General features: G+C 50.2%; 2 protein-coding genes across 2 annotated transcripts; both read left to right on the top strand.

The window, feature by feature from the left end:
* Window positions 1-30617: 30617 nt before the first annotated feature.
* On the top strand, window positions 30618-36957 carry LOC124670942 (auxin response factor 11-like). The gene is made up of 14 exons (XM_047207398.1): window positions 30618-31265; window positions 32207-32309; window positions 32382-32473; window positions 32577-32633; window positions 32791-32946; window positions 33036-33120; window positions 33217-33307; window positions 33913-34077; window positions 34169-34288; window positions 34631-34706; window positions 34788-34923; window positions 35005-36356; window positions 36468-36658; window positions 36769-36957. Exons 1-14 carry the CDS (start codon window positions 30618-30620, stop codon window positions 36878-36880), a joined length of 3384 nt encoding a protein of 1127 aa, XP_047063354.1. The 3' UTR covers window positions 36881-36957.
* Window positions 36958-37483: 526 nt separating this feature from the next.
* LOC124670941 (putative peptidyl-prolyl cis-trans isomerase dodo) lies at window positions 37484-40325 on the top strand. Its single transcript, XM_047207397.1, has 2 exons — window positions 37484-38078; window positions 39954-40325. The coding sequence occupies exons 1-2, from the start codon at window positions 37484-37486 to the stop codon at window positions 40076-40078; spliced, it is 720 nt and encodes a 239-aa protein (XP_047063353.1). The 3' UTR covers window positions 40079-40325.
* The last annotated feature ends 31418 nt before the right edge of the window (window positions 40326-71743 follow it).

The following is a 71743-nucleotide window of genomic DNA, read 5'->3' as shown; positions in this document are numbered from 1 at the left end:
CGATCTCGGCTGCGAAGGTTCAGCCGAACCCCGGATGAAGAGGGTCGTCCACGAAAAATGGAGTGGCGCCCCAAGCAAAGGAAAGCCGATGATGAAACATCGGCTGGCACAAACATGGTGCTAGTTCTTCCGACGAAGCTCAGTGCTCCACGGTTACACGATACATCCAAGGTGGACGATAACAAGCGCACCAACATGATAAAGTCAGAGATTGGGCTGGTTCTGTCTACCGGCCTGAACGAGTAGCAAGAGCACGTCAAGGAGCAAACATGGCGAGGCTGATCCTTGTGATCGGCCCCAAAAATTTATGAAGGGAACTTACAAAACCTTCACCGAGCAAGCGACGTGGAGGCCGATTCCAGCAATCGGCCAAAATTATCCTCACCCACCATTCTGCTTGGGTTCAACATGTTATCCAACAGAGCCGATGCCATCAATTCTCTTGACAGAATCGGCTCGGGGGGGCACCCAGGTAGATAGAACACGAGGATATGTAATGGAAGCATCTCATCTTTTGGTGATGGGTATTGGAGTATGGGGGCCGATGCACAAGTCGGCCGTAAAATTCTGAAAATTCGAAAATTTTCGAGCACAGCCGATGCAGCAGACATCGACTTAAGGATATAAAAGCCGATGCATGGCCATCAACTCGAGAGGAATAACTGTCACGATCAGAGGGTCAATGGAGTAGCTTAAGAGCTCGGATTCTCTCTTCAAGAACAATGCCAAGAGCAGCCTGTACGTGCAGATCAGGTCAAGGATGGATTACAGGAAAGGAGCCGATCTGGCCGGCAAGAACTGAAGAAGCTCGGGGGGCAGCTCACTGTAAAGGTTCTCTGCTTGGGGCTACATTATGAGTTAAGACTAATGTCGGCACATATGGCTCGGGGGGGGCAGCTCGCCCTAAAGGTCGTTGCTCTGGGGAGCCGATTTGGTTGGAATCGGCTAGCCCTGCGACACAACTGGTTTGGAGAGCGGTGTTCTCGTTACGTGAGTCATCGGCTTGAGCATCCAAAGCGGTTCCAGTGGCTCTTTTAAAGTCGCCTCGCTCCAAGATCAAGTCGCCAGCTTACTAAGATCGGCTGTGTCATCGTCATCGGCAGAAGCCAGCTAGCTTGGAGGGATGGCCAAATTGGCCTGTCTCGCAGATTATCAGGGAGCTGATGCGTTACCATCAGTCGCTAAGCATCGATTAGGCCAACAGTCGACAAACTCAGCATGAAAGAAATCGGTGAAATCAAGCTAAGGAAATTCTTCATTAGCATTGGGATTTCTTACAATGGGGAGCCGATTGCTCAAGGAGGGAAGAACAAAAGAAGGGTCTATTGACCAATCTACTACTGCTAGGCCTATACTATTAGATCCTAATCTACGGGCCATCACCGCCCGCATCGTCATCCTCGTAACTCTCATCGGCACCGCCGCCGATGGGCTCCTCGTCGCTACTCCCGTAGCCCTCCACGGGGGCTTCATCCCCGTCTTCGTCGTCGCCGCTATCGTCGTCCCACCACATGCGGAGGCGCTTCGCCGGCGGGTAGCCTTCGAGGGAGTCGTCGTCGTCGTCGTCTTCTTCTCCCTCTTCTTCGCAGGTGGGGCAGCCGTCCCAGGAGAACCGGTCGTCCTCGCTTTTTGGCTCCAGCTTCCCCATCGGCGAGGAACCGAAGATCTTCATCCCCGCCGGTCAAGGACTTGTCGTCCTCGTACCAAATGGAGGAGGCATGGCTCTCCTCGTCCCAGCTCTTCCGGGGCACGACTTCCGGCGGCGTCTCGCGGGAGGAGTTGGACCCGTAGGAAAACTCTGAGGAAGAGGAAGAAGACATGGCGGCACGGAGGGTTTTTGGTGCTAATGCGAGGAGGACGAAGGAGACGCAAGCTGTTTAGAACGGTTAAATAAAGGGGATATGAGAGAGATTCAATGCCACAAGCAGCTTCCGAGGAGATGTTGCCCAACAGGAAAATTCTACGGCCACGTGGAGAAGTGGAAGGGGCAAGGCATCATGATGGGGATTCTCGCGGCAGCTCTGCTATGCCACGACATGACCCGACGGAGGAAAGCGTAATGATTTTGGAAATGTCATTTCCAAAACCAGGGGGGCATGTGTTATCACCAGGATTTGACCGAGTCAGAGGTGGGCCGCGATCAAGATGGACGTAAAGAATATATATATATAGAAGTAATACGTGAATCGGCCTTTTACCAAGTTGGGCTTAATTGCCCATGTATCTGTAACATATTAGATCACATCTTAGTTTAGAAGTTGGAATCTTACTCGTGCACGGTTTGGTGCACGCCCACATTAGAAAGTCCGCTGGACTATAAATATGTACCTAGGGTTTATGGAATAAACAACAACCAACGTTCAACCACAAACAAATCTCGGCGCATCGCCAACTCCTTCGTCTCGAGGGTTTCTACCGGTAAGCATCATGCTGCCTAGATCGCATCTTGCGATCTAGGCAGCACAAGCCTGCCTACGTTGTTCATGCGTTGCTCGTACCGAAGCCTTTTTGATGGCGAGCAACGTAGTTATCTTAGACATGTTAGGGTTAGCATTGTTCTTCATATTACATGCTTTCGTAGTGCAACCCTTGCATGTCTAGCCGCCCTTACACCTATCTTAGGTGTAGGGGCGGCACCCCGCTTGATCATAGTTTAGTAGATCTGATCCGTTACGATTGCTCCTTGTTCTACAAGGATTAGTTTAATATCTGCAATAGTTAGGCCTTACAAAGGGGGAGGATCCAGCGGCACGTAGGGTGTCGTTCGTTGGCCCTAAGCAGGATGTTCCGAGGATCAACCTCGTGTTGGTTTTTAGGCCTTGTTTAGGATCGGCTTACGATCACCGTGCGTGGCCGCGAGGCCCAACTCCGGAGTAGGACGATCCGATTATGCGGTGAAAACCCCACATCGTCGTAGATCTCATTAGCTTTACCTTGATCAAGCAGGACCACCATATATTCGGACACCTCGTCTCGAATCATGGGTGGATCGGCTCTTTGAGCCGATTCACAGGATAACCTCGAGAGCCGATCGAGGCTCGTATTTAACGTTTATGTGTGTGCCCCGCAGAAACTAAGCGAGGCATCATCCACACCTTCCCGACCGTGTATAGGTCGGTGGCACGCCCTTGTGATAAACATCGGTGCGTGCGACCAGGAGGCTTTGCGGGCTGTCGCTCAGAGGGACTGGGGCCAGCCGCAGCCCCAGTTGTTCCCGGCTCTACGGTGTTGCCCGTCTCTGCCCGCCAGTGGGTTTCTGACGTCAACAGATACACAAGAGATTGATACTTGTCGGCAGCTGGAGGCGTCTCCTGAGAACAGAATAGGCACCGCTTGTTGCAATAGGTTTTCCCCTCGGCGGCAGCTTGAGAGGGTTGGCTACTGAGATCGTAGTCCATCACCCCAAAATCGAAGTTGCAGTCCAGTGTTGGCGAACGTACTCGTCCTCGTCCGGACCATCGTTCGGATCCCGTGCCATATGCATGTCCTCGTCGGCCGATGGCGGCACCGTTGGGGTGGTCTTGCCATGGCTTGGCGCCGGCACGGCTTGGGGTGCTGTCCGTGGGGTGGTGTCGCTCGCCCCGAACGAATCCGGCTCTTTGGCCAAACCATGGACCAATTGAAGCATTGGTGGAGGGTAAGGACCTCATCCGCGTCGGCGCCTTGGGGTTGAAAGGGAGGTACCACGTCGTCGTAGCCACTAAGCACCCGAACCGCTTGAATCCTATACACGTCGGGTGCCATGGGTACACCGTGTAATCGGCGGTTGCTCGGTTGAACGATTTTGGCCTTGGCAACATCAATCAACTCGCCGTTCACAAAATGCAGGAGAGTGCATGGGACGTCGGCGGCGGCACCCTGCGGAAAACATGTAGGGCGTTAGGGATGGCTAGCGTAGTCAAAGGCAAGGATATGGAAGTCATCGGAGACGAGGGTTGGTTACCGTGATGGCGTCCCGGCTCGGCTAAGGTCGAGGCACCGCCGGCGGCGGGCGTGCCACCGATGGAGTGGCCGCTTGTTGGCGCGGTGCCGGGCGGCGATTATCCGCAGCGACGGGTGCATTGAGCTGAAGTAATGGCGCCGCGGGAGACACCAAGGTTGGCGCCGCGGGAGCCACCGTGGTTGGCGCCGCGGGAGCCACCAATGTTGGCGCCGCCGGAGACACCATTGTTGCCGCCCGCGGACTCACCGATGGCTCCACGTTGTGGGAGTTGCTGCCCGTGAAACCGAGAACCGGGAGGCCCCTTTTTTCCTCCCCATACCACGCGTCCGCACCGGCAACCAAGGTAGGGATGATGGAGCTAAGCGTCGTGCCCACTTGGTCCTCCACTTGTCTGTCGTTGCGTCCTCTCGTTGGGTCTCCACGATATGTTGCACTTGTTGCCGCACTTGCTCCTGGACCAATGTCGGGATCTCGCGCAACTTGTGCCTTGAGCCGTGCGACCTCCTTCTCATCGATGGTGGCCTTTTTCTCCCTTTTTCCCGACTTATAGTATTCCGACCATTTCATAGAGCATCCTTCGCCGACCACACGACCAGCTCGACGTCGGCTTACTCAATGGATCCCTCTTCTTGTGGGCATTCAACGCCCTATTTAAAGGGTTGTCCCAAGGGGCACACTCTGCGAGGAGCTCGTGGACCCCGCGCCGCTACTAGCTTCCTTTTCACTTTCCGCAGCAACCTCCTTAGCCTACGGGAGGAACATGCATGAACCATTTAGAAATTTGGATTCATCAATAAGAATGCAACCATAAAGGAGCTAATTAAGCGGGTGCATTCCTTACCATAAGAGCCTCAAACTCCTTCACATCCGGAGTGGTGGTGAGCTCCTTTGTTTCCGGGTCAAGACGGTACCGGGCCGGAGAAAGTTCCTGGTTTGCTTGTTTTTGTATTGCGGAAAGAGGGGCTCGAGGCCGTTCTTCACACGCTCCTCATCCGCGGCGTCCCATTTCGGTTGCGCCACCCTAAAACCGCCAGACCAAGTTTGTGGGTGCCTAAGTTCAGTTTTCGCATGTCCTTCCCCCACTGACTAGAATCCGACGTTGACTCGCTCTCGCACTTGATCTTGAAATCAGCGTAGTCTTGCTCGGTGATCGAGGGATTTGACTCCTTGATCTTCTCGTAACTCTCACCATTATTAATCATTTTCTTCACTCGGTTCCTCCAACTAGCGAGGGCGGTGCTCATCTTCGTGAGGGCGGCATTGTGCACTTTGTTCCGCATGAGACGCTTTTCTGAGCAGTCCACCGGGAACTCGTATCGTTCGTGCAGCTTCTGGAAAGAGGAGGGTGCGCAAATTCGCTCGGTCAGGATGCCCGAGGTTCTCGGTGTTGATCGAGACCGTGCTCCGGAGGATGCACCCGAGTTGGGCAGCGTAACCTTTGACTAAATCGGGGGCGCCGTTGGAAGCCCAAGTGGCGTTCACTTCGGTGAATGCCTGCTTCACGATGCTGAGCACATTCGGCGACGCTCCCTCCGTAGCTTCTTCGGTGCGCCGGTGTCATCCTCGCCGGCACCATCCGTGGTGTCATCCTCGGCGGCACCATCAGTGGTGTCATCCTCGGCGGCATCGTCCGCTCGGTACTCTGGATCGGTGCCATCATCCTCGCCGTCGTCGCGGCGAGGTTGTGACTCCATCACCTCCATTTCATCGGTTAGCATCCAGAATGGCTTGCTACCGCTGCCGCCGGCCTCTTCGTTGTTGGCCATGTTCGAACTAAGTAGGAAAAAATGCATAAAGTTAGCGCAAGATTTCACGGAAAAATTGGGCATGACCTATGCTAATTTATGGACATATGAGTGCCCCATTTTCGCCGAAACGGAAATGAATCAACATTTCGGCGATAATGGGCAACTCGTCGATCCCCGCACAAGAAAATGACACCATATACACATGCAAAACAATCCACCAGCTGAGCACCATGGCACATATACACCAAAAAATCCAGCTGAGCACCATAGCACATGTACACTAATTGAGCACCATAGCACATATCGACCAGCTGAGCAGCCAGTACCACCATCCAACAACACCTAGTAGCAGCAGCAAGCTAGCAAGAGCACCAAGCTAGCAAGCAGCACCAAGCTAGCTAGCAGCAAGCTAGCAAGCAGCAGCAAGCTAGCAAGCAGTAGCACCAAGTTAGCAAGAAGCTAGCAGCAAGCTAGCAAGCAGCAAGCTATAGCAAGCGCAAGTAGAAGGCCTGAAGCAATTACCAAGAAGCAGCAATAACAATTGAGCAGGTCCGGCACCGGGAAGAAGATGACGACGCTCCGGGAAGAAGACGACGACGCTTGAGCAGGTCCGGCTCCAAGTCGATGAAGGGTGCCGACGAGGTTGCAGCCACCGGAGCACCTAAACAAAGAAGCTATGAAGGTTACTGGAAGTCGTAAATAAATAAAAGAAATTTCTCTCAAGTACCAACTAAATATCTTGCACCTAAACACTACTGCTCCTAAGCACTACTGCTCCTAAGCACTACTGCTCCTAAGCACTACTGCTCCTAAGCACTACTGCTCCTAAGCACCTAAACACTACTGCTCCTAAGCAGCAGCAGCAATTGTGAACCTAACAGCAGCAGCAGCACCTAAGCAACATCTAACAGCAGCAGCAAGTAAGAAACAACCTAACAGCAGCAAGACCTAAGCAACATCTAACAAGCAGCAAGACCTAAGCAACAACCTAACAGACAGACAGCACCTAAGCAACATCTAGGAACCGTAACAACAACCTAACGAAGACAGAAGACTTCAAACAAAGATCATCATGCAAGCAAGAAAAAAACTACCGCAAGGGCAAGCATCTAAAACCTAGCAACTAACAAGCAACCTAACAGCCTAGCAAGCAGCACCAATCAACCTAGCAACAAGCACCAATCAACCTAGCAACTAACATCAACCTAACAGCCTAGCAGCAAGAAGCAAGCAAGCTAACAACCTAGCAGCAGCAAGCAAGCAAAAAATACCCAATTTTACAACCCTAGCAAGCAGAAGCAGCAAGCAAGCAAGCAACCTAGCAAGAAGCAGCAAGCAGCAAGCAACCTAGCAGCAAGAAGAACTAAGCAACCTAGCTCGCTCTCTCACTCTCTACATACTAGCTTAACAGACAGTAGGGAGTGCTGATGCTCATACGTAACCACGTAACTAGATATGAACATGCCCACATTCAGGATTTTCCTAATGTACTGTTATTTATTACACAACATAGTCATATATTCACTCAATACTGCTTGATATATCAATGTAAAATACCTTAAACAGAGAAATATCTTAAATTTGCATAGACATCTGTAGGAGTAAACATGATACACACATTTCTACAGCATCATCATGAAGCAAATTACTAGCATTTCTACAGAATCATCATGCAGCAAGCATAGGGAGGAGGAGCATAGGGAGCTCACCCTGAGCAGTAGGTTGGGGAGGTGAATCGAGGGGGGAGGCGACCGCCGGTGGGGAGGTGGCGTCGAAGAGGGGGAGAGACCGTGCTGCTCCTGCTCCTGCTCCGCGGACGTGCGCGACGTGATGCAACTCGAAGAAGGTCGCCGACGTGCTTCTCCTGCTCCGCGGCGAGCTTGAGAGGATCTGCTTGGGGGAGAGACCGTGAGGCGGGTGGGGATCGAGGGGGGAGGGCCGCCGGCGGGGAAGTGAATCGAGGGGTACCCGCGCGACGCCGCCGGGGTCCGTGGTCGCCGGGTCCGCGCGCGTCGTCGGGGTCCGAGGTGAATCGAGGTAGGGGTGTCGCCGGTGGGAGGTGGCGTCGGAGAGGGCGTCGCCGGTGGGAGGTGGCGTCGAAGAGGGGGAGCCGGTGAGATCGAGATCGATGCGCCGGTGGGGAATGGGGAATGGGGATGGGGAGAAGAAGATGGTCGGGATTTGGCTAAGTCCCCGACCCCCCTAAGCAATGGCGCACTGCTAGGGGTGCGCCACAGTGATGCTTAGCAATGGCGCACCACTAGGGGTGCGCCACTACGACTTTAGGATAGGGTCAAAAACAATTTGGCTCGTATTGTTGACAAGATCCGCACCGTACCGCAATGGCTAGCTATCTGTCCCCCGTTTGGTTTACCCCTGGCCGGCCAGGTTCGAACCCTGGCGGCTCCAATTTTTTTAACTTTTTTTAAAATGATTTAACCTAGTAATAAATAGCATAATACACCAAAATAAAAGGCATAAATAATTATAATTATGTAGAATATTTAAAATACTATAGAATCTAGAAAATATCCAAAAATATAAATTATATGTCTATTTTGATCGGTACAATGTGTAGATTAACAATATGACATCCATTATTCATACAAGAAAATGATACATAATTATCTTTTCACAATCTTCTTGCCCTTCTTTCTCGCGGTTGAATAATTTAGCCCCGGAACTCCTAGACTTCTTCTCTTGAATGGACGGCCTTTAGGTAGGGTGGTCCTCGCTTCTTCTTGTTGTGTATGGTTCTTCATCATCGTCGTCGTCATCTTCCATCTTCTGGATCGCCGTACCGGTCAAAGTCTAGCTCGTTGGCGGCTCCATCCATTCCGACGATGCTCCTTTTGCCTCTCCTCACGACAACACGGCCGGGCTTTTGCGGGTCGGTAATGAAGAAGCATTGGTCCACTTGGGAAGCTAGTACCCATGGCTCATATTTCGCGGTGACCTTGCGCCCGCTCGTCTTGGATTTGGCTTCGGGTATAACCATGGTGGTGAAATGCCGGTCTTCTTTTATGACGTTCTTGGCCCACCCGACACGGAACATCGGCACATTCTCTCCGGCGTAGCTCAGCTCCCGTATCTCCTCGATCTTTCCGTAGTATCTCCGCTTGACGTCACCGGTGTAGGACTCCATCGTTACCCCGGAGTTCTGATAATCGCTCTTCATGTCCTTTTCCTCGGTGTAGAATGTGTAGCCGTTGATATCGTACGCCCGAAATGTCATCAGTTGTGTTCGGCGCCCGTGACAAGGCGAATATGAGTTTTTCTTCCGCGAAGAATCCTCGTCTATAGGGTACGTCAGCATCTTGTCCTTGAACCACCGCGTGAAGGTTGAGTTGTGCTCTTTGATTATATCTCCGTCCGTCCTCTCGTTGGCCCCGATCACCGTACGTCTTTGCGATGAAGGTTTTGTGCTCTACCACCCAAGGATCGACCACGTCTATGTGTTGTAGCGCGACTAGGTTTGCTCTTTCAAAGTCGGCGATTCGACCCTTGAAGTCGACATGCATTTCGCGGCTACCGTCGCGGTGACCCCATCCAGCCGAGCTTCCCGAGATGCCCGTTTACTGGGCAGGCCAACGGGGTTCTCGATTTCTAGATAACTCGTGCGTAAGGAGATGCACTCTTCGGTCGAAAGCCCTTCGCTATGCTTCCGTCCGGACGTGCCCCGTTGCGAACGTACCCTTTGATGACACCATTCATCCTTTCGAACGGCATCATGCCGTGCAGGAACGTTGGCCCTAGCTTGGATGATATCCTCCACGATATGTACCAGCAAGATGCACCATAACGTCGAAGAAAGCGGGCGGGAAGTACATCTCAAGCTCGCACGCATCACCACGATCTCTTCCTCGTAGCCTTCTAAGTTGCCTCACGCCAACAGACTTCCGAGAGATGACGTCGAAAAAGTTGCATAGGCCAAAAGCGTTTCACGGACGTGCGCGTCCATGATCCCACCGGATTGCAACCGGAAGTATCCGCGCCATCAGCACGTGACAGTCGTGAGACTTCATCCCGCCGAACCTCTCGCTTCGCTTTGTCTAGGTACCTGCTTATCTTCCCCGCGTAACCGTAGGGAAGTTTTACTCCTAGGAGACAACTAAAAACCGCTCGATCTCCTTCTCGACTTAGAGTGAAGCACGCGGGGGGCAGTAATATTCAATCTTTTTGGCATTTTTGCCCTTGCGACGACTTTGCGTGTCCTCCGCCTCATCATCGTCATCGTCATCATCATCATTAGGGCGTCCCGCGTGAAGCTCCTCCCTGATCCCAATTGATTGCAAGTCGTACCTTGCTTTCGGCCCATCTTTGGTCTTCTCTGGCATGTTGAGGAGGGTACCAAGCAGTACTCTCGCACACGTTCTTCGTGATGTGCATGACATCAAGGCTGTGAGGCACACGGAGGATCTTCCAAGCACGCGCAAGTCCCGTAAAACAGCACCTCGTCTTCCATACCTTAAGCAGCGGCTCCGGCGCCTTTCGCTTCTTTCCCGGCGGTGGGCACTCTTTCCAATTTTTCAATAGCTCGTCTATTTGCTCGCCGCTTCCGTACGTGGCCGTCTTCGGGGTTCGTCTTCACCATCGAACCGTATCCTTGCGTTTCCTCCATGCGTCGTCCTCGCGAAGCCACCTTCGATGTCCCATGAACACCGTTTTCGAGGACCCGGGATCTCTATCTAGCCGGCGGTACGTTGTGTCGTCCATGCACCTTACGCATGCATTGAATCCGTGGACCACCTGCCCCGCGACATATCCGTAACCGAGAAAGTCGTGCACCGTCGTGAGCAAGGCGGCTCTCATAGGGAAATATTCTTCCGCGGCGGCGTCCCACGTATTGGCAGTGCGTGTCCCATAGCGTGGCTAGCTCCTCTTCGAAGCCCCATATACGGATTGATGTCGTTCCCTCGGTTGTTTCGGCCCTTCAATTAGCATACTCATTTGAATGTACTTTCCTCTTCATGCACAACCATGGGGGAGGTTGTACATCCACACAAACACGGGCCATGTGCTATGCGTGCCGCTCCGGCTGCCAAACGGATTGACTCCATCGGTGCTCGCGCCCAGCCTTATGTTCCTAGGATCGTCCCCAAATTCTCGGGTACTCGAGGTTCAACGCATTCCACCGGCTAGCATCCGAAGGGTGTCTCAACATCCCGTCCTTTTTCTTTTCTTCGGATCATCCGCGTCATCTTCTCCCTTCCTCATCTCCGCGTGCCGCCGCATTAGCTTTGCTTGCTTAGGATCCGCGAAATACCGCCGTGCACGAGGAGTGATTGGAAAGTACCACACCACCTTCCGAGGAGCTTTCTTCCCCTTCTTGTACCGACCGACGCCGCACTCCGGACATATGGTACACTCTCGCGTGCTCGTTCCGATAAATGATGCAATCGTTCAAGCACACATGGTATTTCACATGCGGTAAATCCAGCAGGACACACGATTTTCTTGGCCTCCTCGATACTAGCTCTGACACGTGTTACCTTTGGGAAGACGTTCCCGCGAATGACATGTTGTCGTTGAAGGATGTGTCGGTCATTTTGTGCTTTACCTTCATCTCCGCAGCCATGAGCGTTACTTTCAAGCGGGTATCCTCCGGCTCGCATCCTTCATACAATGGAGTAACAACGTCTACCTCCGGCTTGATCCATCTTGGCTTTCTCTCGCGGCAGCTCTTGCGTTACTCGTCCGCTTGAGAAGCAGCTCTTGAAGATAAGGGTCCTGCACCCACGTCCATCGACGATGGTCCATCGTATTCATCTTCATGATCGTCATGATGACCTCCATCTTGATCTTCCTCATCATCAGGTCCAGGATCTCCTACATTGTGGTCATCATCATCTCCCGGATCTTCTACATCCCGATCATGCCCGAGATCTTCTACATCCCGATCACCTCCTTCCTTACTTCTTGTTGAATTCCCATGGACAAATTCATAATCATCTTCGTCGCCTTCCCACCGATAGCCATCCATGAAACCACGCATGAGAAGGTGGTCCCGCACCATATCGGCTTTAGGGTCCATAAGGCTCGTTAGCTTGCATCTTCGACATGGACATCTTATCTCCTTTTGGTTATTTCTAATCATCTCTGGCTGTCGCGGCTTTCAAAACCTAGCCACAACGCCTTCACTCATCATGCGACCATGGTCGCTCACGGATATAGAGAAAATGGATATCTTAGCATACCAAAAGAAAATTTTGGCATGACCTTCCCTAAAATCGGACATGTATATGCGTAGTATGCCCAACATTCGCCGAAACGGAAATGAATCAACGTTTCGGCAAAATATTGGCAACTCCATCGCATTTCAAATCCCTGCAAACAAACACATGCATGCAACACATGTGTGGATCTGAGGCTTTGCATATACAACACATGTGGAGGCTTCGCATACAACACACATGCACGTGAGACGCTCGCGCATGCGCACACAATACATGAGCTTCGCATAACATATGTGCACACACACGTGCGTGTGCAAGACGATCGGAACCGTTCACACACAAAGCATAAAACCAACAAAGTTACCGATACGGCGAGACCTAGAGTGTTGGATGAGGTAAAAAGTTGAGATTGAGTAGGGTATTGAGCTAAGAAAGCTTCACCATTACTTACCTATGAAGAAAATTAAGTTTACCAACTTAATTTTGGTGAATGAAGAGGTGAAAATGAGGTGGGAAGGAGGGGCAACACGACCAGATCCAGATTTGGTGGGAGGTGGTGGTGGAAGAGTGTTTGGGGAAAGTGGGTGGCACATGTGAGTGAAGGGTGAAAAGCAGGAAATGGTCCCAGGTTAGCAGTGGCGCACCACCAAGCCGTGCGCCACTGCTAGGGTGACATAGCAATGGCGCATCGCTAAGTGGTGCGCCACCGCTCACCCGGTACCTGTAAACCCACGCCCCTGCCCAACTTAGCAGTGGCGCACCATGTCGACGGTGCACCATAGCTAGTAGTGGCGCACCACGCAGTGCGCCATTGCTAAAGCCCTCATCTCTAAAGGGCCCTGGCCACCTCCTAGCAGTGGCGCACCACAAAGCCATGCGCCATAAGTAAGCAAAGTAGCAGTGGCGCACCATGGAGACGTGCGCCACTATTAGTTTTGGGTAGGAGCTGGCCTCCTGCCCGGAATTAGTAATGGCGCACCACAAACAAGGTGCGCCACTACTACATTTGTAACAGTGGCCCACCATTTTGTGGTGCGCCACTGCTAAGTAGTAGTGGCGCACGGCCATCATGGTGCGCCACTGAAGTCAACCTTACGGCTAGGCCTTTTCCTAGTAGTGTTATGTTGAGTCAGTAAACCTATTTCCCTCCATCTCAAGCAAGCATTTTAGTTGTTGTGATCAAACTTTTATATTGTTATTTGCTTCATCATGTCTTTTATTCTTCCTTGTTTAGTACAAGTTTTACCTGAATGAATATAGCTTTGCAAGTTATCAATGATCATTATGATTGAGTATGCAAGATGAGCCACATAAGCTTTAATATGAGAGCGCTGCTCAATAGATAAGTATAATCTGTTAACTGTTCTCTGACCAAGAACAAAGTTTGCCATCACCAATTATGATTTCTTATGCACCTTTATTTGTGATTACCTTATACTTGTTTCAAGTTGAGTTATATGAGGAAGTTGTTTACTAGAATGTCTTGTGTGAATGAACATGATGCTTCTTGTCCGTATTTGATTTATCGACTCTTCACTCCATAAACATGTGGTCCTGTTTACCGAGTTCAGTTTCGCTTGGGGACAAGCGAGGTCTAAGCTTGGGGGAAGTTGATACGTCCAATTTGCATCACTATTTTATATCATAATTTGCTGTTATTCATTGATATATTTCATATTTGGAGATAATACTTATGTTATTTCATCTATTTTGCATGTTTCATGATTATTGGAGGATCGCGCACCGGAGCCGGGATTCTCGCTGGAAAAAGCATCGTCGAACGCAATATTTCGGAAGATCAACAATTGACGGGAATTACACGAAAATTCCTATTTTTCCAGATGACGAAGGGAGCCAGAAGGGGGAGCTGAGGAGGGCCGCCATGGGCCCCCCTCACAGGCCGGCGCGGGCCCTGCCCTGGCCGCGCCGCCCTATGAGGAGGGGGGCCCACAACCCCTCTCGCCTCCTTTTCTTCGCGTACTCCTTCGTCCCGAAAACCTAAGCCAGAAGGGGTACGTCGCGAAGAGCCACAGCCGCCTCTGCGGGGCGGAGAACACCAGAGAGAAAAGAGCTCTCCGGCGGGCAGGAATCCGCCGGGGAAATTCCCTCCCGGAGGGGGAAATCGACGCCATCGTCACCGTCATCGAGCTGGACATCATCTCCATCACCATCACCATCATCTTCATCATCATCACCGCCGTCTCCACCGCTGCACCTCGTCACCGCTGTAGCAATTTGGGTTTGATCTTGATTGTTTGATAGGGGAAACTCTCCCGGTGTTGATTTCTACTTGTTATTGATGCTATTGAGTGAAACCGTTGAACCAAGGTTTATGTTCAGATTGTTATTCATTATCATATCACCTCTGATCATGTTCCATATGATGTCTCGTGAGTAGTTCGTTTAGTTCTTGAGGACATGGGTGAAGTCTAAATGTTAGTAGTGAAGTATGGTTGAGTAATATTCAATGTTATGATATTTAAGTTGTGGTGTTATTCTTCTAGTGGTGTCGTGTGAACGTCGACTACACGACACTTCACCTTTATGGGCCTAGGGGAATGCATCTTGTACTCGTTTGCCAATTGCGGGGTTGCCGGAGTGACGAAACCCGAGCCCCGTTGGTATATCGATGCAGGAGGGATCGCAGGATCTCGAGTTTAAGGCTGTGGTTAGATTTATCTTAATTACTTTCTTGTAGTTGTGGATGCTTGCAAGGGGTATAATCACAAGTATGTATTAGTCCTAGGAAGGGCGGTACATTAGCATAGGTTCACCCACACAACACTTATCAAAACAATGAAGATTAATTAGCCGTATGTAGCGAAAGCACTAGACTAAAATCCCGTGTGTCCTCGAGAACGTTTGGTCATTATAAGTAAACAAACCGGCTTGTCCTTTGTGCTAAAAAGGATTGGGCCACTCGCTGCAATTGTTACTCTCGCACTTTACTTACTCGTACTTTATTCATCTGTTACATCAAAACCCCCGAATACTTGTCCGTGAGCATTTACGAGTGAATCCTTCATCGAAACTGCTTGTCAACACCTTCTGCTCCTCGTTGGGATCGACATTCTTACTTATCGAAGATACTGCGATACACCCCCTATACTTGTGGGTCATCAGCCTCCGCCACGGTGAGGCTGCCGCGGCCGAAGCCGTTCGCCGCGACGATCTTGCGGGAGGACGAGCTCGACATTTTTTGAGCGGCGAGGAGAAGATCTGGGAGGGGGGAGGCGGCGGCAACGAGAAGGATTATGAGCGGCGAGAACTGCAGGGCGTCTTATTAAAACAGCGGCGGCAGCGGGTGGTTGCACACAATAACTCCGGCGCGGACGGTCACGCGGCCATGCACGACGAGACGCGTCCCTGCGTCGCCTGGGAAAACAGGGACGCCATTAACGTCGCTTGGCCAAAGGTAGGCGACGGGGTTTTAGCCTTCCTGTGCCGCTGATGGGTCGGCCCCGCCACTCCCCGCCTCGCTTTTCGTTGTGTCCGGCGTCCCCGATGCGTCCCCTGTGGGACGGGGACGGGCTCGGGGCGCCGGACACCGTATCGGGCCGCGCCGGACAAAAAAGGGCTTTTGGGGACGCGGCTGGAACGCATTTTCTATCCGGCGCACCCCAAATCTCTTTGGAGGACGGTTTGGGGGACGCGGCTGGAGATGCTCTAAGAGTAGTCTCACGGCCTAGCTACGCTTAGCTTACCACATGCGGCAGCAGTGACAGAACGTCTCACTGTTTTCTTAAATTCCCGTCACCACCTGACGTGCTACTGTTCTACTACCACAGCTTACTTCACCTATTGTACCGTACGTAGAGCTACGCACCTACTTCTCGTACTGTACACGTACGCACAAGAGTAGTGCACGATCCCGTGACATGCATGCCACTGTGATCAATCGGCTGTACCAACGCGCTCATGCCATGTGCATGCACTTCGTACACTGCAAGCAGAGCACTGTGCGCCTGCTCAAACGTCGCACTGACTCCAACCACACGAAACGGTGTACCGCCTCGGCCTCCTATCCAGAATACTGAATGCATCCTCAAGGGTCGTTCGGCAAAACGTTTCCCAAACGACGACAGATTTAAGTTTGAGAACGTGTTTTTTCCGTGCTGCGTTTAAGAATATCGCTATCCAACCGGTCTTTTAAATAGAACTAGGACAAAACCCGTGCTTCGCTACGGAGTAAGTACCCGCTCTGGACCGGCAATCGGGGATTGAGGCGAGGATGTGGATGGAGGAGGCATGTAGCTCGAGTGATGTTCTGGAGGAATGCATGTGTTTTTATGGGTGCGGTTTGACCTTGAAACTGTTTTTTTTCGTCCAACCAAGCCGTTATTTCAACTTCTGCCAAATGTTAATATCTCATAAATATATTACTTATCATACATAGGCACTCGTTGCCACAAGATAAAAAAATTCAAACATCTGGCGTGCAACAAACTACAGAGATTCATCCCAGTCACATATATGAGAAGATCAACCTTACCAATCAACCACCAAAATAACTAAATATTCAAACAATCGGCATATAATTCTCAGAACTCCTTAATTTGGACCAAGCAGACCATGGTCCTTTTCTTTCTTTCTTTCTGCGCTGGAGTAGTGTATATGGAATTGCCTTACATTTCCCACTCACTTTTTTCTGATAAAAATAAATCTGCTCACATGTAGAAGTTTTGCCTTAAGTCTTTTTTTCTGTAACCCAGTCACTCTCAGAAAAAATGTTCATGCGTTGCTACGAATTGATTTTTATGTAACTCAAACTTTTCAATTAGGAATCTTGGACCCAGTCAAAGATCACTGTAATATACATTATACGAAGCATGAGTGGAAGCATACACTTTTGCTAGATTAGCAGGCCAGGAATAAAGAAAAAAAGGCATTTTCTATAATCAGACCTTAGAGTAGCTTACTCAAAATGCCAGATGTATAATATAACTTACAATTTAATTATAGCAGATGCATTCTACAACAAATATAAATTTACCTAGTCAAGGATGCCCACGGTTGTGTTGAAGTGCCGATACCATTGTGCGTTGCTTGGCTTAAATAAAAGTTACTCTTTATTATTATTATTATTATGCAGAAAGGGTAGGATTAAATTAAAATTGTTCTTTATTACTATTATGCAGAAAGGACAACATAGGATATGAGTACATATTTCATCTTCAGTTTACTAACCCACATATACGTCTGCAAGTTTTTGCAGCTAAGACATAGTTGCCCCCATAGGCAGACCCAAATAATCGAATTCATCAGGAAGCTGCTGTTTAGTTAGCAGCTGAGTTGAACATCATAACAAAGCTCCATTAGTAGAACAATTGCAGAGAACGTATGTCTATACAGCAGCTTTTGTTCACACAACTCAAATCAGCCGCAGAGTGTCCATGTATTCGGGTAAAACGAATTCGATGTCTGCTTCACCTAGCAGATGGCGGGCGCCACCACAAACAGCAGAACCGCAAGGCAGGGGAGCCAGCTCCGGCGAGGTGGTCAGGACGCGGATCTTGTCGAGATGTTGAGCGTACGACCACCACGAACAGCAGCAGTGCAGCACTGCAGGTTATTTGTATTTTTTAAGCTGCACAGGTTGCGTCAAAGATTTGCGCCGATGTGTTGCCGCAAAGGTCCTGCAGCGAGCTCCTCCTACTGCAGCAGCTGCTGCACCAGTCCTGCGGCGAGCACTTGCCGGGATCAGCAGCGTCAACGACCGGGTCGAGCACTTCCGCATCCACGCGGCCAAGGACCAAGCTCTTCCGCCACCACCTCCACGCGCGTGGACGAGGTCCTCCGACTCCACCCACACACGGCCGTCGGTAGAGGGAGGAGAGGGGGTCGAGGAGGGGAAGGAAAAGTGGATCGGGACTCTGAGCTCTTCCGCTCCGCGTCCATCTCGCCGCAGGCGGGAAGGGATCAGTTAGAGAGGCTGCCATACGGAGAGGCAGCGGTCGATGCGCGGGTTCCTCCCGGTGGCGGCGCGCGTTGAGAGCCAGAGGCGGCGCGGGAGCAAAGATGCGGGCGAGCAATGTATTGCTGGTCCCGGGCGAGCAGACGAGTAGGAATCCCCGGGGGATCTTGGTCCGAGCGTGGTGTGCTTGTTGGGATTCTTGAGGAAATCGATGACTGCAAGCTGCAGCTCGAGTTTGGCCTGGTCGACGACGGAAACATCACCCCGTTCCTGGGCGCGGCGAAGAAAGGCTCGTCGAGAGGCTTGGATTGGTGGCGCCGCGATGAGGATGGTTCTCCTTGTTTATATAATCAGATTTCCGTGGGGGAGGGGTTGATTTGATTTGGTATGAAGGAAGCGAGTTCGGTTCAAACTGCGACCTGTTCCCACGATACCTTCCTAGCTCGTTGGATTCCTAGGGACGCACGACTTGAAGGAGTTGTGGTATCGCAAAACACGGGGCATCGCTCATACAGACGGACCAATCGCGCTAAACATGAAGAACACAAGCCCGCAGGTTGGCCCGCTCGGTTAGACGATGAAAGCGAACCGGTACATGGCATTTTGCTGTATTATGTGATTTGGTGGGAGGGTAAAATGGTCCCAAAAAAAGCGTTGACGAAAATTTTGGCAGAAACCTTAGCTCCTTTATTATTAGGTATAGATTTGTGATTTTTAAATTTTAATAGAAAACAGTTTATTTTATTCAAACTTGCAATATATATTCGATGAAATTTAAACCTAAACTCTAATAGTACTTGCGGCGGCCAGAGGTGTTACTGGTGCTGTTGTACATGTCATCGATGATGACATCCTGCTTGCCGTGCACGCTAGGCTTGTCCTTCACCAAGCCGCTTGGCCCAGCTTCACCGTCGTCGGTGAGATCGACGAGCGGCTTCCCGGCGTCGCGGATGGACATTGCGATAACCGCGTGGAGATCGCCTCTTCAGGTGTACTTGTCGTTCAACGACGCCGTGAACGCCGCGTGCAACCCTGGGCAGTCATCGGGGTCAACGCCGGCGTGGATGGCCATGCAATCATGCACGACGAGATGTGTCGCTGCGTCGCCTGCGAAAGCTGGGCGCCATTAACGTTTTTTTATCAGAAGTAGGCGACGGGGTTTTAGACTTCCGTAATCGGTCCCATCACTTCCTGCCTCACTTTCGTTGTGTCCGGCTGTCCGGAGCGTCTCCTGTGGAGCGGGGACGGGCTCGGGGCGCCGAACACCGTATTGGATCACCGGGACGAAAAGGGCCTTTGGACGCACGGCTGAGAACGAAAATTTGTCTGTCGCGCCCCAAATATTTTTGGGGGGGACGTTTTGGAAGACGCTGCTGGAGATGCTCTCGCTCCCTGCTTAAATAGGTGGTGAATAAAATAAATAAAAATCAATGGTTTCCAAGTTTCACAAGTAGGTACCAATCAAAATATATAAAGAAATCTATAGTATTAATATCACTAGTTTGCTCATAGAGCCATACTCTAGTACTCTCCCTCCGTTTTGATATATAATATAATAGAAAAAATAAGATAAATTTGTACTGCATTTATTAGTACTAGTCCAATACAGGCTACATAAAAATGTAACAAAGGCGTACCGCTTCGGTTTTTGTGTTCTTGTTGCCTAAAATCTGGATTATATATTATTTTAGAATAAATTTTCAACCTAAAATGTAGCGTATTTTAGAATAAGGTACTACCTCCGTTTTAAGGAATAAGGCGCATGCGTATTCCAAGACAAACTTTAACCACAAAAATTGAGCAACAAAATCTTGATTATATTCCCTACGTCCCAAAATCTAAGCTACATTAAGTTAGTACAAAGTTAAACCTGCTTAGTTTGATTAAATATTTAGAAAAAACAACAAACACGATATGCAATAGACATATTAAGAAAATATACCTAACGGTGAAACTATTCATACTGACTTAATATTCTTGATGCTCATATTTTATTTTAACTAGGTCAAACTTTGAAGTTGTTGACTTGTAACTAAACTTTTTTTAAAACAAGGCAAGACTTGCCATTTTCATTAATAGAGAAGAAAAGGTGGCTGGTTTATTAATGGGAAACCGGCCAAAAACCGATACAAACACCCTCGCCGGCCGTCGTGGATCAGGACCGTCGGGAGGGCGCACACAGCCACCCTGGCAACCCACATGAACTGCACAAACACCACTGAAGCGAAGATCGTCATCGAGGTTGCCCACCAGCGTCATCGTCATCACTTTGCAGCGACTCCAACTTCCCTGAATAAGCGACCAAAACGAAGACCTCGCCCAAGCGACACCGTGAAGCGCAAGCCGGCCAACGCCAAACAGGTGGATCCTCGTGAAGGGAATGGCAGCTCCGACTCTGGTGACGAGCTCCGGAGAGGCGATGCACAAGACCCGCGCCGAAGAAGAACTTCACCCGACCGCCCCTAGCAGGTCTTCGTACGCCGCTCAAATGAAGACGCTCGAAGAACATAGCAGCTCCTACTTCACAATAAGGGAGAACAAACAAGAAAAAACTCGGACACGCCGGAGCGGAGCCGACTAACATGGTATTGCAGCGAACAAACCATCACTCTTCAACATCATCGTTTCTACACATGCCGCCACACGGAACACTCACATCGCCCGCCAACTTTGAACCGCGATGTTGTGCAACTCCAGCCTCGGGGAATCACAAACTCCAAAAACGACGCCCTCAGGAGGGGAAGCGACGCGGAACGACGCAAGTCAAGATCAAGGTCTTCACCTAGAGAGGTCACCCGAGGTTGAGGGAAACGGGGAGCTCCAAAATGACCCCCCAAGGAGGAAGGCGACGTCCGTGGATGACGCGTCATCGGGCTTTCGCCCGGAGATGCCTCGACTCCTCAACCCCACGCAGTTGAACCGAGGCGGGGAAGACCCGCAGTGCCGCCAACCTACAACCCCACTGGTCCAAGCACCTCCGAACGCGACGGTGGCGCCACCAACACGCAGGAGCCACCATCCTCACCACCAGCAGAAGCCGGCGGGCCAGACCAAGGCGCCGACCAGATCCGGCGCCCCAAGCCGTGGCAGAGCAATGACGGACATCCTCCAGCCCAAGGTAGAGAACCGGGAGGGGGGCTGCCACCCCACCCCAATGCGCCAACCAGAAGCTTGTGGCGCCGCCGCGCTGGGCAGGCGTCGGAGATGACCGCTAGGAGGGCGCTGCAGAGGAGGAGGATGTCGGAGAACACCAGGATGCGCCGACCGCGGAGCTTGGGGCCGAGCCTATCTCACAAGATCTTGCGCCGCCGGGGACGCTGCGCGCGCGAGACGAAGGCCCCGCCGCTGCCGTCCACCGGGAGGGCTTCGCTCGGCGATTTCCTCCGGCGGCAGCGGTGGGCGTGGGCAGAGGAAGGGTGGCGGTGCGGCGGGATAGGGTTCCCTCAAGCCGCCCCTGCCAGACGACGCGAGGGACGAGAGGAAGATTAAGTGAAAATATGGTTGTGGTTAATGCCTTTTGGGTGTAACTAAACTTATACTATGTCTTATATTTCACACTTTTTGATATTTTCTTTATAATGATTTCTCAAAGTTTGACAGGAATGTCTTTTGGACCAGTACCTCCCTCATATGGGACAGGCGAAGTACTTATATTTATAGCGGTTTTATTTCAAAGTTAATCTAAAACCATAATTTTAATTAAAATAAAACCACCATGAGGAATATTTCTTCGGTTTTGATAGTTCTTCTAAGTTAGCAGTCTGTCAAGTCCTGCACCGACTAATTGCATCGCGGTTCATGCATATATGAATTGCAAGTTTTATTGCAACCGAGTTTTCCAGTTGCAAGTTTAGGATTTTCATCCGTTGCAAGTGAAATGCAACTATCAAAAAAGCTAAAGAACCGCTACATTTGCTTTATGATTCATGGTAGTCACAAGTTACAACATTGGTTATAACAAAGGTTTGACGACGTTTACGCTAGTCACAATGGGAAGTATCATAGACTAATATCATACATATGATACTAATTTATAATATAATATCTAGAATGCATACTATCATGAATTAGTATCTCATATTTAATGTTTTCTAAAATCTCAATGCAAATATGTGTACATGATTTCTAGTTTTATGTGCTATGATATAATATCTACCTATGATACTAGTTTCATATCTGTCATCATTAATTGATGTGCCACATAAGATTTTTGCTTACATAGCATAGTATGATACTTCCATTGTGGCCAGTCTTATGAGAAATAGTCACTCGGGGAACTAACAACATCCATATTTCGATTCTCTTTTCAAAATATTATCTCTGGCCATAAATATTTTTTTTGTGTTTAGTAAATCTTGATATTTATTTTAGTTTATATTTTTCTTACATCCATGACAAATACTTTAAACCAAAGGAACTAAGTAACTTTTTTTTTGTATTGTAGTAAAAAAAATATACTGATATACTGTACATCTCTGGAGTAACTAGCTGGCTCCTGAGCGTCGAAGATAGCCCCAAAGTGAGTGAGAAACGAGACGAGCACAGACCGGAGAGAACCGCCGAGACTGCGGGGCGATTACGCATAGCAGAGCCGAGCGAGCTGCTAGGGGCTTGGACGCTCCAATTCGTGAGGAGTGCTACCGTATTATTTTATCCTATCGTGGCATGCAGGTTGTGTTCATCCGTTCCTTCGGATACCATGGACGGAACACGGAGAAAAAAGGTAGCTAGCTAGTCTAGCTTGGAGTAGCTCGCCATCGAACACGCACGCGCCGCCGCTGTGCGCGCAGGATTCACTCCACGGAAACGCATGCTGGAGTTGCCATACTCTGTGTACTACTCGATCAAACACGGTCCTTGCAGTACCGTTCGTACAATACACTGTACAGATACTCTGTGCGAGACGGTGATGACTTTGTTAGTACCTGCTCACTCCGTCCACAAATGAAGGAGCTTTTAAATTTTGCAAACGGGACTTTTAGAAATTTGATCAGCTTTGCGATAAAAAGAAACAGCATACTAGGTCAGTGTACTGATACTAAATTGGTATATTATAGAACTAGATTTTCAGACGATTGTAGTAGTGATACTAATTCAGTGTCATGAATAGTTAACATGAAGAAAGCACGTGGTTACGCAGAGGATTACCAGCACCGTGGAATTGTGAGGTACTCCTACAGGAGCGGTGCGTCTGGTCCGAGGAAAACACGCAGCAGCAGGTACCAATTAATTTGGTTCCTCTGGCCCTCTGGGCACTGTTTAGGTCGTGGAAAGGCCCGTCTACATGATGGCCACCGGCTTTTGATACCGTCTCCCTCTCTCGCTCTGTGGAGGTGACGTCATGTGACACGTCCTGTCCCCCGTTGTGCGGTCACCCCACGCAACATTCCCGGGATTCTGTCTCCCGCTGCCCCCGACAACCCGGCCCCACCTCCCATCCTCGTAAGGTCGTCTTCCTCGGCTCCGTCGTCTCGCCGCCGTGGACGTACGGCCGGCCCGGCTGGGAAGCTCCGGCAGCTAGCTAGCTAGCTAGCTGTGTCGTCGGCCAAAATGTCGACGGCGCCGAGGCAGGCTGATGTATGTAGGAGAAAAACAAGGTTGGAATCCGTCCTTATGCAGACGGTCAGCCGGCTCCCTCTGAGCGTCGGTGCGTCGTCGGGTTCGCCATTACAGGCAAATGGACGCTGCGAACGATGCAGTGCAGGGAGGAGAGACCTCTCCTTGGTCCTCGCTGCAGAAGCAGAACGTTAACTCGAATTGCTCCATCGGAATTGAAGACCTGCCTGCGTACATGCATGCTGCTAGCTGGCGGCTCTGCGCGCGGAAGCGAGGCGTCTCGTTTTGGCACATCACGCAGCATCCCCAACTCGCCATGCATGGTGCACTGATGCGCAACACGACGACGTGGAGCAAGCTCCAGCTTCCTGCCCGAGATCGCATGGTCCAGCACGAGCCTCGCCGTAATGCTTGTAGATGGCACGAATCATATCTTCTAATCCTCCGATCAAATTTACTGCTGCAGCTAGTTAATAGAGCATTTACCTAATTTCCTGCGTCGATTAAATCAGATCAGAGATAGTATATCTATGTTGATGTCTTTATAAAAATGTGGTATGCATTTTTTAAAGAGTAAATTCTAGTTTTTACCTCCTACTTTGAAAATGTTGACACTAATTACCTCATTTAGAAATTTTTCATCCTAATTACCCCATTTAGCAAAAGTTATGCCAATTTTTACCCCTTCTAAAATTTTGTGACCATTTTTTCGATTGATTCGGAGTGTTAGGCTCATTCATGTGCCAATTTGTTTAATCATGTAACTACTATAGAAAAATTAAATCAAACAATTAATCACGCAACTGTACCATAGAGTGTGCAACTACTTCTCTCATAGACATGCTGATGCATTCTACCATAAAGAACAGGTCATTTCTTCCACTCATGATCCGTTGATCAAGCAAAAGCCAGTAACTCGGTTTTTATTTAAACTGCACCTAGCACACGCATAGAGTTGCTTAATACCCTCATAGAATGATAGGACATATGTGCGACGGTTCGATCACTGGATCACATGCATGTGTACGGATTCCAGATGCAACGTAGCAGCTTGGCGAACACGATAACATTGCCGTTGTCACGTGAAGATTATGCCATCGCGCATCTTGTCTTCTTGCGGGTAGAATAGTAGTGGATGCTCTTTGCAGTCAGTAGTTTGATGGCATAGAGGTACAGAAATCAAAAGGGGTAAAAATTGGCATAACTTTTGCTAAATGGGATAATTAGGATGAAAAATTTCTAAATGGAGTAATTAGTATCAAAATGTTAAAAGTAGGGGTAAAACTGGAATGTACTCTTTTTTAAAATATGTTAGTATGGATACCTATATAGATATTGATCAAGTTAATATTCGGTGAAGAGGTAGTAGATATGTGTATGTATATTATCCAAAGGAAATTGATTATTCGATATTTTTTAAGACCATCCCTTTCTCAAAGAGGATTCTCGATAAAATTAGGCAAACCGCAAATACTCGCAGAACCAAGTTAGTCAATTGGCCCAACCATAAATGCTACTCCCTCCGGTTCTTTTAAATTCACTCGAATTTAGTACAAAATTATACTAAATTTGAGTCAATTAAAAGAGACCGGAAGGAGTACCTCCCATTGATATAAGTCATGCTATTATCAATATTACACTATTATCATTGCTCATTGTTATTGTGTTGGGCTGACTTTCGATTATTGTGATGTTGTGTCTGCACACATTGATGCAATGTATGAACAAGTGTGCGGTTTCGCTATATTCTAATGTTACGCCTTTTATTCTCACATCTTTTTACATTTAAAACCAAATATCTGACCCAATCTAGCTTGCATGTGTGACATGTGAGGGAGCTCACTGTTTGACTTGTTTCGAACAAATTTAACTTGAAACGTACGGGTCCCCGGCAGTAAGAATATTAAGCAACGATGGCCCAAAAGGCGAACCGTGGAAAGGAAGCGTGGCGAGCCCTACGACTTGCACTGGACAGGAGGAATATCGATCATTACGGCCATGGATTGCCTCTTCTCTTCTTTTTAGCTAGATACAGAAAAATGTGCTTATGCCGTGGCCGTGAAAGTGTGAATCACTTCGAGTTCCCGAGTCCATGTGAATGTCCTACGTACATCCAAGTTGAATGAGCCTTTTCGAAGCAGCATGCGTCGCGAGCATGCCTCGCCGAACCCTTTTTCTACTGGGCGGAAAGGGTGGACTTGCGAAATGATTCGTGAGCCAGCACGTCGTAGGAGAGGTAGATCATCGGCGTCGGCGGCCACGGCGACGTTCTGCATGATTCCTCGTGCTCATCCTGCACAAGGGCGCTAAAAAAAAGTGTCTTTTTCACCGTCAACAGCTCCCAAAAGCTAGCGCCGCTAGCAGTTCTCCACACCGGCGAATCTCATTATGGCCGTGCGTCGTAGCTTTCGTGGCCGAACCAACCAGCGACGCCGGCCGATACCACGATCGAGTACACGTATCCGACGATCGATCCACCAATTGGAGTATTATTATTATTATCCGTCGCATGCATGAGATACGGTCGCGTGCGGCATGACATGCATGAAGAATGCATTGCCGTAGCCTACGCTCCTCCCATCTCACCTTTTTTCTTCTTCAAAAAGTAAGTTCATCGATGACGCACGCTGGAACCAGCATTGACTTTTCTGTTGAGAAATATTCAAGTGTGCACTCCTGTTTTTTCTTCAAAAAAGTAAGTTTATTAATGAATACATCGTCTCAAACTTTAACTAATGATTTAGTCAACTAAATATAAATATAAGCTATAGGTCATCCAAAAATATACCTTAAAAAGTTCATTGAAATGTGCATCCGACGATATAGTTTTGAATGACATGCAACTTATATTTAGTTGATCTATTATTAGTGAAGCTTTTCCTCAAGAAACAAATAGACCTTATATTCAAGAAAGTAGGGATATTATTATTATGCCTGAACGATGAACAACGTCTATTTTCGAAACCAACTATGGTTGTGAGAAAGAAAATAGGAAGAAGATACCTCTGTTTCATAAAATGGGACGGCTCATTCGGGTGTACCGCCACCCGCAAACGGGCATGTCCACCCGGCCTGTATGCGCGGAAATGGACCGAAATAGATAGTTTTAGTGTTTGAAATGTGAACCTCCATTAAAAATGTCTTTCCAAATTCGTGAGTTTTCTTATAGTAATCGGCAAAACCATGTCCTCGGGCTTGATGAGGGGCTTCTCTAACAGAGGCCTGCATACGGACAGTGATGAGGCCCAACAGCGATACGCAAACGAACCGCGCCCTGTGGACCGGTCCGTTTGGTGCATTCTTATTGCAATTTTTGGTTGGCTTTGTGGTCGAACGGACGACAAGCGTGTCCACGCGGTATGTATATTCTATCCACCTTGAGACCTCTAGGTAGGTAGGAATGTAAACGGATCGGATCGGATCGGATATTGCTCTTACCATATCCTTTACCATATTTTTGTAACGGATTCGGATCGGAGCGGATAATGATCGGATGTGGATTATATCGGATTACGGATATGGAGCGGATTCGGACCGGACTCGGATCGGATGCGGATTATTAAGAAAATATATATATAAAAAATAGAAGTATGTTTTTTATGTAAAATATGTTTGTAATTATAGACTATAGCTAAATGTACACACTTGTTCGTACAACAAAGCAAATTACGTGCTAATAGAATACATAGTTTGTCCGATGAACTAACTATATTATCTAAATATTTAGGGTTGGGCTAGTTTTTTCAGATTATCCTCTTTGTGGACCTCGGATAATCCGCAAAAAATGGCGGATAATCCGTATCCGTCGGATAGTATCAATACCATATCCTCTACCGTATCCGTCGGATATCCGCTTGATCACTATCCGCATCCGTATCCATATCCGGCGGATTTCTAAAAATGCATACCATATCCTCAAAAACGGATACGGATGCGGATTCGGAGCGGAAATTATCCGTACCATTTACATCCCTATAGGTAGGCACACAACCGACTAGCACCACTCTCCCAGCCTCCCAACAATGTCGTCCCCTCTGCTGTCGTGTCGTCACTGTCGCATGCAATGACTGATTTGGCCACCAGTTTTGGCCGCATATCATAACAGTGTCCGCCCGGGCCTCCCGCCACTGTCGTCGGCTGGCCTTTGCGCCACCGCAGAGGCCTACGATTCAGTCGCCACCGTCTATCATTCGTGCCGCCCGCAATTTGTTCGACCAGTTACCTCGCCTACCGACCAACGTAATTTGCAGGCCGCATATCGTAGCAGTACCATTGATTTCCTTTTTAGTTCTAACGATTGTGACAAAATGGGAAATGCTTTGGTAAACTATGCACTATGACTTTGTATTTGTCTCACTCCTTCTCTCTCAAATTAGGGTGCATATTAGTTTTGGTCAAAGTAAAACTTAGTAAACTTTGATTGAATATATAGAAAATTATAGGAACATCTACAGTATTATCGCAATGTTATTGGAATAGTCATAAAATATATGTTCATATTACATGCATTTGGAATTATAAAAGGGGAAATGATTTTATACTTGCACGCATAGTATTGCAAAGTTTGAGTAAATATCTATTTGTTTATTTGATATGTGTATCTTTCTATGAAAAGAAAATCTGAAGAATGGCTTTGGAATTGGTCCGCCACGGACCATTGCGGGGCCATTGTTCCTGGCGCGACACAAATGGACTTGAACGGACCGTTCCAGTGCCCGAAACTAACTTTCTCTATTTTTTTCCCGTTCAAAAGTAAGTGGACGGTGGAAGTGTGGAACAGTCACATCAAACTCGCACCACAGTAGTAGTACCACACTCGCGTCACATACGTAGCGCGCACGATTTGCTACTGGATCTCGCTACGCCGTAGTCCGCGTGTCAATTCGATCAAGTCGCAACCCAGCGATCACGCAACATCAGCACCACACATGGTGGTTGGCCCATATGCATTGCTATTTGCTGTATGACATGTAGGCCGGACAGGGTGACGGTGTCACTGCACTGTGCGCAACGGAAGTGACGGACGGATCGTCTCCGGTGTTTCCTCCTCGCTGCCGTGCCCGCGCGGCCATACGGTCAAATCAAACCAAAGGCAAATTAACTGGTTAACGTAGGCGACGTACGTATTCCTGGCGTGTGCCGCTCGCCTTTCACTGTGCAAGCTGCACGCCGTACGTACGTCCGACGACGCGAGACCCGTCGCCGCGTGCGTGATAGATCGAGACCGATGCAGAGCAGACAACGCTACTACGCCCACACGTCTCCCAGGTCCGAGTTCTTTTTTTTACCATAAAACTACTGTACCACTTTTCATAGATTTTAGAAAAACTAATATCGCTTTACGTTTTCGTGACAAAATGCGACCCATTCTAGTGCAATGTATACCAAAAATGAAATCAACACGGATTGAGAATATTTCTGACGAGTGGAACCCAGTTGTGAAGGCCAACTTGCTGAGTCAGAACAAGGTCCCATTGATCAACCCAATTTAAAATATCAATACTCCCTCTGGTCCTTGATAAGCCATATATAGTTTTTTATGAAAAATTCTAAAATATAAGATATATTGCGTTGTATTACTTGTATGGAGAATTTGTATTAATTTTTTATTATTATGTTTACTTATCTAATGTGGCCTCCTCTATTTTCTCATGTCAATTAGTCAGAAATAATCTTGCCCAAATCTGGTCTAGCTTGCCTCAAATTGTGTTCTTTAATATTCGTGCCAAAAACTATATGGCCTATAATTAGAATCAGAGGAGTATATTCTAAAATAAGTTTTTTAAAAGCAAAAGTTTCAATGTCATCTCCCTCTCTTCTTCTTCACTCCCTTCACATCTCTGGCTATAGGCTAGATATCTACCAGCATAGCATTTACGGGTGTAAACGGATAAAATAATTTCCTCGCCAAAATCGACCCCGAATCCATTTTAAGGTGTCCATATCCGATTTTTAAAAATCCGACGGATAAGGATATTCGATTCCGAAGTGGTGCTCCGGATACAGTGTAGGATATGGCAAATAGCATGCGGATATGGATTATCCGAAATTTAATTAGATAATCCAAAGCTTTTAAACCGAACAATCCGAGTTTTCAGTCAAAAGTCAAGGTTAATCTCGCAAGGTTAATAGATATTGGGTTACATAATTCATTTGGCGAGCATGTTTAGCTCCAAATTATATCGATGCTTGAGTTTTATCGTAAATTATGTCTCATTTTTCATAACTATACAAGACTAAAAGTTTAAATCTCTCTCAAGATTTGCTAGAACATAATTATCTACTGATGAAAGCATATATCCGAATATTTTTTTTGTTTCCGGTCAATGTCCGCCCTATTTCCGATTCGAATCCGTTGTCTGGTATATCCGCATTCGAACCCGAAACCGGTAAATATCTGTTACGATCCGAATCCGAGAAATATACATGGTAAAGGATATTGTAAGAGCAAAATCCGATCTGATCCGATCCGTTTACACCCCAACTAGCATTCGCCACCGTCTTCCCGTTTGACAACCCTGCATTCTCCTTCGGCCACCTCACCACCTCCTTCACCCCTTATCCCTTGCTTGACCCCTCAGATGACCGCGACCATGGGCATGTGGCTCGGGGGCAAGCATCTACTACCTCTGATCAAAATTAATCGATGCGGGACTACAAGTAGTTATTGCTTCCTATGTTTACAATTGTGTGTCAATTAAATACGATCGGAGGGAGTAGTAACGGTGATGGATGGTTGCCGCCTAGCCTGCTGTTCTTGATGGAGGCCCGCGGTAGATGCAGATGCACATCGACGATCCCGAGCATAGGCAGTATGTGGGTTCGCTCAAGGGCGTGGCCGATAGTTACCTCCTCCCTTGGTGCAGGTTTCGGCCATGTCGCATGGATCTCGATGGCCGGCAGGTGGCAGCTCCCCTGGTGCACCGCGCGAGGAAGGGAGCGGAGACCTCCTTATTTCTATTTATATTGTATATATATTTAGTTCGTTCAGTTGGGGCTGACACGTTGGACCTTTGTTTTTTTAGTTTTTTTAGAATATCTTGACATTTTTAATTGTCTGGTCCATCTCAGCAAATTGACCATGGCAAATGGGCCCCACAGGTTAGAAACATTGTCAATTAGTGTTAATTTTATTTATGTGCTTTAGAAAAAAAATTCGCAATAGAGTGGTTGCATTTTATCGCGAAAACGTAAAATGGTACAGTAGTTTTTTGAAATTTATACAGAGAAGTGGTCTTTTCATGCAAAGAACTCCCCACGCGGCCACGCCCCGGCGTACAATGGCGCGTCAGGCGTCCGTCGCGCTCGCGTGGCCGTACCCGGTAGCCCACAGTCCACAGGCACGTACGTACGAGAGTAGCAGCACGCCTCAGCAGCTGACGAGGCCGCCCAGTGGCCAGTGGGCACTGCCCATTGGGGATCGATCAAAGCCGGAAAGCAGGAGGGAGAGAGAAGCATGCCACGGCGCGAACGGGGAATCATGGCTCCTCCCCTCCAAAGGTCGGAATCTTTTCTACCCCAAACCCCAAAGCAGCAGCAGAAACCCATTGCAGAGAGGTGAGGCTCGCGCGCGCGCGCAGGCAAAAGGCGAGGTACGTACGCCGGAAAGGGGGAGCACGACCGGCCTGAGACTCCTGCGAGCCTCCCGCCGTATCATTGCCCTCTACCTCTACGCCGCTAGCTGCCCAGGACCATCCTACTACGTACTCTACCACCTCCTCCTCCTCCTCCGCGCGTGCTCCCGGGCCGACCTCCCGCCGCTTTGCCTTTTTCTACCACAGCGAGCTTCCCACTCCTGGCGTCTCGCCCCCTCTTTTATACAGACCCGGCCGGCCCTGCTTCTTCCACGACTTCTCCCTGCCGTCGTTCTTGCAGACGCTGCTGGACGCCACACTGTTCCCGGCGCTCCCTGCTCGCTGCTGGACAAGGTAGGCTCATCCCGTTCTTGGCTCTCTCACACCCTCGCATTTCCCCGCCGCTCACCTCTTCCCAAATGATCTTGGCTGTACTCCTAGCACTGGCTTAGCTTGTTACCGGCGACTGGTACCCACCTCTGCTCTCTTGGAGCCATGCTGCGGTGCCATCTCCGGCGGCATTGCCGTTCTTGAGACGGACTGATCACCTCGGCGTCCTTCTTGCCTGTTCTTGTTCTCAAATGTAGCACATCCCGCCTCACCTGGGGAAAGCGCGACCGCTAACAATCCTAGGCAGCGGGGCCATTCTTCTTGAGGCCGTCGCGAGCTCCCGGAGCCGAGCGGCCCCACCTGGAATTCCGTCGAGCACCTAGCTCGCTAGCTAGCAGCACAGCAAGATTCCTCGTGACATTGCTCTGCCCGCGCCTACCTCTACCCCGGTCCGAGGCGTGCGCAGCCGCGCAGCCAGGCAGCGTGGCGTGAGCACACAAAAGCCGCCTGGTTTCTCGGGAAAGAGGGGTGGGGTTCTACCCACGGGTCCCAACCCAGCCCCTAGCTGCCTCGCCGTTCCGAACGCATTTCATTTACTGGGGCCTTCTTGTTCCCCATTGCTCACTCACCGCCTGCTCCCTCGCTTGCTCACACAGTGACATTGACAAACATCCTCTGCTTCTCTTGCAATGGCGCGCAGGTGCTCTGGTTTCTGAGTCGACTGATTGGTTCATGGCAGCCTCGCGCGTCTAAGCCGCCCGCTTAGCATTTGCGCATCCTGCTCCAGCTCCAACTCCGTTCAGCAGCGGTTCTTGAGCTTCGTCGCCTGGGCAGCAGCACCTTTGACATGGCGGCCTCGCAGGAGAAGCCGCAGCCGACGTTCGGCGTCCTCAGGAACGCGGCCGCGCTGCTCGACGAAATGCAGCTCATGGGAGAGGCGCAGGGCGGCAAGAAGGTGATCAACTCCGAGCTCTGGCACGCCTGCGCCGGCCCGCTGGTGTGCCTGCCGCAGCGGGGCAGCCTCGTCTACTACTTCCCCCAGGGACACAGCGAGCAGGTCCTGCATCCTCCTACTACATGAACCCTTCTTTCATATACTACATGGATTGCTGAACTTTCTCTTGATCCGGCAGGTCGCGGCGACCACCAGGAAGATACCCAACTCGCGCATCCCTAACTACCCGAACCTGCCGTCCCAGCTGCTGTGCCAAGTCCACAACATCACCATGCATGTAAGTGTGTACATGGCTCAAGGCTCAAATTCAGGTTCAGGTGTGTAGAGGTGGCCTCATGCACTTCATAACAAAGGCGCTGATGAATGTTTGTTTTGCGCAGGCTGACAAGGACACCGATGAGGTCTACGCGCAGATGACTCTTCAGCCAGTGAATTCTGTAAGTACATCAAGGTTACTTTGTTGTAAACTGAATGTCACTGCAGGAAATGTAACTACTGAAGATGTTCAGAACATGCTGAACTACATTTTTTCTTTCTAAATGTTTACAAGTGTTAAAGTGTCAGTATCTGATTCGAAGATTCTGTCAATTTTAGGAAAGCGACGTGTTCCCGATTCCGTCTCTCGGTAGCTACACCAAAAGCAAGCATCCTGCGGAATACTTCTGCAAGAACTTGACCGCAAGTGATACGAGTACGCACGGCGGTTTCTCGGTGCCTCGAAGAGCTGCAGAGAAGCTGTTCCCACAGCTGGTATCATCTCCTTTCTCCACATTTTGTTTTGCTTGGTTTGTTCTCTGTGAATGGCTTCAGCTCATAGGTTACTGTTTTGGAACACGCAGGATTACTCGATGCAGCCTCCAAACCAGGAGCTTGTCGTCCGGGATTTGCACGACAACATGTGGACATTCCGTCACATTTATCGTGGTAGGGTCGAGTACTGTCTGACTTGGTGTTTGCTTGTTCAGGGGTACATAATTTTGGGCGTCTTCTGAAAGTTCCTTCATGTGCTGTTCCTTACAGGGCAGCCGAAGCGACATCTTCTAACAACTGGATGGAGTCTCTTTGTTGGCGCCAAACGGCTTAAAGCAGGGGATTCTGTCTTATTTATCAGGTATATGGACTCAAATTGCAGCATATACTAGTATGTCCTTTTTTGGGATCTTAACACAAATGAATATTGCACTACTATTTCTGCAAAGTATCAGACTTATGGATTTGATGTAAACTCTAAATATTGGATGGAGCTAACCATTTGTATTATGAGGATACTTCCTGCATTCAAACCATCATGTCTAGGGCATGCAAAGATTTTTGTAGTGTAGAGTCAGTCTCAAATTCCTATGTTATTCGGATGTACCAAAGGGTTGTACTTTTAAACCATTACTTATGGTTTTTCTAGTATCTGTAGATATATCCACCTTGTTGAATTCAAAATTTCATGCAGCGGTAGCTGTAAATAACATACTATGTACCTAATATGGGGACATCCAACTTGCTGAACTATAAATTTCATGCAGCGGTAGCTGTAGATTGCGCACAAATTGAAAGCTAGTTTTTATCCAAGAGAAATAATTAGTGCTATAGTGGTATGTGACAAAAGACATCAAACCTTTACTCAGCTAGTCTGAAAGTAACTTAAAATAACTTGTTGATTTCTCCTCTTGGTGAATTTTTCTGATTGAAATGCCCATTCCTGACAAAAGTAACTTTTTTCAGGGATGAGAAGTCACAACTACTTGTGGGTGTTAGGCGGGCGACTCGTCAGCAAACGGCACTGTCATCGTCAGTTCTGTCTACTGATAGTATGCACATAGGTGTTCTTGCAGCTGCAGCTCATGCAGCATCTAGCGGTGGCTCATTTACTATCTACTACAATCCTAGGTTTGGAACTTTTTCTGCCTTTTTCTTATGCCAGTTAATATGGTTTTCTGCTGGCATATTTCACACATATTCGTTCTTAAAATCTCTTCAGGACGAGCCCGTCGCCGTTTGTAGTTCCTGTAGCAAGGTACAATAAGGCCAATTATATCCAACAATCTGTTGGCATGAGAATGGCTATGATGTTTGAGACAGAGGAGTCAAGCAAGCGCAGGTTTGTGTACTAACGTGAGCTGGGATTTGTCATATGCAGATAATATTTTTTTCTTCTTTTGATATGATGCTCTGTATTTTTCTCCAGTAAAAAGTGTAACTGATGTCTGAAGTCAACAATACACTATTATGCATCCAAGTTTAAAATACTTGTTCTGCAAATCTCCCCCTTTCTGCTTTGGAAAAAATGACCACATCAAGCAGCCTCTAAAAGAGTGAATGAGTATTAAAAATTAATGTAATATGTCATTTAAGTTGGAAGGTTTAGCATTATCTTTTAATCCACATATGGTCACTGAAGTTCTTTGAACCATAGTCTAAACAAAATTGTTCTGTTCTACAGATACACTGGTACAATTGTGGGAGTTAGCGACTCTGATCCCATGAGGTGGCCCAACTCCAAATGGCGCAACTTGCAGGTGCCTTGCTTTCCTGATAAAAATTGAAAAAAAAACTTGTGTATCATCATGCAGTCATCCTTATATATTATGCATTACCAGATTGAATGGGATGAACATGGATATGGAGAAAGGCCTGACCGTGTGAGTATATGGGATATTGAAACTCCAGAAAACACTCTAGTGTTCCCTTCTGCAGCACTTAATTCAAAGCGACAATGCCTGCCTGGCTATGCAGGTACTTCCACAACCATGCTACACAAACTTGTAGGATCATGTCATAGGTTGAAATAATTCTAACTCTTTTTTTAACTTCCAGTACCTGGGATGGAACTTGGAGCTGCAAATATGTCATCATTTCAGAAGGCACCAGGAATTCCATACGGTAACTTGCAGCACATGCCAGCCGTTGGATCAGAATTGGCTATGATGATGCTTCTCAATCAATCTGGCCAAAACCTTGGGACTCCAGTTAGCTACCACCAATCCTCTTATTCTAGTATTATTCAAAATGTGAAGCAAAGCTACATGCCTCCTTCGACATTTGGTAATTCCACTGGTTCAACAAAGCATGAAAGCATGCCTTCAAACGAAGCCCAGCAGCAGTTGAATACTCCTAAGATGCAGAGAGGTGATCTGGAAAGCTGTGCAGTTCTGTCTGTCACTGATCCAATATCTTCTTCAGAGTTAAATGTCGCAGCAAGAAAGACAAGAAACACAGAGACATATCCAAGTCAGAGCATTTCAGAGCAGCATGGCAAGGGTGAGCCTAGAGCCAAGACTCGTAAGAGCAAGAAAGGCTCCTCTCGCAAAGCCATTTCAGAGAACTCTGAACTTTCTTCAGCACCTTCACGGGTTTGTGATGACCAGCAGCATGGTTTAGAAGGAAATCTGCTTGATGGCGACACTGCACATGTTAAGCGTGGTAGTAATGAAGATTCATCTGGTGCACTTACTCATGGCAATCTATCTGTACAGATGCAAGGTCAGCTGGTCGAAGAGAATGGACTGCTATCACCACCGAAGTTAGGATCATCAATATCACCTGACGGAGGGAAGTCAGTCAACTCATTTCCTAACCAAGGTTGTTTTTCACAGTTCTTCGATGGTCTGGATTGGATGATTCAGCCTTCATATTACCAAGAATCCAGTGGCATTCAGTCAGTCAGTGCATCAGAGAACATTTTCAGCTCGTCTGCTGATATACCTTCCACAATAAACACCGATACATTGGAGACTTTTCAGAACTCTTGCCTCTCGGACAGCTTTCCTAATTCCATACAGGACTTCATCGGCAGCCCGGATCTGAACTCACTTACATTTTTGTCACCTGATATGCAAAATTTTGATGTCCACCATGATGGAAGCAACCTTCCAAGCACATCCAACTCATATGTACAAATGAGCTTTTCTGAAGATAGTGGAACTCAGATGGAGTCGATCCAGAGAAGCATGAATAACACCTCATGCTCTCAACCACATCCTACCGATGGCTTTGACTTGGGGATGTACTCTAGGCTGCCAAGTCTAAAAGAATCCCAAGTTTTGTCTCTGCCAGAAATCCATAACAGTTCCAGGGGGACATCAGTTTGCAGCATGGATGCGACAACCGAGTACGGCATCGAGCGAAGTGTAAAGCCTATGAAAGCACCGGTGCGGACATACACAAAGGTATGCTTAAAAAATATGCAAACATTTGCTGAGAAGTTCTTTGATAATGAACATAGTATTGGCGCTTTTGCTTATGCTAATGGCTATCTTCTAATCCATGTAAATAAACAGGTTCAGAAGCTAGGATCTGTTGGAAGATCTATAGATGTGACACGGTATAGAGATTACCGTGAGCTGAGATCAGCCATCGCATCCATGTTTGGACTCCAGGGGAAACTTGAGCATCCTGCTAGTTCAGACTGGAAGCTTGTATATGTCGACTACGAAAACGATGTCCTTCTCGTTGGCGACGATCCATGGGAGTAAGTATCTTCAGCTCTACACTGATCTTTTGAAAATATCCAGCGCAACATATATCATGTTTTCTTATATAGTAACTCACTCACTGTGTTGTGCTTCCCTCTGTTTGTAGAGAATTCATCAACTGCGTCAGATGCATCCGGATCTTATCGCCATCAGAAGTGCAACAAATGAGTGAGAATGGCATGCACGTCCTGACTGACTGCATCCAAACAGACCAGTAGGATCACCACTATCCTTGATGTGCCTGCAAATCAAAATAAAGCAGTGGTAGATTAAGCTAGAGGTGTATTTTGGATACGATGCCTTAGTTAACCGTAGGCTGATTTACTGACAGTGTATTTGGTAGAGAGATTTACCAGTGTTTGTGCCGTGCTAGTTTTCTGGAGTGAGTGAAAGCAGATAGAGAACAAACAGTTCCATCTTTCCCAAGAGGACCAAAAAATTCTCAAGAACCCCAAGCAGCAGTGTGCTTTGAATTCTACTTGCAGTGTCTGATGAGATTTAGTCTTGATGTTCCGAATCAATACAAGTAAATGTTAGAGCTGTTGTGTCTGGTTTGGCAGTTGTAAACTTCACTTGTGTAGATCTTGATTGGCGATGAATGGTCTACTTAGCACTCACTTACACTAATCTCAGGCATATTTCTAAGTTGTTCTGCTACATAACCCTGGCTATTTCGTGCAAATTTCGTCGAAATGTGTGTATGCAGACAAAAATCTAAATTCTAGGGTTCCCAACGGGGCCTTTCCGGATATGGATTTGGGTGTACATTCTCTGTTGATTCGTGTGTCGTTTTCAGTATAAAAATTCAGCTAAGATCTGGAATGTTTTTGTTCCTAAAATTGGTGAGGCAGAGCAGGTTTAATAAGGTTAGCAGCCTCCTGTTTGGCTCTGCTATAATAATCGAAGCACAGCAACCCAGACCCCAAGCTTCCCCTTTCGAGCCAGAAACGGAAACCGAAATCCAAACCCCCGACCGCAGCGACGCCAAGATAGGGACCGAGACCCCCACCGCGCCGGCCGCCGCAGCGGCCAGGGACGGCGACGCGGCCGCCCGGAAGCGGCCCGGCGCCGAGGATGCACCCGCGGCGGGCGACGGCAAGCGCCGCCGCGCGGAGAACCCTTCCTCCGGCTCCCGCGATCGACACCACCAGCAGCACCACCGCCAGAAGCCCGGGGACAAGGAGGGGAAGAAGGAGAGGATGCGGGCGTCGCACATCCTGATCAAGCACGAGGGGTCCCGGCGCAAGGCCTCGTGGCGGGACCCCGAGGGCGTCGCCATCTCCGCCACCACCCGCGACGACGCCGCCGACCTCGCCCGCGCCCTGCGCGACCAGATCGTCGCCGGGGAGCTCAAGTTCGAGGCCGCCGCCACCGACAACTCCGACTGCAACTCCGCCAAGCGCGGCGGCGACCTCGGTCAGTGCTCCTCCCTCCATCCTGCCCAATCTGTTGGTGCGCTATGTATGTATGTATGGATTTTCTTCCGGGAATTTGGGGCTGTGTGTGGTACTTGGTTACTGGTAAGTTGGTATATCGATGCTGATCCGGATTCCAGAAGCTTAACTTGTGAAGAAGTACTGATGGATAATCCGAATTCCAGGAATTTGGGGATGTGGCTAGTCTTGTACAACCTCACTGGAGTGTTACATCTGACAGCTGCACTATGATTCAGGCCAGAAATATTGTGCCCCGTTATAGGAGTTGGTTGTTATATAGGAGCAGCCGAGCAGCATCAATTGCGCGTGAAAATGCACCAACATCACATGTTTCCTCTTGAAGCCTTTATCTGGGTTGCCAATTCTGTTGGCTCCTTAGTGATAAGACGGTTGGTTCATTGTCGGAAGCCATGTCTGTCGTATTCAAACCGACCAAGTAATATCTCTCTGTTACTGTCATTAATTAAATCGTGTACTTTGAACTTCAGTAAATTAGTAAGTAGTTATATCCACTAGAAGGAACAAAGGGTGGCCGTAACCAACTTGGAATGATATAGTACCCCAGTTAGTTCCTTAATTTCCTCTCTCTATGAATATTGTTAAAAACTCCTAAGGCTTCCTTCTTTTCTCTAGATTTTATTGCTTGTAACTGTATGCAAAACCTGGCTCACCCTATGTTTAATTTCAGTGTTCAGGCTGCCTTTCCAGCCTACCGTTGCCGGGTCATTTAATTGTCTAAGATTTCTACCTGCATGAATATTGTGAAATGTTGCAGGGATGGCACTGTCTGTGGGATACGACAAAATACAGTATGCAAACATTGTGATATGTTATATCTTTTCCAAAAAAATATTAGCTGACCAAGTGACTGATGACATGGCTATGTATAAGTGTTCTGTCAAAAATTACACCATCCTTCTGTAATATTGTGAATAGGTGAAATGTTGCATTTATGAACACATGCGTGTGAAACGTGGCAATATGTTATTTTTCAAAAAAAAAAAAGCTGACCAAGTGAACATTATGATATGGCTATATATAGGAGTTTTGTCCAAAATTACGACATGCTTCTGCAATACCAATTTAATTTATAGGTGATGCCGAATCATGGATTTAGGACCAACTAGGACAGTTGAGCACCATTATGAGAAGTGTGAAAAAAAAATCGACATACAAGACACTAAAAGCCAGTGGCATTGGTGTTTAAAGAAGTGCAACCAAACAATAGGCAGTCACTCCGCAGTGCGGAAATAAATTCTGGCCTCACGCGGAGTCAAACCCTGGTGGGCGGGTTGGGGCTGGCGCACTCAGACCAACCTAGCAATTGTCGGTTTGTCAAATATGCTCTATCTGTGTTAAAATATTTGCATCACATGCTCCCATAAGGGACTAAAATCATCAAACCGGCCAGATTGTTTTCTTGCTGGTGTGGTATCATTTTTACTGTTCTAAACCAAATGCATCTTGCATCGCATTGCTAAGAAATTAAATCTCAATTGCTCCACGCTATTCATGTAAACTCTACTTTGCATGGGAATATTAGATGGGCTATCTCTGTTCTCTAGTTCTCTATTATTGAGATAATCCCATTCAAATGCTATCATATTCAGGGGATACACAATATTCGTATAGAATCTGGTTTGCATTAATTTACTTTACTTGGATGCTGTAATGAAGGAATACAATATGCGTTAGTCTGTTACTAGGATTTTTTTTGCAATAAACCCACGGTTTGCCCACTTGTTCACTATCTTTTTTTGTACTCATGTTGCTTGAATTCAGTTTGTTCTCTATGATTTGAAACTTCATTGATGATCAGTCGTAACATTTTTGCTCTCATGATTTACGGCCGTAGGTCCATTCGAGAGGGGCAAGATGCAGAAGCCTTTTGAGAAGGCGGTCATTGCTCTGAAAGTGGGGGAGATGAGTGATGTGGTCGACACCGATAGCGGGGTGCATATCATCTTGAGGACTGGCTGATCACCTCGGAGGAAGCTCTGGCAATCCACATAAAGCCTGAAACATTAAGCGGTGACATTTTTTTGTACTTGCACTGTAACAGAGTGCTCACTGCAAAGCTACTATGAGATTGGTTGTGTGCCTGGACTAGAACATTGTGGTGCTTGGTTGTGGTGTTTCTCTCTCGTGTCTCGGAGATGGATACATGTTTCCTTTTGAAGAAAGTGTAAGTGTGTTGGGAACATATGTATCGAGGATCATTTTCTGCTGCGGCGCTTTAGATGCAGGATGGTGATCTAATGGATAATTCTTAGTTCTGATGGCATTTTAAACATGTAGTGATATCAAGGAACTAGAAGATACAGTAGGTGTATCTGTCATACCGTGGGTGGGTGCAGCCTATAGCTAAACTTAATCAGTGGTCACTGGAGTAGAAAAACCACTCATTCTGATGCTGTTGATATGCAGGATGAACACACTGGGTGGCACAACCAAAGTCGGGATTACGTTTTTTTAAAAGGTAAAAGTCAGGACCAAGTAACTGTCGATTCCTTAACATATTCTAAGGAATATATGAAAAACACTATGCACACAACCACGTTCTTCATCCCGGCTGAATATTCGTGCAGCCACGATCAGCACGGGCATCCACATGTGGTTGGGCTTCCCGATCTGGCCGTGGAATGACGACGATGTTTTAAAGCGGATTTTTAGAACCTGGGTACTCCTCAATCCGACGTAGTTACATTAATCTCTAAGTTACAGAAATTACTACCCGGGTGAGTTTTCTTCATACTATTAATTTGAAACTTGTCATGTTTTCCTAGACATGGTGCTTTGGCTCATAGGTGCAAATGTACCTATTATGATAATGTATTTAAATTTCTTTTGAAATGTCAAAAAATTCTAGGTATACATCTTGACATGCTACGTTTACACAGAAAATTTTGTGAGAAAAGGACAATTTTTTATAGGATGTGCAAAAAAGACAAAACAACATCTCGTAAAAGGCCATTTTGCAGGACCGAAAATTGTCTTTTTTACACAAGTAAAAAAAAATGTCTGGATGCACACCTATTTTTTCAGATTTTTTTAACATGTTGGAATATGTTTTTTAAACAATGGGTGTGACATGACGGACATGGGTTTGCCTAATGGTCATGTCGTATAAACCTAGTTCATGCTTTTAGGAAATCTAAGGAGTTGAAGGCCCATGGATCCGAAGGTTTGGAAGCCTGATGACCCACAAGTATAAGAGATCACAACAGTCTTCGAGTGAAGTAAAACTCAAATTTATCGATTCGACACAAAGGGAGCCAAAGAATATTTATAAGCCGTAACAGATGAATTGTCAGTTCAGCTGCACCTAGAAATAGACTTGTTCGCACCAGTTTTATAGCAGTAGTAGTAATGAAGTAACAACGGTAATGAAATAAAAACAACAGTATGAGTGATTTGCAGTAGACAACATGATTAAAATACTTTAGGCATAAGAATGGATAAACGGACGCTACATGGATAAGATAATTCATATAATAAGCAAGACATGGATATTTGCAGGTAACAATGATAAAAGCATCCAAGTACTAAGTAATCATAGGCGTGTGTTCTTATTTAGTCGTACGTGCTCACAAGGAGAAACTTGCACACCATCTTTTGTCCTATGAGCCCGTTTGCAGCGGGGCCTCCAGGGAATCTACTAGTAATTAAGGTACTCCTTTTAAAAAAGCACCGGAGCAAAGCATTAACACTCCGTGAATACACGTGATCCTCACATCACATCCATCCCCTCCGGTTATCCCAATTGCTGTCACTTTGGGGCTTCGGGTTTCGGACAACGATATGTGTATACAACTTGCAGGTAAGATCAAAAATCAATAATTATCCTCATGAATCAATAACATGTTCAGATCTGAGATCATGGCACTCGGGCCCAAAGTGACAAGCATTAAGCACAACAAGTTGCAACAATGTCAAAAGTACTAATAACGGATACTAGGCACCATGCCCTAACAATCTTATAGCTATTACATGAATGATCTCGTCCAATCCCTACCATCCCCTTCAGCCTATAGCGAGAGAATTACTCACACATGGATGGGTGAATCATGGATGGTTGATGGAGACGCGTCGGTGATAATGATGGTGATGATCTCCTCCAATTCCCCGTCCCGGCAGGGTGCCGGAATGAAGTTTCTGGTCTCCGAATTGGGGTTTTCGGTGGCGGCGGAGCAGCGGAACTCTTTCTGGAAAAAACGTTGAACTCTCCATCTGTTTTTAGGTCAGAGGCCTTATGTATTCCGGAGGAGGGGTCGAGAGGGTGCCCGAGGCGGCCACACGCCCCTAGGCGCTGCTAGGGTGGCATGCGCCTAGACATGGTGTGGGCCCCTCGTGCCTCCTCTCCGTCTTGTGTTCTGGCTCCGTGAGTCTTCGGGTAAAATAGGGGCTTTTGCGATAATTTCTGGGAATTTTCCTGAAAGTTGGATCTATGCACAAAAACGAGACACCAGTGCAATTCTTTTGAAAACAACGTTAGTCCATGTTAGTTGTATTCAAAACACACAAATTAGAGGGAAAACAACAGCAAAAGTGTTCGCGAAAGTAGATACGTTTAGAGCATATCAAAGCCCATGAAGATGAGGATGTGCGGATTGAGGAAGTAGAGTCAATATAGGAACTTGTAACAATATATGGAAAGGTCCAACTCGGTTTGATGTTTGTATACTTGTATGACACGGAAAGCCTCGGCTTCACCTCCTATAAAAGGGCGAAGCTGAGGGCAAAAGAGGGGATCGATCATTGTAAACCTTAAACCACCGTTTTCTTTCTAGTTAGGCGGCTTGTTCGTCTGACCACTTTCGAGTTCTACTTTCCCTCTAGTTCCATGAAACCCTAAGTCTACAATCTGCAGGCATTGACGAGTTAATCCTGTCGTGGTATCGTCACGGCATATGCCATAGGGTGGCTAATCGAAGGTGGTCCCTGAGAGATCTCACGGCGGTATCCGGAAACGGGTATGGGCACAAGCGACACGGCGACGTACCCAGGTTCGAGGCCCTCCGATGGAGGTAAAACCTCTACTCCTGCTAGAGTGTATATGATGATCACACAATACAATGATGCTCCTAGAGCTGTATCCGGCTGCTCCTGGGAGGCTAAGGGAGACGATGGTCTCTCTCACAGGGCAGCGCTAAGGGTGGAATGAAGTGAGAATGATCGATCCCCTAGACGAGAGGGGGTAGTGCGGCTTATATAGGCACCGGCACTTTACATATAAGACCCTATAGTTTACTGGTCGGCTTGGCCGGCTCCGGCTTCCGCCCCTTCCCGAGGCAGTGACGTCAGGAGCCGTTGAGGCCTCATGGCTTGTCCCATACGGCTGCCCAGGTCAGCGGTATGGAGAGGAGGTGTCCCTGTCGCCGTCGGCCCACCGTAGCCGTACGGATCGTGGTAGGCCATGATGGCCTGTCCGGCGCGTGGCACTATTGCTCCACGGTGCCCCGCGCTTACGGAGGATGAAGTCAGCGTAGACTTTGGGAACCCGGATCACCAACCCGGTTCCTTCCAGTACAAGACTCGCCAGCCTCGAGTCGGTCTGAGGCACAAACCCCTAGTCGGATATGGCTTGTAGAAGTCGGCCCAGCTACAGCATTGGCGGCCGTAGCCAGGCCGACTAGGACCTGGAGCCAGCCGGCTTCCGGACCAGCCGGCCACGGCGCCAGCCGCCTGCTCCTCAGCCGGCCTTTGCCGCGAGCCGGCCGGTGGCCAGCCGGCCGCTCCGCGTCCATTGCCCTACCCGGGGTCTTCCCCCCGACATTAGCCCCCGAAGCTGGCAAGGCCCTGCGTTTAGAAGGACCTAGGCAGGTTTTCCTGGCTTCTCGAATATACTTGGCGGCACTTGGAGGGGCCGACTGAGAATTTCCATTCAGCCGGCTGCGCCCTCATCCGGCCCGTTCCTGCCGGCTGCTTCTAGCCGGCTGTTTTTTACTCTTGTGCAGCTTTTGCTTTCTCGCAAGTTTCGACGGCGTCTCCGCCTTGCTGATGACTTTTGGTCCGAGTTGAACTTATTGTCCGGCTCCGGCTTGCGGCGCGCAGGAGTCTCCGCCGCCTCGGGTCCTGCACCCGACTTGACTGGTCTGACGCCTGGGCTCTGCCGCCGGTTCGTCTGGTCACATCAATGTCCCCTCCGGATTTGGTGCGGTCGTGGGCGACGTGGTGTGGCAGTTTCTGGTAACGGCAGCGGTCGTGGCGGAAGTTAATGCGCAGAAGATCCGGGCGACGTGGCCACGATCGCCACTTGGAGGCCAACCGCCCGCCGCGGTCGGCTATAAATGCCGCGGGGGAGGGTACCGAGGCGGCCACTTGCCCACTTCGTCTTCCTCGCGCTCCCGCTCTCCTCGCTCTCTTCTTCGCGCTCGAGCCCGCTGCTGCTCCGGCGAGCGTCTCCCGCTGGCGAACTCCGGCGAGCGAATCTCCGCCGATCCGCCGCCGCCACTCCGCCGAGCCGCCGCCACGGGGCCCCGCGTTTCAACGGAGCGTCCTCAGCCGCCGTTGTCGCCGCCGCCGTCGCAAGGCTCTTCCTCGCCCTTTCGCCTTTCGTGGTCAACTTCTTCTTCTTCCTCGACAATGGCCTCCGCCAGCGGGTCGTGGCGGGGCTCGTATATGCGGGAGGACGATATCGCGCGGCTGGTGCGCCTCCGCCGGATCCCGTCGTCGGTGGTCACGCGGGCGCCCGGTGAGGAGATGGAGCCCGTGCCGCAGCCTGGCGAGCGCGTCGTCTTCGGCGTGCACCTCGATCGCGGGCTAGGCCTGCCGGCCTCCACCTTCTTCCGGCAGTTCCTCGACAACTTCGGCCTGCAGCCGCATCATCTGCCGGCCAACGCCTGCGTCCTCCTCAGCTGCTATGTGGCGTTCATGGAGGCCTACGCCGGCTTGTGGCCGGACATCGACTTCTGGAGCCGGCTATTCTACTTGAAGGCTCAAACTACTGAAGGCCGCCTGCGAGCCTGCGGCGCCGCCTCGATCTACACCCGGCCCGGTACGCCTTTCCCCATGATTCCAACCGTTGACTCGGTGAAGAATTGGCAGATGTCATTCTTCTACGTGCGCAACGAGGGCCAGCTCGTCGACCGGATCAACCTTCCGGAGTTCAACCCGGTTCCTCCAGTCGGCCGGATCAACTGGAGCTACAACGCCCGCACGACGGATCCGGAAGCTGAGGTGAGTCAGCTATGGGACTTCCTGGGGACGGCCATCGCGAGCGGGCTGACCGCCGAGGACCTCCTCTGCACCATCGCCGAGCGCCGGGTGCTGCCGCTCCAGATGCGCACCCACAAAATCGGGCACATGTCCGGCCGGTTCGATCCGAACCGGACGTCCGAGGCGCCGCTCTCCAAGGCCCAGGTCGCCCACCGGGTGAACAACATCACCAAGGCGAACATGCCTGAGGAGTGGAACTATGGGCTGGCGCCCCGCGACAGGGAGCATCCACCCGAGCTGGTAAGTTTTGTATCTCCGCCGACTTCCGGCTTGCGGCTGCGAGGCCGACTTCCTTTTCTTCTGCCGACTTCCGGCTTGTCGTTTGCTCATGTTCCGTTTTTTCTAGCTCTTCTCCCGCCAAAACGCCGAGGATGGCGACCCGGCGACGAGGAGATGGACGCCGGATCACGCCGATCCGGCCGACCAAGCCGGCGACCAGGCCGGCGACGACGACCTGCTGCAGGCGCCCGACGTAGGCGGCCAGGGGGAGCACAATCCGCCCCCCTCACCGGAGCAGCAGGAGGACGAGGAGCCGGCGACGTCCACCACGGGGCCAATCCCCGCCGTGCCCCTGCGTACGAAGCCGCCAAGCACCACGGCGACTTCGGCGCCCAAGGGGAAGAAACGAGCCGGCGACCCCCGCGCCACTGCCGCCTCGGAGGCGAAGGCGAAGAAGCTCCGCCGGCTGCAGCCGAAGAAGGTTCCGGAGCAGGCCGGGTGAGTTTTCTTTTCTCTTTTGTTTGATTCCTTTTCTTTCCTTCCTTTCTATGCTTATCTTTTCCTTATCTGTTCGGCTAGGGCTCCCATCAAGTTTGCCCAGGGCGGCGGCTCCCGGCAGACTCCGCGCGTCGTATCTCCACTTCCTCGACAAAGGAGGGAGTCGACGCCGCAGCCTCCATCGCGCACACCCACGCCGCCGCCGCCCGCGGGTACTCCGCCTCCCGCAGGGGCGCCTTCCTTCGCCGTGCCGCTGGCCTCGGCGCCTGATCGCGGCACGCGGGTTGAGCCGACGCGCCAGCCGACGCTGGAAGACTTGTTCCCGCGGCGGACTCGCCTTCTGGACCCAGCTGCTGGGGCCGGCCGGGGCATGCCGCCTTCGACCGGGGCCGGAGCCGGCAGCTCTGCGCCGCCCGCGACCGGAACCGGAGCCGGCAGGGCCGCGCCGCCCACGATCGGAGCCGGAACCAGGCCGAGCGTGGTGGTGCTGGATGAGAGCCCGGAGGGGGCACCTCAAGCGCCGGAGCTGGCTGTGCCGACTGGACCATCCGCTTCGCCCAGAGCGCCGCCACCACCGGGGCCAACGACGGGGGAGCCGGCCAGGCAGGAGCCGGCAAGGGATGAGCCGGCGCGCACGGAGGGCGCCGACTCGCGCGCGTTGGTGAGGACGGAAGCCCCATCGGCGCCGCAGGAGGGCCTGCACGTGGCCAAGGGCGCTCTGCTCCTGCATGTGCCATCCGCCTCCGACTCCATCCTTGGCTCGGCTGGCACTATGGAGCAGGCGTGGCTCCGCGCCGACTCCTATGAGGTGACCAGCCGGGAGGGGAACCCCGGCCAAGCATCGGTGGAGATGTTCTTCTCCAGCCTGCAGGCCAACCTCAAGGCTAGGGCTGCCGAGGCCGTGGCCAACCTCGCCAAGGTGGAGGAAGCCAGCAAGGTAAGTTTCATCTGTTTTTTGATTTGGTTATCATCCTGGTAGCCCTCCGAGGCATGGGCCGGCTGCTTGGAGCCGGTCCGGGTTTCGCCTAGCACACTGATTTTTCTTTTTTTTTTCTTAGGCTGTGGCGGATCGGCGCACCGATCTGTACAACCGCGCCGTGACCCACTACCACAAGGCCAAGCTGGACCGGGCCGGCTTGGCTCGTGAGCTGGAGGCCATCAAGGGTAAGATCTTGTTTCTTCCGACTCGATGTCTTCTTTCTTTTTAGTCTTCGTTGGCTGACGTTTCTTTCCGGCTGCCTCGCAGTCGAGGCCGCCAAGGTCCCGCGGCTGGAGGTGGATCTCCGGGCCGCTCGCGATCAGTGCGCCCTCAGCGAGGAGGCGGGCCGATCTGCAGCCGCCAAGCTCAAGGTGGCTGATGGGGAGTTGACGCGGCTGCGCAAGCTGGAGCAAAACCATCTTGCTGAGCTCGCCTCCCTTAGGACGGCGGAGAAGGAGAAGGTGGATGATCTGAGTCGGCGGCTGACCGAGGTGGAAAAGCAGCGGCTTGCGCTTCAGGAGGAGGTCACCACCAAGTCCACGGAGCTGACTGCTACTGCTAAGCGCTGGACGGAGGAGATTGGCGCGCTTGATCGCGGCTTGTCGGGTGAGTGCTTCTATGTTTCCTTCCCTTTGCCGGCTTTCGGCTGTCGGCTGCCGGCCTAGGTTGGTAGCCGGCGGCCGAAACTTTTCTCTTTCGCTATCTCCATCTTCGGGCTGGGGGCAGTCGGTTCTTGCCGGCTGCCGCCAGGTTTTTTCTTTTTATCCTTCGAAATCTCCATCTTCGGGCTGGAGGCAGTCGGTTCTTGCCGGCTGCCGCCAGGCTTTTTCTTTTTATCCTTCGAAATCTCCATCTTCGGGCTGGGGGCAGTCGGTTCTTGCCGGCTGCCGCCAGGCTTACTTTAGAGCTTCGGGATCTCCATCTTCGGGCTGGGGGCAGTCGGCTCGTGCCGGCTGCCGCTAGGCTTTTTCTTTTATCCTTCGAAATCTCCATCTTCGGGCTGGGGGCAGTCGGTTCTTGCCGGCTGCCGCCAGGCTTACTTTAGAACTTCGGAATCTCCATCTTCGGGCTGGGGGCAGTCGGCTCGTGCCGGCTGCCGCCAGTCTTACTTTAGGACTTCGAAAATTTGCATTTTTCAGCTTATTTCGGCTTAGGTGGCTTCTGACATGCTTTTTCTTGCAGCGGCCTTCCCGGAAACGCAGGACGCGGCCTTGGCAGCCGTTGGCGTTGCGCGCGAGTCCAGGAGGCGGGCAACTGGCGAGGGCAGCTCGGAGTACTTCAGCATGGAAGACTACATGGCGTCCATGTCTGCCCGCGTCGAGCCCATCACCAAGCTTGGCTGGGAGCTCCGGAAGGCGGCTGAGGAGCTGGTCCCGATGCTGTGGCCCGCGGAGGCGGTGCCGCAAGATATTTCCAGCCTCACCTCTTTGATGGAGCGAGCGCCGGATCGCTTCCTCGACTGGAAGGAATCTGCTACGCGCGCTGGTGCCGACATGGCGCTGTCCTTTGTCCTCTCCTGGTACAATGAGGTGGACCTGGGGCAGCTCGAGTATCGTCGAGCCGGCGTGGAGGACAAGCTCCCGGCCGAACTCAAGACCGCCCGGCTTGCCCGAGCCAGCGCCATCGCCGACTTCGTCGACAAAAGCCTCTTCGTCGCGGACCCGAACCCTCAGTCTGATGAGGAGTACGAGATGGAAGATGAGGAGGCGGAAGACGCGCCCGAAGACGATCCGGCAGCCGACGCCTCTAATGCTCCTCCGACTGGCCCTTGATTTACCTGTCTTTCAGTTGTTGCTTTTGCCAAGACAATTTATTAAATCCCCGGGATGCCGGGTGCATATGTAAGACAATATTATTATCCTTTTATTAAGGCACACTTTAATGTGTTTGTTAATCATTTGCGTGCCGAGTTGCTTTCTTTCGACTTGTTCGCTTTTTCCTATCCGCCCCACTCTTTGGCTGTGCTCTTGCCGGTCGTACGTCCGACTTGCGATCCGTCGCCGGATCAAGAGCGGGCCGCTGAGGGAGGCCGACAGTACTTCAGTCGAACGAGCTGAATTCGGCAATCCGGCACTTTTATGAAAAGTTGCAAGTCAACTCGCTTTTACTCTTTCCCTTGGTCGTTTTTCGCGTGCCGGCTTCTTAGGCCTTACTCCCGCCAGCCGGACAGCCGGGTTGCGGTCTGTAGCTGGATCGGAAGCCGGCTGTCGGAAACCGGATCACGTTACTGAGCCGGCCGCGCGAGAGGGTTCAAGCCAATTGGCGAAACGAAGTAGAGTACGCGAAAAACTTGTCGGAAACGGCGCTCTCGGCGCATGCTTTTCATAACTTACAAAAGGGATACAAGGGATACATACATTCCTGCTCTCAAGTATAAAATGGTCGAAGCAACTTGACATTCCAGTCGGTTCTTTTTGGCCTCTTGGGCATCTATGAGATAGTAGGAGTCATTGCCTACTGCCTTGCTCACGATGAAGGGACCCTCCCATGGGGATGCTAGTTTATGCTGTCCGGCTGTCCGTTGGATCAGCCGGAGTACTAGGTCTCCTTCTCGGAATGCTAAGGTCTTGACCTTCCGGCTGTGGTAGCGACGGAGGCTTTGCTGGTATATGGTTGACCTGGACTCGGCCATCAGCCGGACCTCTTCAACCAGGTCGACTCCATCTTCGCGAGCTTCTTTGGCTTCGGCTTCTGTGTAGAGCTTGATCCTTGGCGCGTCGTGCTCGATATCAGTCGGCAGGACGGCTTCGGCCCCGTATACGAGGAAGAAGGGTGTGAAGCCGACTGAGCGGTTTGGTGTTGTGCGCAGGCTCCACAGCACGCTGGGCAGCTCTTCAATCCAGCAGCCGGCTGAGCGCTCAAGCGGCTCCACCAGCCGGGGCCGGATGCCGGCTAGGATCAAGCCATTTGCCTTCTCTACTTGGCCGTTGGTCTCCGGGTGCGCCACGGACGATAGGTCCATTCGGATCCCCATCTCCCCACAGTAGCGTTTGAAAATGCCTTCGGCGAAATTGCTGCCGTTGTCGGTGATGATGCTATGGGGGTAGCCGTATCTTACGATTATTTCCTTGAGGAATGTGACGGCTGTGGAGCCGTCCAGCTTTTTGATTGGCTTGGCTTCGATCCACTTAGTGAATTTGTCAATCATCACCAAGAGATGAGTCATGCCGCCTCGGGCTGTTTTGAAGGGGCCCACCATATCCAAGCCCCATACGGCAAATGGCCAAGTAATGGGGATGGTCTTCAAGGCGGAAGCCGGCGTGTGCCTTTGCTTGGCAAAGCGTTGGCAGCCGTTGCACTTCTTCACCAGTTCTTCTGCGTCTCTGAGCGCAGTCGGCCAGTATAAACCGTGCCGGAAAGCTTTGGCCACTATGGCTCTGGAGGAGGCGTGATGGCCGCACTCACCCTGATGGATTTCCTGTAGGAGTTCAATCCCTTCAGCCGGTTCGACGCACCGCTGGAGCACCCCACTTACGCTGCGTTTGTACAGCTCGTGGTTGATGATTGTATAGGCCTTGGCCCTTCTCTCAATCTGCCTGGCCTGGACTCTGTCATCAGGCAACACACCGTCGGTGAGGTAGGAAAGGAATTCTTGTGCCCATGAGGGTACGCATCTTATCTCGAATACGCTGACCAACAGGGCCTCCCGCGTGGGAGCTTCCGGCTTCGACTGCATGGTCGCCGGGTTCGGCTTGCTAGCCGGCGGGTTCGGCTTGCTAGCCCCCGAGTTTGGCGATGAAGCCCCCGGGTTGGACTGAGAAGTCCCCGGGTTCGGCGTGGTAGCCGGCGGGTTCGGCTTGTTAGCCCCCGACTTGGGCGATGAAGCCCCGGGTTTGGCTGAGCAGCCCCGGGTCAGCCGGCACGAATATTGAATCCGAATCCGGTGACGGTATGATGGACGGCTTCTTGATAACCGCCAAGGCGATGCCCGGCGGAATGGCTTGCCGGGTTGAGCCAATCTTGGACAAAGCGTCAGCCGCCTCGTTGTTTGCCCGTGGCACATGGTGGAATTCGCAGCCGTCGAAGAAGCCGGATAGCTGCTGGACATGGAAGCGGTATGAGGCCATGTTGGCGTCCTTCGCGTCCCAGTCGCCAGATGCTTGTTGTATGACCAAGTCGGAGTCGCCGAAGCATAGTATGCGACGCACGCCAATCTCCTTGGCCAGCTTCAGCCCATGAATGAGCGCTTCATACTCCGCCACATTGTTGGATGCGGCGAAGTGGATCTGCAGGACGTAGTCCAGTCGGTCTCCCTTGGGAGAGGTGATGACAATGCCGGCTCCCAAGCCGTTGCGCATCTTCGAGCCGTCGAAGTGCATCTTCCAATGTGTGGAATCCGGCACAGGCGGCGGATATTGCATCTCAGCCCAGTCGACGAAGAAGTCCGCGAGGATCTGCGACTTGATGGCTGTGCGTGGCTCGTAGAGGATGGTGTGGGCGGCTAGCTCCAGGGCCAACTTGGCAACCCGGCCGTTGGCATCCTTGCTGCCGATGATTTCCGCCAAGGGCGCTTTGGCAACCACCCTGATGGGGTGCTCTTGGAAGTAGTGCTTGAGCTTCTTGGCCGCCATGTAGACGCCGTAGGTGACCTTCTGGTAGTGGGGGTAATTTTGCTTCGACTGGGAGAGCACTTCGCTAAGGTAATAGACCGGGCGCCGAACCAGCTGCTCCCTGTTGTCGGCTTCTTTGCGCTCCACCACCAGGACAACGCTAACCACCCGGTTGGTGGCTGCGATGTACAACAGCATAGGCTCCATTGAACCCGGCATTGCAAGGATTGGCGCGGTTGAGAGCACGCGCTTTAAGTCACGGAAGGCTTCATCCACCTGCGGTGACCAGACGAACTTGCCCGCCTTCCTCATCAATTGATACAGGGGCAGTGCCTTCTCCCCCAGCCGGCTGACGAAGCGGCTCAAGGAAGCCGAGCAGCCGGCGAACTTCCGGACGTCCTTGAGGCACCGCGGCAGCTCCACCTTCTCAATGGCACCGATCTTCTCCGGGTTGGCTTCGATTCCTCGCTGAGAGACGAGGTAGCCCAGGAGTTGGCCGGCTGGCACGCCGAATGTGCACTTGGCCGGGTTGAGCTTCATCCGGAATCTTCTCAGATTGGTGAAGGTTTCTCTCAGGTCATCAAGGAGGGTAGTCGTCTCCTTGGTCTTTACAACGACATCATCCACATATGCGTGAACGTTTCTGCCAATTTGATCCTGCAAGCATTTTTGCATGCACCTTTGGTAGGTGGCGCTCGCATTTTTCAAGCCGAACGGCATAGTCGTGTAGCGAGTAAGCCCCGTACGGGGTAATGAACGAAGTCTTTATTTGATCAGCCGGATTCAAAGGAATCGGTGGTAGCCCGAATAGGCATCTAGGAAAGACAACGAGTTCACAGCCGGCAGTCGAGTCTATGACTTGATCTATGCGCGGCGGGGGAAGGGGTCCTTCGGGCACGCCTTGTTGAGGCTGGTGTAGTCGATACACATGCGCCGGGAGCCGTTCTTCTTCAAAACCAGGACCGGGTTTGCCAACCAGTCCGGGTGCAGCACTTCCATGATGAAGCCGGCTGCCGGCGGCCGGCGATTTCTTCACCGATGGCCTTCCTTCGTTCTTCGGCGAAGCGCCCGAGAGGCTGCTTCACCGGCTTGGCTTCGGGCCGGACGTGGAGGTGGTGCTCAGCCAACTCCCTCGGCACACCCGGCATGTCTCTTGGAGTCCATGCGAAGATGTCCCGATTCTCACGGAGGAAGCTGGTGAGCTCGCTTTCCTATTTCTTGCTCAAGCCGGCACCGATGGTGATGTACTTGTCCGGCTGCGCCGGGTCCAGCAGGATCTTCTTGGTGTTGTCGGCCGGCTGGAAGTGAGTCGTCCCAGCCGGGTTGCCTGCGGCCGGCATGCCTGTCTGCGCGGCCTTGGCGAGGGCGACGGCGTCGTGGATGAGCTGCTTCTCAGTCGCGATGACCAGCGTCTGGGCCATCTTGGAGCTCTGCGTGGTGCAGTCCATGGAGCGGCGATAGTCGCCGGCTACGGTGATGACCCCTTTTGGGCCAGGCAGCTTCATCTTCAGGTACCCGTAGTGGGGCACCGCCATGAACTTGGTCAGGGACGGCCTGCCCAGGAGCGCGTGGTAGGGACTCACGAGGTCCACCACCTCGAACTCGATTCTCTCGGTGCGGAAGTGATCCGGCTTCCCGAACATCACCTCCAGCGTGATCCGGCCAATCGGCTGGCAGCAGTGGCCAGGCACGATGCCATGGAATACGGTGGGGGTGGGGCGCAACTCGGCCTCCTGGATGCCCAGCTTGCGGGCGGTGTCGTGGTAGAGGATGTTGATGCTGCTGCCGCCATCGATGAGGACGCGCGAAAAACGCACGCTGCGCCGGGTTGTGCCGATGGTGGGGTCGAGGACCATGGCGTAGCTGCCCGGCTTCGGCAGGACAACCGGTGTGTCTCTGCGATCAAAGGTGATGGCCTGCTCTGACCAGTTTAGGAACTGGGGGACCGGCGGTATGACCGCGTTGACCTCGAGGGAACGGCTCTGCTGGCTCGTCTTGTCCTCCGGCTCGGAGGTGAAAATGATGTAGGTAGCATCTTCGGCCAGATATCGGCCATGTTGCACTTGGTTAGCCTCGTGGTGCTCGAGGTTGGCGTTCTCTGCGCCGCCTTGACCACCCGGCCCGCCGGCTGGAGGAGGCGGGGGTGGGGGTGGTAGGGGTTCGCCGCTTGTCAGCCGCTTCATGAAGTGGCAGCCGCGGGTGGTGTGGTTGGAGGGGTTCTTGCCGCTGTGGTACTTGCACGGCGAGTCGAGCATCTGCTCGAAGGTGTACTTCGGCTTCCATTGCCGGTCTGTTTGCTTCTGGCGGCGGCTGCCGCCTGGCGCCGCATGGTCCGACACGGCTGCCACATGGGCGGAACCGTATCGGCGGTCTGGCTGGTCGCTGTGCCGCTTGCCGCGGTAGTTATCCCGCCGGCTGCCATGCGAGCCGCCCTCGGCCGGCTTGTGCTCAGCCGGCTTGTTGTTGTCCCGTCTTGCTGGGGCCGGTGAAACGTCAGCCGGCGCCTTGCCGGCTTCCTCAGCCAGCGCGTATTTGTCGGCGATGGCCATCAAGGCGGCCATCGACTTGGGGTCGCTGCGGCGTAGCTTGTGCCATAGCATGGTGTTGGGCCGGCAGCCTCCCATCAAGAAGCTGATGGCTTGGATCTCGTGCACACCCTCGCAGGAGTTGCGCATCTCGCACCAGCGCGTCAGGTATGCGCGGTCCGTCTCGTCCGGGCCCTGCTTGCACATCTCAAGCTGTTGAGGGCGACCCGGCCGGCGATAGGTGCCGGTGAAGTTGCTGACGAAGGCCTCCTGGAAGTCCAACCAGCCGTTGATGCTGCCGGCTGGCAGGTTGTTGAGCTAGGTGCGGGCGGAGCCGACCAGCATCAGGGGGGAATAGCGTACCGCCCAGCGCTTGTTGCCCCGGGCGATGCCGACTGCGGTGGAGTAGTCCAGCAGCCAGTCCTCCGGCTTGGCGGTGCCGTCGTACTTGGGGGTGTCGCGCGGGAGCTGGAAGCCGTCGATCATGGGTTCGTTGGCGATGCGGGGCCCGAAGCACTTGGGGCCGGCTGGATCCTCCTCTTCCGCAATGCGTGATTCGACCAGCCGGTCGAGGCGATCTCGGGCGTCTGCCGGCTCGATGCGCGGGCCCAGCCGGGTATGGGCCGGCTGCCGAGCGCCGCTGGCTTCTGGAGCCGGCCGGTGTGGGCGTCGAGGCTCGGAGTCTTGCTCCCGGTTCCGGCTCGATGGGGCCCGGCTGCGGCTGCTGCCGCCGCCTGGCTGGTGGCTCGGCCGGCTTGAGCTTGCGTGCGTGGCGCGGGAGTCGTTGCGCCGGCTTGGCGCTGGGGAGGTGGACTCGGCCGTGTCCCTGGCGTTGCCTGCAGCACCACGAGCGTGAGAAGCTCTAGGGGCTTGGGCGTACCTGGGGTCTTTCGACTGCCTGTTGGCAGCCTTCACCAACTCAGTCACCCGCGTAGTCTGGCGGCGTAACTCTTCGCCTTCGAGGTGGTGCAGCTCTTCTGCGGCGGCTTCGGCCGCGAGCATGTTCTTGTCGGGGGTGTTGTAGATGGGCAGCTCCATTGACGGAGCTGGCGCGTCGGCGCCGTCGCGGTCGATCTCGGCGCCTAAGTCGCGGCCTCTGCGGCGGATCTGGCCGGCTCGGCTGGGGTTGTCGCCGCCTGGGGTGAGGCCGTGGGCGCGGTTGTACTCGTGCTGGGTGATGTCCCACTGGCGCTTAGCAGCAGCCAGCTCCTCGGTCTGCTTGAGGAGGAGCACGCGGTGCGCCTCCAGGTCTGCCTCGACGGCGGCGGCGTCGGCGCCGGCGCCGGTGGTGAGCGGAGTGCTCAGCTTTGCCCGGACTTGCTCCAGCCGGGATGGTGGTGGTGGCGGCTTTGCGCCTGATGCGGATGCGTGCCCGCCGACGTCGCGCTCCAGGTCGGGGCCGCGGACGCGCGTGGACTTGGAGGGGAGTTCCTCGCCAGCCATCATGACTTGCACGACGGCGGGGCTGGCGGGAGCGCTGCCGCCGGCTCGCGGAGGAGGGCTAGCGCAGCGCAGCACCTGCCGCGGGTAGCGCGGCGGTGCGACGGTGGCGATGTAGACGTCGAAACCGCCGAAGGAGACGACGCTGCCGCCGGCTGGGAAGGGCCGGTCGGCGAAGCAGCCAGCGTTGTCGCTGACGCAGTCGAGGGAGCCGAATCTCCAGATCAAGCCTGAAGCGACTCGCTCGCCGGTGGTGATGGTGAGGCCCGTCCGGATGAAGACACCGGCCGAGGATGCTGAAGGCCCCACGGTGGGCGCCAAATGTCGTGGTATCGTCACGGCATATGCCATAGGGTGGCTAATCGAAGGTGGTCCCTGAGAGATCTCACGGCGGTATCCGGAAACGGGTATGGGCACGAGCGACACGGCGACGTACCCAGGTTCGAGGCCCTCCGATGGAGGTAAAACCTCTACTCCTGCTAGAGTGTATATGATGATCACACAATACAATGATGCTCCTAGAGGTGTATCCGGCTGCTCCTGGGAGGCTAAGGGAGACGATGGTCTCTCTCACAGGGCAACGCTAAGGGTGGAATGAAGTGAGAATGATCGATCCCCTACACGAGAGGGGGTAGTGCGGCTTATATAGGCACCGGCACTTTACATATAAGACCCTATAGTTTACTGGCCGGCTTGGCCGGCTCCGGCTTCCGCCCCTTCCCGAGGCAGTGACGTCAGGAGCCGTTGAGGCCTCATGGCCTGTCCCATCCGGCTGCCCAGGTCAGCGGTATGGAGAGGAGGTGTCCCTGTCGCCGTCAGCCACTGTAGCCAGTACGGATCGTGGTAGGCCATGATGGCCTGTCCGGCGCGTGGCACTATTGCTCCACAGTGCCCCGCGCTTTACGGAGGATGAAGTCAGCGTAGACTTTGGGAACCCGGATCACCAACCCGGTTCCTTCCAGTACAAGACTCGCCAGCCTCGAGTCGGTCTGAGGCACAAACCCCTAGTCGGATATGGCTTGTAGAAGCCGGCCCAGCTACAGCATTGGCGGCCGTAGCCAGGCCGACTAGGACATGGAGCCAGCCGGCTTCTGGACCAGCCGGCCACGGCGCCAGCCGGCTGCTCCTCAGCCGGCCTTTGCCGCGAGCCGGCCAGTGGCCAGCCGGCCGGTCCGCGTCCATTGCCCTACCCGGGGTCTTCCCCCCGACAAATCCCTCATCAATTGGCGCTGACCGTGGGGATTGGAGGTAGCAAGGTCCTGATCTTCATGGCATCATCATCATCTAGTCTGGTTTTATCGAAATGTTCGGGAGCTTTCGTTTCCTCGTCGGAAAAGAAGGTTCGCATCGCTTTTCGGCCCCGATTTTTTCGGGACCGTCAGTGGCCGAGCCCGAGTATTCGGGATCGTCAACACCATCCATCGACTCAGGCGACGAGGAGATCTCACCGCCATGCATCACCAAGCCCACTGACAGGGGGAAACTCGCCGATCTATTCGGCGGGCTAACTTTCGGGTCGACCGCTGAAACCGATCTACCCTGGGGCAACGCCTCCGACACCTTCACCAACTTCGACTTCACCAACAAGACCAACTTCACCGATGGCGAGGAGGTCTTTGCCGATCCATACGACGGTGTCACCTACCGTTTGCATAATATGCGGGTGTCAAGCTTAGGACCACGTAGAAGGAACTCGGTGATTCAAGATCCCAAGCTCGATGATACCGCAGACTCCACACGCCATCAGATATTGCGTGCTCACGGCGTCGGGTCACGAAGTAGAGGAAGATGAGAAATTTGAGGCTTTCGACCCATTGGTTAATCCCTATGTTGATCCCGCGAATCTCACCAGAGTTACATGAAGCAAATATGTTGGAACTGCGCCAAGAGAGCGGGTAAAACTTTCTCAAGCTGCATGGGAGAGAGCCGCAAGGGCCATAAGTGGTGCAGAACCAATGACAACGCAAGAAACGACGGAAGAGCTAACAACATATCAATATAAGCTCTGCCGCACAAGACGCGAGTTACAAAAGCTGCAAGAGAAACTAGATGCAAGGAGGCAGAGCTCACTTGGGCGCGCAATCAGGGAACTCAGGAAACAATAACAGAGCACCCAGAGGAAGAGCATGGTCTCGGATGGCAGGCATACCCGAGAACCAGCGGGGAGAGCATCTGATCCAAGATCTCGACATGAGCTTCATGTCGATAGATTCGAGAGGGAATATAACACTCAAGACGCCAGAAGTGGCTTACATGGCAACACATGCATACATGATGGCAACGAGGCCACCTCCTGGTGATCCCCGAGCATCCTTGTATCAAACTTCAAGACGCCAGAAGCGGCTTACATGGCAACACATGCATACATGATGGCAACGAGGCACCTCCTGGTGATCCCCGAGCATCCTTGTATCAAACTGCTATGGCATGCATCGGCGTTATGGGAGTAGCAATAGCTGGCAGAGAGGTCACGCAAGAACCCGCAAGATCTCCACGCCGTAATAGTCCAAGGCAAGTAGGGCACCGCAGATCAAGGTCACCATATCGGTAACGTAGCCCTCGGCAGGCAGCGGTGACAACTCAAAATACCCAAAGAGAGGATGATGTAAGGAACAATGCAGCTCAGGCACGGGTCGATAGAGCATGGGAAGAGAGAGGCTGAGAAAATCGCCAAACAGCTGAGGAGAGCGAAGAGGAATTATGCGGACTCCCTTGCTTTACCCGTAGGGTTCGCAAGACTCGAGTACCTGCTAGCTTTAAACTACCCAACAACTACAAAAAATTCGACGGACTCCAAGATCCAGAGGATTGGTTGGTTGATTACCTGGAAACAGTAAAGCTAACTGGAGGCATAGGAGCAACAACCATGAAAAGCATTCAAGTTTACCTTAGCGGAGCCGCAAGATCATGGATGAGTAAACTGCAAGAGGAGTCGATAGATAGCTGGGAAACCTTCGAAAGGGTGTTTGTGCAGAACTTCAAATCCACTTGCAAAAATCTAGTGTCGATTGAACAACTCAGAGCATGCATGCAAAAATCAGGCGAGTCAATGCGAGCATACATCCAGCGGTGGAGTCTCATTAAAAATTCGGCTGAGCACGTGTCTGACGAGAGAGAAATCGACGCATTCATCGGAGGCATCCGCAGAAGAGGCCTAGTGGAAGAGCTGGGAGGTTGAACCCGAAATCAGTTGCAGAACTTATGGACATAGCAAATAAGTGGGCGAATGGCGAAGACTTCTGTCCATAACAAGCGGGCTCGTTCACCTGAGGAAGATTGCTGTAGGAATAACAATCAAAATAGGTGAAGATTTCGCAGCTTTGAGGAATACGGCGGTCCCAGCCAAGTTTCGGCTGGCTTCAGTAGCAACAATGGTAACAATCACCACGATGATTACTTCAGGAGTAGTCGGCAGTGAAGTGAAAATAGAGATGCGCCTAATTACAGTAGGCAGAGCAATCGATCTAGATACAATATGTCACCAGAATAAATCATGAACGGTCCATGCCAGATGCAATTTTACATAGACTCCGAAGGAAGGAAGCATTTGGGTAACCTCCGAAAGGACTGTCAAACATTCCAGGCTCTGTGAAGAATCACGGAAAACTCACAAGCAGAAGCAGTTAACAAAGGATATGCCCAAGGGCTAAGAAGTGAGGTGCACGTACCACCACCACCAGCAGTCACCAATGAGAACCAGAAAAATCAGCTGCAGATTACGGGCCCTACAAACGCTAACGGCGGATATACGCAGCCAAAGGGATTGGTGATGATCCAGAAAGTTAGGCTAACGAACAGAACACAAAAACTGATTACCCGACAGGTAAATATGGTAGTGTTGTTGCCACCACCAACTGTCGAGTACCTTAATTGGTCAGATCGGCCAATAGGATACAGCAGAGCATATCACCAACCTCAGGTGCCATGGCCAGGACATTCGACACTAGTATTACCAGCAGTCATCAAAGTATACGAAATCCCCCGAGTATTCATAGATGGAGGCAGCATCATAAATCTAATCTATGCAGATACGTTGAGAAAGATGCATATCTCGTTGGCCAACCTGACGCCAACGGACACGTGTTTTCATGGAATAACACCCGACAAGCCAAACTACCCGTTGGGAAAAATAGACCTCGATGTACAGTTCAGAACAATGGAGAATTATAGGAAGGAAAAGCTCGAGTTCGAGTTCATGGACTGGCCATCACAGTACCACGCCATCCTGGGGCGACCCGCATACACCAGGTTCATGGCAGTACCACATTACACATACCTCTTGTGGAGGATTCTTGGACCCAACGAACCAATAACAATCACTGGAAGTTTCTGTGGGATCCCTGGCAACTAGGGTGCCATAGACCTACGGTGTTGGGCCCATAGTTATTCCTCGGAAGCAACCACTCAGGGAAGCCATTCTCGAGTGAGGATCAACGAGGCGTAAAACCCTCTTGGGGACATCAAGCTGGAGCGGAAGACAGGCTCGGGGAGGAACTCCCTCACGGAGGTTCTCGAGTCACCAACCTCTCTAGGTCAGAGAGCCTTCTTTGGAGCGATAAGATCAACTGAGGGAGCATCAGATGTCACCTACACGGGCCCTGCTTTTGGGAGTAAGCAAAGGACTCCCAGGCTACAAGACAACCAAGGCCTGCGCTACTCGCGTCATGGCTGACCTCACAAAGCTCCGCCCCGAGGAGGCCAAATTCCATTGCCCTTTGGTGATTTAAGCGGGCTCATCGAGGACCAGAAGACCAAGGCCCTACCCTTGCCTCTTTAGTGCAAGGCTGGGTGGCCAACACAAGCTGCCAGCAGAGGCGTCATTGACGAGCTCAACATCTGCCGTGAACCGACACTTTAATTAGCCGTGGACTATGTCCACATTGTAAAGCGCGGGGAGTTTCCCGCCCTCAGTTGGGAGATGTGGAAACCCTTCCCCCTCAAGATATTTTGAGGGGAAGAGGACCAGCTCCTCTATAAAAGGACTAGCCTTGCTAGCGTAGAAGGGGATGATCCCGGGAGATCACAAACCCTAGATATTTGTACGGTCATCTTCTCCATTGTGACCTGCAATACATACACCAAAGCAGGACGTAGGAGTTTTACCTCTCCGAGGGCCCTGAACCTGGGTAACTGCCGTGTCTCTCTCTGCAGTTCCCGCCCTCGTTAAGGCGAGGACATGATCTTGAGTCCCCTGTGTTCGAACCTTTCGGGTTCGGTGATACCCGTGTTCCTTCGCGGACACGAATCTCCGACATTTGGTGCACCAGGTAGGGGACTTAGTCCGTCTTTGCTCTTCTCTGACGGTCTACGGCCATATCATCATGGACAACCCGGCGGAGCCCACGACGCTGACTAACCGTCGTCGGGAGCCGGTCGTTGAGACTGCTCTGAGGCTGACGCAGGAGCTGGTCCAGCTCCGCCCGGAAGGGATGAGCTCTGACCAGTGGCTGGCCAGCATCCACGGACTCGCGCACGCGATGTCCGAGGTTGCGACGGGCGTTGGGGGCTCGGTGGGTGCTGCACCAAGGGGCGTTCCGCCCGCCGGGCGTACCTTTCTGCCCCTCGCCTGAGGGCGGGATAAGGCGAAGACTGGCAGCGTCGGAGGCGCCAAGCGCCCATGCATCAAGAGGAAGAAAGTCTTCGCCTCGACAATGCATCCGGAGCACCCCACGCACACGCCTGTGCTACGGGATCTCTTGCTGCTCAAGCAGGGCCAGGGGGAGTAGTTGCATTCATTCACGCATCGCTTCGCCAACCTCTACCTCCAGCTCCAAAGGTCAGTGAAAGATTGGTTGTGGACGCCTTCGATGCATGCACCAGCAACCGGCAGGTCGTGGAAGATCTAAGGCTCTCTCCCGGACCGGCCACCATCGCTCGGCTCTTTCAGATAGCATATGAACATGCCAACAAGGAGCTGAGTGAGGGCAGTTCGGCAGAGCCCTCACGGCAAGGGAGGACTCACCATCACTTCAAATCGAAGCCCCCTCTCCTGCACCCCAACGGTACTTGGGTCCGGACGCATCAGGGGAGGATTCTCTAGCACGCCAAGACTAGGCAGGACTCGGGGGCTGGCATCTGCATAACGCCTTCCTCCCGGCCCCGTCGCTTCCCTCGGGCCTCTTGATTGGACATCATCAGGTGCTATGGCCTTTTTTCTCCCAAAGGAATCAGATGCAATAGTTACTCTGCAGGAAGCTAGTAGGGACACGTCAATCTGCCCCTCTAAGGCTTATCTGGCATGATTCAACTCAAGCCACATCGCTTTTTGGAAGGATCTTTTGCAGGCCGTATTGTAATCGACACAAGTGTCTCTCCTCCCAAGAATGGGCCATGCGCCTATTATTCTCAAGCAGTGTTTTCTCCTGGAAGGATCTCTTGCGAACAATATTGTAATCAATGCAATGGTCAACTCTTTCAAGAATGCGTCACACACTTATTATTCTCATAATGGTCCTCCTCGGAATCGCAAATTGACCTCTCCATCTGGACTTCATGAAGAGTACAAGATTTCCTCAAAGCGTTCCCTAAGTTCTCGAAGAAATATGCAGCCTGAGTTGGGACTGGGCATCGCGCCTTAGTCGGGGCAACCCATCAGCTCCATGCCCGGGAAATGAGCTCTAGCAGCGGGGTCGCTACCCGCACTACGCCACCTCTCTACGGCCTCCGGAGTATGATCCGCTCATGCAGTATGAGTACTCGAGAAACACATCGCACAAGCAAAACAATGCGCAGAACCCTTCGGTACGTTACCTCCCCGAGGAACCAACAATGAGACGCAAAAGAGTCTAAAGCGCAGGTCTACGGCTACCTCCTCGAGGGACCCACATAATCCACTGACATAACAAAATAATGCGCAGAACCCTTCGGTTACCTCCCCGAGGAACCAACAAGGAGACGCAAAAGATCCTAAGGTGCAGGTCTACGGTTACCTCCTCGAGGAACCCACAGAATCTGCTAAAAGGACAAAATAACGCGCAGAACCCTTCGGTTACCTCCTCGAGGCCGGAACCAGCAAGGAGACGCAAACAGAGCCTAAGGCGCAGGTCTACGGTTACCTCCTCGAGGAACCAACAGAATCCGCTGACAGGAAAATTCTTATACATGTGCAAACCTTACAGTCGCCTCCCCGAGGGACTTACAAGGAGACACATCAGAGCCTACATGTGAATCTTATGGCCGCCTCCTCGAGGAACCATCAAGAGAATGCATACAGGATGCCCCTCGTGTGCAAACCTTACGGTCGCCTACTAGAGGGACTAATTAAGAAGGAGTCACGTTCAGAGCCTACATGTAAAGTCTTACGGTTGCCTCCTCGTGGAACGAACAAGAACATGCATACATGACACCCCCACGTGCAAGCCTTACGGTCGCCTCCCAGAGGGACCAACAAGGAGTCACGTTCAGAGCTTAAATGTAAAGTCTTATGGTTGCATCCTCGAGGAACCAACAAGAACAGACATACATGACACCCCCCACGTGCATCACACGTTAGAGCCTACATGCAGAGTCTTACGGTTACATCTCCGAGGAACTAACAAGAACACGCATAATAGGACATTTCTCCGGAGCCTACATGTAGAGTCTTATGGTTACCTCTCCGAGGGACTAACAAGAACACTCATAACAAGACGATTCATCAGGGCCTGCGTACGGATGTCTTATGGTCACTTCCTCAAGGAGCCAGCAAGCACGAGCGCACATGACAAATATTAATTGAGGCCTACAAATGGGGCCCATGGTCGTATCCTCAAATGACTGGAATGGATGGGTGCTGAGCGCAGATTGCTGTGGGAGCTAGAAATCTCTGTGGTGTAACTTTCTTCAGATCCCCGGTAATGGCGCCAGAAAATCTTGATGGTGCTCCGGTGATGGCGCTAGACAATATTGTTGGCAGTTGTTGTGGAAGCGGTTGGGAAACCCCAAGAGGAAGGTGTGATGAGCACAGCAACAAGTTTTCCCTCAGTAAGAAACCAAGGTTTAATCGACCAGTAGGAGAAATGCGTGACTTCTGAAGGGTTTGCTGGCTGACTCGTGGCATGGCGCACTACCGGCGTCAGCAACAACGTGGAACCTGCACACAACACAACCAAAGTACTTTGCCCCAACTTGCAGTGAGGTTGTCAATCTCACCGGTTTGCTGAACAAAAAGGATTAGACGTATCGAGTGGAAATAGATGTTTGCAGTAAGTAAAGAGAACAAGATTGCAGTGGTTGAATTTATCAGTATTAAGGAAAAAGGATCGGGGTCCACAGTTCACTAGAGGTGTGTCTCCATAAAGATAAATAGCATGTTGGGTGAACAAATTACAACTGGGCAATTGACAAAATATTGATCATACATGACAAGATGATTACTATGAGATTCGTTTGGGCATTACAACATGATACATAGACCGTAATCCAACTGCATCTATGACTAAAAATCCACCTTCCTATTAGCGTCCTCAGCCCTTTAAGTATTAAGTTGCAAGCAACATATAATTGCATTAATCATTGTGTGTAATGTAAATAATAGAATTACCCTCAGGTAAAACATTGTCGTTTTCTCCCTAGTAGCAACAACAAATCTACAATCTTAGAAGTTATTTCACTCTTCCAGAAAATTAGAGGCATGAACCCACTATCCAGCATAAATACTCCCTCTTGGAGTCACAAGTATCTACTTGGCCAGAGTTTCTACTAGCAACGGAGAGCATGCAAGATCACAAATAACATATGACATGAATATATAATAGACCTCAACATAGTACACAATATTCATCGGATCCCAGCAAACACAACATGTAGGATTACAGAAGGATGATCTTGATCATGTAGGGCAGCTCACAAGATCTATACATAAAGCACAAATTGGAGAAGACATCCATCTAGCTACTGCTATGGACCCATAGTCCAGGGATGAACTACTCACGCATCACTTCGGAGGCGGGCATGGCGATGTAGATTCCTCCGGTGATGATTTCCCCCTCCGGAAGGGTGCCGGGAAGAGCTTCAGAAGTAATCCCCCGAGATGGGTTCTGCGATGGCGGACGCGACGAAACTTTTCATAGATGGAGGCTCGGGTTTTTGCATCGGGATCTTTATATAGGCGGAAGGGCGAGGTCGGTGGAGGCCTGGTGGTCCCAGACCAGCCCTAGACGCGGGCCAGGGCCAGGATGCGCCTAGGCATGGTTTGGCCACCCTGTGGCCCTCCTCCGTCTCTTCTCTGGACTCCGTCTTCGCTCCAGGAAAAATAGGAACTTTGGCTTTTGTTTCGTCCAATTCCGAGAATATTTCCTGTACAACTTTTCTGAAATACAAAACAACAGAAAATAGGGAAGTGGCACCATGGCATCTTGTCAATAGGTTAGTGCAAGAAAATGCATAAAAGTGCCACGAAGTGTAAACAAAACATATAGCAATTGGTGTAAAACAAGCATGGAGCATCAAAAATTATAGATACGTTTGCAACGTATCAACATCCCCAAGCTTAACTCCTGCTCGTCCTCGAGTAGGTAAGTGATAACAAAATAATTTTTGAGGTGACATGCAACTATCACAATCTTGATCAAGCTTTTATAAAGCATTGTAAGATGGAATCAAAGTACTATAAACATAGGCATGATCGATATAATTCTAACAGTGGAACTTAGCAACTATGTTGTAACATGAAGAGTAACTCAAACAAAGGATCATGAATAATAGTGCATTAAAAGCAACTGTTTGTTCATGAGTATAAAGTAAACATAGCAAAGTGGTACTCAACATGTCCTTTATGAAGTTGCAAAACATAAATGCTAGGATACCTTCAAAGTTCAGAGGGTGAATAGATACAAGTAATTTAAGAACAAGCAATAGCATAATCATGAATCAATCAATAATAATGTTGGGACTATGCACATTGCACTAAGAACGACAACTATGCTCTCTTAATTGGTGCATAAAGTAAGAAGATGAAGACTCAACATGAAAGTAAAAGAGAGGCTCTTTGCAGAGCAAGCAAGATAAACAAGTTTTATAAACCTTCCAAAAAGTATGGTACTTATTAGATTTGAGCTCTCATTGCCCCTATCATAGGCATCTTGAATGGTTAAAGTTAATGTGATGGAAAATATGAGCTATATGCTTGACAAATCATCAGTTGAAAATCTCATGCCCCTTGAATACGAGTACCTGCACCTCATGCTACTTAACTTAGGTCCCAAATAAGTTCTTGTCATTGTAAGTATACATGTATCATAAAGAACGCAGCAGGGGTACCTCTATGCCCCATGATATGGAAGTACTCTTTCAAATAAGTGCAATCTCACACCAAAATGACAAGACAAACATACATTGAACATCTCAGCAATCCTTTTATTTACTATGTGTATAGATTTTTATTGAAGATGCTACACGGAATGCTGACTATGGAATGCTGTAAACTTCCACCATGAATGATGCATGTCTTAGGTTAGCGGCCCAGCGTTTCTTGAACACATATACAAACTCCATGGACTTACAAATTTCCATTTTATTTCGCACCGCTAGGCATCCATAAGCAAAAGAATATGATATCAACTAAATAATAACACTAGTAGGAAAAGCCTCATCTGTGGCGCACGAAAAAATGATTCTGTGGCGCACGGAGGGTTGATACGTCTCCGACGTATCGATAATTTCTTGTGTTCCATGCCACATTATTGATGATTTCTACATGTTATATGCACACTTTATGTCATATTCGTGCATTTTCTGGAACTAACCTATTAACAAGATGCTGAAGTGCCGCTTCTGTTTTCTGCTGTTTTTGGTTTCAGAAATCCTAGTAAGGAAATATTCTCGGAATCGGACGAAATCAACGCCAAAGATCTTAGAATCCCCGGAAGCATCCAGAACACTCGAGAGTCGCCAGAGGGGGGCCACAGGGCCCCCAGATGATAGGTTGGCGCGGCCCACCCCTGGCCGCGCCGCCTTATGGTGTCGTCGCCCCGTTGACCTTCTGACGCCGCCTCTTCGCCTATAAAAAGGTACCAGACCTAAAACTTCGAGACGGAAAAGCCACGGTACGACAAACCTTCCAGAGCCGCCGCCATCGCGAAGCCAAGATCTGGGGGACAGGAGTCTCTGTTCCGGCACGCCGCCGGGACGGGGAAGTGCCCCCGGAAGGCTCCTCCATCAACACCACCGCCATCTCCATCAACGCTGCTGTCTCCCATGAGGAGGGAGTAGTTCTCCATCGAGGCTCGGGGCTGTACCGGTAGCTATGTGGTTAATCTCTCTCCTATGTACTTCAATACAATGATCTCATGAGCTGCTTTACATGATTGAGATCCATATGATGAGCTTTGTATCGCTACTAGTTGTGTGCTACTCATGTGATGTTATTAAAGTAGTCTATTCCTCCTGCATGGTGTAAAGGTGACTAGTGTGTGCACCGTGTGGTTCTTGTCGTAGGCTATGATCATGATCTCTTGTAGATTGTGGAGTTAATTATCATTATGATAGTATTGATGTGATCTATTCCTCCTTCATAGTGTAATGTGGACAGTGTGTGCGCTATGTTAGTTCTTGGTTTATTTTGCAATGATCTATTATGCTCTAAGGTTATTTAAATATGAACATCGAATGTTGTGGAGCTTGTTAACTCCGGCATTGAGGTGCTCTTGTAGCCCTACACAACGACTGGTGTTTGTCATCCAACAAAAGAGTGTATGTAGCACATATGAGAAAGAGTTATTTGTTATGTGATCAATGTTGAGAGTGTCCACTAGTGAAAGTGTAATCCCTAGGCCTTGTTCCTAAATACTGCTATCGCTGCTTGTTTACTGTTTTACTGCGTTACTATCGCTTGTTTACTCGTCCTGGGCAAAGAACTTTTCGGTGCCGTTGCCACTGCTCATATTTATTCATACCACCCGTATTTCACTATCTCTTCGCCGAACTAGTGCACCTATTAGGTGTGTTGGGGACACAAGAGACTTCTTGCTTTGTGGTTGCGGTGGTTGCATGAGAGGGATATCTTTGACCTCTTCCTCCCTGAGATCGATAAACCTTGGGTGATCCACTTAAGGGAAACTTGCTGCTGTTCTACAAACCTCTGCTCTTGGAGGCCCAACACTGTCTACAAGAATAGAAGCACCCGTAGACATCAAGCTATTTTCTCGGCGCCGTTGCCGGGAGGAAAGGTAAAAGGTACTCACACTCCGGATCTCGGCTACTAAGCTATTTTCGCCGTTGTAAGTACTCGAAGCTATTTCCTTTAGATCCTGCAATTGCATCTTTTTGTTTCTTGTTTACACTAGTTAGGCATAATGGACAACAATGAGCTTCTTATTCTATTTCCTGATTTAAGACATGGATGGTTTGATGCGAAAATTAAAAAATCTATGGAACATATTAGTATGAACGCTTTGAACACCATTGTTGCTAATGATATGGAAAGTTCTAAGCTTGGGGAAGCTGGCTTTGATGAGCATGATATTTTTAGTCCCCCAAGCATTGAGGAGAAAATTTACTTTGATGATACTTTGCCTCCTATTTATGATGATTATAATGATAATAGTCTTTTAGTACCGCCTGTTATGGAGGATAAATTTGATTATGATTACAATATGCCTCCTATATTTGATGATGAGAATAATAATGATAGCTACTTTGTTGAATTTGCTCCCACTACAACTAATAAAATTGATTATGCCTATGTGGAGAGTAATAATTGTATGCATGAGACTCATGATAAGAATGCTTTATGTGATAGTTATATTGTTGAGTTTGCTCATGATACTACTGAAAGTTATTATGAGAGAGGAAAATATGGTTGTAGAAATTTTCATGTTACTAAAATGCCTCTCTATGTGCTGAAATTTTTGAAGTTACACTTGTTTTATCTTTCTATGCTTGTTGCATCATGCTTCATGAATTTGTTTATTTATAAGATTCCTTTTCATAGGAAGCATGTTAGGCTTAAATGTGTTTTGAATTTGCCTCTTTATGCTCTCTTTTGCTTCAACTACTATTTCTTGCGAGTGCATCATAAAAACTACCGAGCCCATCTTAATGGCTATAAAGAAAGAACTTCTTGGGAGATAACCCATGTGTTATTTTGCTACAGTACTTTGTTTTATATTTGTGTCTTGGAAGTTTTTTACTACTGTAGCAACCTCTCCTTATCTTAGTTTTGTGTTTTGTTGTGCCAAGAAAAGTCTTTGATAGTAAGGTTGATACTAGATTTGGATTACTGCGCAGAAACAGATTTCTTGCTGTCACGAATCTGGGCCTAATTCTCTGTAGGTAACTCAGAAAATTATGCCAATTTACGTGAGTGATCCTCGGATATGTACGCAACTTTCATTCAATTTTAGCATTTTCATTTGAGCAAGTCTGGTGCCTCAATAAAATCCATCTTTACGGACTGTTCTGTTTTGACAGATTCTGCCTTTTATTTCGCATTGCCTCTTTTGCTATGGTGGATGAATTTCTTTGTTCCATTAATGTCCAGTAGCTTTATGCAATGTCCGAAGTGTTAAGAATGATTGTGTCACCTCTGAACATGTTAATTTTTATTGTGCACTAACCCTCTAATGAGTTGTTTCGAGTTTGGTGTGGAGGAAGTTTTCAAGGGTCAAGAGAGGAGGATGATATACTATGATCAAGAAGAGTGAAGAGTCTAAGCTTGGGGATGCCCCGGTGGTTCACCCCTGCATATTTTAAGAAGACTCAAGCGTCTAAGCTTGGGGATGCCCAAGGCATCCCCTTCTTCATCGACAACATTATCAGGTTCCTCCCCTGAAACTATATTTTTATTCGGTCACATCTTATGTACTTTACTTGGAGCGTCTGTGTGCTTTTATTTTTGTTTTGTTATTTTCATTCTCTGAATAAATACATGCTTGTGTGGGAGAGAGACACGCTCCGCTGGTTCATATGAACACATGTGTTCTTAGCTTTTAATGTTCATGGCGAAGGTTGAAACTGCTTCGTTAAATTGTTATATGGTTGGAAACGGGAAATGCTACATGTAGTAATTGATAAAATGTCTTGGATAATTTGATACTTGGAAATTGTTGTGCTCATGTTTAAGCTCTTGCATCATATGCTTTGCACCCATTAATGAAGAAATACATAGAGCATGCTAAAATTTGGTTTGCATATTTGGTCTCTCTAAGGTCTAGATAATTTCTAGTATTGAGTTTGAACAACAAGGAAGACGGTGTAGAGTCTTATAATGTTTACAATATGTCTTTTATGTGAGTTTTGCTGCATCGGTTCATCCTTGTGTTTGTTTCAAATAACCTTGCTAGCCTAAACCTTGTATCGAGAGGGAATACTTCTCATGCATCCAAAATCCTTGAGCCAACCACTATGCCATTTGTGTCCACCATACCTACCTACTACATGGTATTTCTCCGCCATTCCAAAGTAAATTGCTTGAGTGCTACCTTTAAATAATTCAAAATTTATCACCTCTTATTTGTGTCAATGTTTTATAGCTCATGAGGAAGTATGTGGTGTTTTATCTTTCGATCTTGTCATTTACTTCGACGAGACTTTCACAATGGACTAGTGGCACATCCGCTTATCCAATAATTTTGCAAAAAGAGCTGGCAATGGGGTTCCCAGCCCCGACTAATTAACTTTCATTAATAATTCTCTTCACATGTTTTGCTCCGATTCATCGATAAGCAACTTAATTTTGCAAATAGACACTCCTCCATGGTATGTGAATGTTGGAAGGCACCCGAGGATTCGGTTAGCCATGACTTGTGTAAGCAAAAGGTTGGGAGGAGTGTCATCCATAAATAAAGAAAAACTAAACTAAAGTACGTGTGTAAACAAAAGAGAAGAGGGATGATCTACCTTGCTGGTAGAGATAACGTCCTTCATGGGAGCCGCTCTTGAAAGTCTGGTTGATAAGGTAGTTAGAGTACCCACTACCATTCGTTGACAACAACAAACACCTCTCAAAATTTTACTTTTATGCTCTCTTTATGTTTTCAAAACCAAAGCTCTAGCACAAATATAGCAATCGATGCTTTCCTCTTTGAAGGACCATTCTTTTACTTTTATGTTGAGTCAGTTCACCTATTTCTCTCCATCCCAAGAAGCAAACACTTGTGTGAACTGTGCATTGATTCTTACATACTTGCTTATTGCACTTGTTATATTGCTTTGCATTGACAATTATCCATGAGATATACATGTTACAAGTTGAAAGCAACCGCTGAAACTTAATCTTCCATTGTGTTGCTTCAATGTCTTTACTTTAAATTATTGCTTTATGAGTTAACTCTTATGCAAGACTTATTGATGCCTGTCTTGAAAGTGCTATTCATGAAAAGTCATTGCTTTATGATTCAGTTGTTTACTCATGTCATTACCATTGTTTTGATCGCTGCATTCATTACATATGTTTACAATATGATCAAGGTTATGATGGCATGTCACTCCAGAAATTATCTTTGTTATCGTTTACCTGCTCGGGACGAGCAGAAACTAAGCTTGGGGATGCTGATACGTCTCCGACGTATCAATAATTTCTTGTGTTCCATGCCACATTATTGATGATTTCTACATGTTATATGCACACTTTATGTCATATTCGTGCATTTTCTGGAACTAACCTATTAACAAGATGCCGAAGTGCCGCTTCTGTTTTCTCGCTGTTTTTGGTTTCGTAAATCCTAGTAAGGAAATATTCTCGGAATCGGACGAAATCAACGCCAAAGATCTTAGAATCCCCGGAAGCATCCAGAACACCCGAGAGTCGCCAGAGGGGGGCCACAGGGCCCCCAGATGATAGGGTGGCGCGGCCCACCCCCTGGCCGCGCCGCCTTATGGTGTCGTCGCCCCGTTGACCTTCTGACGCCGCCTCTTCGCCTATAAAAAGGTCCCAGACCTAAAACTTCGAGACGGAAAAGCCACGGTACGAGAAACCTTCCAGAGCCGCCGCCATCGCAAAGCCAAGATCTGGGGGACAGGAGTCTCTGTTCCGGCACGCCGCCGGGACGGGGAAGTGTCCCCCGGAAGGCTCCTCCATCAACACCACCGCCATCTCCATCAACGCTGTTGTCTCCCATGAGGAGGGAGTAGTTCTCCATCGAGGCTCGGGGCTGTACCGGTAGCTATGTGGTTAATCTCTCTCCTATGTACTTCAATACAATGATCTCATGAGCTGCTTTACATGATTGAGATCCATATGATGAGCTTTGTATCGCTACTAGTTGTGTGCTACTCATGTGATGTTATTAAAGTAGTC

The sequence above is a fragment of the Lolium rigidum genome, chromosome 7 (assembly GCF_022539505.1).
Source record: "Lolium rigidum isolate FL_2022 chromosome 7, APGP_CSIRO_Lrig_0.1, whole genome shotgun sequence".
Taxonomy (NCBI): domain Eukaryota; kingdom Viridiplantae; phylum Streptophyta; class Magnoliopsida; order Poales; family Poaceae; genus Lolium; species Lolium rigidum.
The sequence above is the reverse complement of the archived record's forward strand: the minus strand, read 5'-3'. Positions and strand labels throughout refer to the sequence as shown.

Bases quoted from the DNA above. Each gene is read 5' to 3' on its own strand.
- LOC124670942 (XM_047207398.1), top strand. From the start codon at position 30,618: ATGGCGCGTCAGGCGTCCGTCGCGCTCGCGTGGCCGTACCCGGTAGCC. The intron at 32,634-32,790 runs GTAAGTACATCA...TGTCAATTTTAG, and splicing joins CTCTTCAGCCAGTGAATTCT to GAAAGCGACGTGTTCCCGAT. The intron at 36,659-36,768 runs GTAAGTATCTTC...CTCTGTTTGTAG, and splicing joins GTTGGCGACGATCCATGGGA to AGAATTCATCAACTGCGTCA.
- LOC124670941 (XM_047207397.1), top strand. From the start codon at position 37,484: ATGTTTTTGTTCCTAAAATTGGTGAGGCAGAGCAGGTTTAATAAGGTT. The intron at 38,079-39,953 runs GTCAGTGCTCCT...TTACGGCCGTAG, and splicing joins CAAGCGCGGCGGCGACCTCG to GTCCATTCGAGAGGGGCAAG.